The following is a 72,089-nucleotide window of genomic DNA, read 5'->3' on the forward strand; positions in this document are numbered from 1 at the left end:
GAGGAGGAAGGCTCAGAGCCCAGCGATTGGTGGTGGGACACTGAGGAGAAGTCAGAGGGGAGAGATTGGGAGGAGGTGCTGGATACTGAAGGTACAACAGGGTTTAGTGAGCGGGAAGAACCTGTGACAGGGAGGAGTTCAGACTCTGAGGCTGAAGCAGAAGAGGGGTGTCAAGAGTGCTGGAGTCCAGGGAGTCGCCCTCTCCTGCTGTAACAAGCTCACCTCTCTCCAGTATCCAAGAATGCACTGAATAATGAGGAGAGTGGAACAGAGGTCAGAAGTGGGAAGATGCAGTTTGAGACTGCTTTGGAAACATCTGGGAGAGGAGGAGCCTTAGAAAGAGTGGGTGGCAGAGACCTTCAATCCTTTCAACTCCTCTATAGTTGTAAGACCTCCTGAGAAGTGTTCCTGAGTTGGATGCTGATTCCTTGAATAAAGAGTTAACATCACTGACAACTGACTCGGTTTCTTTGTGCTGACCTGCATCTGACTCCAGCCCTGACAGGTGGCACTTGGAAGAGGAGGAAGAGGAAGAAAAAAAGAAGCCATTGCTCTGCTGCTGCCTTACATGGCAGCTGTGGCGGCTTCCTCCTCCTTGGTGCTGTTTTTCTCAGGTGCTACCTGAGGCAGTAGGGGCGCAGGTGGCACTGTGGGTTAAACCACAAGGTTAAACCACAGAGCCTAGGGCTTGCCAATCAGAAGGTCAGTGGTTCGAATCCCCGCGACAGGGTGAGCTCCCGTTGCTCGGTCCCTGCTCCTGCCAACCTAGCAGTTTGAAAGCACGTCAAAGTGCAAGTAGATAAATAGGTACCGCTCCAGCGGGAAGGTAAACGGCGTTTCCGTGTGCTACTCTGGTTCACCAGAAGCGGCTTAGTCATGCTGGCCACATGTCCCAGAACCTGTACGCCAGTTTCCTCAGCCAATAAAGCGAGATGAGCGCCGCAACCCCAGAGCCGGTCACAACTGGACCTAATGGTCAGGGGTCCCTTTCCCTTTTTACCTGAGGCAGTTGCCTCACCTTGCATCATTGATGAACCAGCTCTGATAAATGGTAAAAGTGAAAAGGGCCTAATCTGAACGACATTTTTCCAGAGGTCCTCAATTGTCAACTAACATATGCTTCCATAAGAACATCTGCTTTTTTATTTTTGAAAAGTTTCGTGTCTTTACAGAAGAGAGAAAAGTATTCTTATAACTCATGCTTTTTCTTATAACATTTCAATGATTTTTCTTCTTCATTAGGTTCTAATTGCTGAAGGGTGCAGATTCAACTTTTTCATTTTGTTACCCTGCCGTTTCCCTCCCCCCCCCCAGCGCCCCACTCTCCCCATCCCGATTTAGATTTCTTCTAGAGTGGCTTCAACAGAGATGCTTGGGAATCAAATGCCATCTCTGCATCTGAATGCTGTTAAGCAGCTCCCATGGCATTTCACACAGACTTTCAATGTGTGTCTGTCACTAAGCTCACTCCCAGAGATAAAACAGAAAATGTGAACTCCTGCGGGAGGGAGTGTTGAGTGAAATAAGAGAGAGAGAAACCTTTCTTGAAGCCTTCTGAATGTTACAGCTCAGTCAATCATCAGACCTTCAATCTGGGGCTCATCTCAACTGGTATACTAAAGGTTTTGCAGTACAGGGTATTAGGTGGAGAAGACTGAATTTTTAATGCAGACAGGGGGGAAAGTGCAAAAAAAAACTTGTTTCCCTGCCTTTGCAATGGTTTAAAAGGAAAATTCTGAGTTTTCTTATATGTTATTAAGGACTAAATTTTACTCAGTAAAATTAACGACTATGACAAGTAAGGGCCACTCATTTCAATAAGTTTATTCTGAATAAAACTTAGATGAATAGTACCCCAAGATTTTGCATTCTCATTTGGGGAAAAAAATACTTTTCCAATAAATCTTGAAATGCAATGGGGTACCGGTTATTTCTTTTATTTGCTCACATTTCATCAGATTGATATATCTCCCTTCATCGTATATGCCGAGGTCCAATTTACTTTATATAAATAATAAACTTTAAAGGACAATAAGAAGCCCAAAGCAGCAGTCAACACACTTAAGGAGCAGCAGGCCCACTTACAAAATCAATGACAAAAAAGTGCTCGAGAAAGACTGCAAAGCTCTTAAAACTAGAGATGCGCGCAAATGCTTTCTCAACAGTCCCCATCCTATTTCAGAGTGCAAATATATAAATATATATATGGAGCATTTCATCAAATTCCCCCAGGAGGGTAGAAATTCTCCAACTGATTATGGGACTCCATATTAGCCACCACAGCTGCACATTTTATTTCTTGCCCCCCACGTCTTTCTAGCTGTTCATTATAAAAGTTCAAGGGTCCATTATAGTCATTCAAAACAGAATGTGCAAAGGGGGTGAGGATGATGGACTTTTTGGAGCTAGCTGACCTGACTGGAAGAATCTGCGACCAGAAAGAAGAGGAATATCAAGAAGACTGGAGGAAATTCAAGGACTATTTGAATATATATTGTAATATAAAAAATTAGAAATTACTTGAAAGTATGTGGTACCTCAGGTTACATACGCTTCAGGTTACATACGCTTCAGGTTACAGACTCCGCTAACTCAGAAATAGTGCTTCAGGTTAAGAACTTTGCTTCAGGATGAGAACAGAAATCATGCTCCAGCAGCGCGGCGGCAGTGGGAGGCCCCATTAGCTAAAGTGGTGCTTCAGGTTAAGAATAGTTTCAGATTAAGAACAGACCTCCGGAACGAATTAAGTACTTAACCCAAGGTACGACTGTACTAAATAGGCCTAGGATTAAATTATGATCTAATTAAATAAATGGGATTTAGAACAGTAAGAAAAGTGAATAAATTCAATTATAATTGGAATATTGTTGTTTAATAATGATATTGGAAAGCTGTTACATTCAGAGACAAGGAAACTCAGAAGGGAGGGACTAGAGGAAGTCAATTAATATGTTCATAAGGTTGGGTTTTTAAACAATTAAGTTTGTTTTTATTGTTTGTTTGTTGCCTTTTTTCTTTGATGTATTCTTTTGTTTTTGTTTAGGTTTGACCTTCGGTTGTGCAATGTTTGTTGCAATATTTGTTACAATTGTGGAAAATTTAATAAAAATTATTGGGGGGAAAGAAAGGAATGTGCAAAGGGGGTGGAGAAGGGAGGGGTGTGGCCTCGGGAGAGGGGGCGTGGCTGGTGAGAGTCCAGAGGGCCTGGCAGCGCCTCATGTGGCCCCTGGGCTAGAAGGATTTCAAGTGGCCTGCTTATAATCTTTTGGGTCGTTTATCTAATGCTGGACCCAGAGATACTAGAACCACGAAATATTCCTTGTTCTAAACTTATTTTGAATATCTGGCAGGACTCCCCCCCCCCCATGATACTCAGTTCTGATTTAGCCGTTTCATATTACATATAATCTGCTTTCAAGTTCTGTTGTTTCGATCTGTAGTGAAAATAGAGCAGAATTTTGTTACTCCTTGGTTTCAAAAGATGTAAAATGCAAAGGATTTGGCTGAAAATCTATCTGAGGCAGTGCTGGTCATATCACTTCTGTGTATATTTTGAGACAGGAAAGTTTGGTTGCTAGATGGTGTGCGATGTTATTCCTAACATGGTATTCGCAAGACTTCATACCCATTCGGAGGTTTTCTTTAAACTCCCTGATGCTTGGAAGAGAAGAAAAAATGGGAATGGAATTATTCACTATTGCTTTCTGCCATTGTTGCTGTTCCTCATCAAAAATGCATGAAAGCTTGGTCTGTCCTGAAGAAAGAATAATGCAGCATTGGTTCAAAACAATGCAACTGTTCTTACAGGAGGCTTAACAGTTGGTGCTGAATTACTGGATATACATTTTATCATTTTCAATTAAGAAAAGCAGTCTTACTCTTGATTCATAACCTTTATCCAGAAGTTCAAACAGCATTTTATTTCTTCATCACAAGCTCTTTCATGGGCTGAAAATTCATGGTAGGTTGTAATTCTCTCTAGTGTGCATACCCAAAGACAGTGTATTTTCTCTTAGTGAAGGAATGTTATATTGAGCTTGGCTGAGGACATTTTAGAACTCATAACAAGCCACAATTAGGGTACAGGAACAACCTGAGAAACCCATGATAAGCTGGCAATGAATACTAAGAAGGGAATTGGCAAAGCTATCCAAAAGACAGGACAGTGAAACTTACAAGGCAAACAATGATGTTGAGCACTATCCTAAAGCAAGGAATTTAGCCTCGTGTGTAATGTTCAGATCCAGTTAGAGATAGACAGGTTTCTGGCCTGTACCATTAATACAAGAATGTTCATACATGAATCTGTTCTATCCCATTTCTGCATTAATTTGTTGTTGTTGTTGTTTTTTAAAAAAGTGCATAAGAATCCACATTAAAGTACATATTTTGAATAGAAATATGTACCCATAGAAATAATGATGGAAAATACTCACCCTCTAGTTTGATTTTGGAAATTGTTGTTGTTGTTATCTGCATTTTTTCCCTTCACTTTTTTTCTTACAGTGCAAAAGCAAACATGAAAACCAAACATAGGAACAAAAGTAAAACAAGAACCTAGACTGCTACTATATTTAAAAGGGAAGATCAAATACAACCCACTCCACTAAAAAGATGAGCAGAAGAAGAGACCGCAGATACATATCCTTCAAATTAAGGGCCCAAAGCCTGGGTAAATGAAAGAGTTTTCGCCTGGTGCCTAAAAGCAGATAATGATGGCACCAGGCACGCCTCCCAAGGCGGAGCATTCCACAAATGGGGAGCCACCACTGAGAAGGCCCATTCTTCAGTTGTCACCTCCCTTGGAGTGAGCATACAGATAAGGACCTCAGATGAAGAATGCAGGGTCTGGGTTGGTTTGTGTGGGAAGAAGCTATGAAAATGGGAAATAGTTCGTTTTTTAATCTAATTCTGAAGTTCATAACCTGACTAGATGACATAATCAGGAGTGTGAGAGGTTCTAAACAGTGACTCTGTGAGCTCCGTCATCACCTGTACAAGTCTAGCATCCTGTTTCCCATACTGGCTCTTCTCCACATTGCCTAGGTTCAACCTGTGGATGGTCACCACACCTTCTACTGTTTCTGTCGCCCAGTGCTGTGTTCCAGCTGCTGGCCAGCCTATTTGGCTCACTTTTCCTCTTCTGCCCGGTTGGGTGTCATTCTGGCTGTGGGGTCCCTGACCAATAGTGGGAGCTCGAGCAACATGACTGATGGGGCTATGCTCATTCTGCTGGTGTGGTGGGGGCTTGGGCAGCATGAGGGTCTGGGGAGACAGCAGAGGATGCATGCTTATTCCACTACTACTCCCAGGGGACTCAGTGTCCTTTGTGGTAGCATTGACCCTGACAAAGGCAGGAGTCTCAAACTATGGAGGGGAGGTTGAAGGATCAGCAGAACACAGTTTTGATCTATGTTTGTCCTGAAGCAGGCACACTACATCTGTGCAACAATTCACTAGGCGGTGGATTCATTGCGCCCATCTCTTATGTCAAACAAGTGAAAGTGCATGTATTTCAGAGCAGTAAATGCAAGATCCACATTTCTGAATTGTAGGATTTTCATGTATTTGCTTGCTTCTAAACATAGAAATTCCCTCCGCTGTATAAATCACTAGGGAGCTCTTTGCTCTTAGTGATTTTTACACCTCTGTCATTTCATTCAGAGATCTATACAGCACATAAAAAACACCGCTGCCTTTAGACACCTAACTTCCAGCACAGCATGCTTTTTAGCAAAACGATGCACAAATGGCACCTATCCATAATTTTAATATTATTCATGAAACAAGGAAATTCTGTTTGAGTTTCCTGTAAAGCACAAAGGAAGCGTGTTTAGAGTTATTTATTTGTTTATTTATTTATCTTGCTGAATATATAATAAAATAATATCGGCACACGTAATCTTCAGTTTGTGGTTAAATGAAAATTGTTATCAATTTGTTGTCAACTAATCTCAGTACAATTACAGAGTTCGCATATTTTATAAGTTATTCCACAGTTACCACACAATGCAAACCCAAGATGCACCAAGAGTTTGGATTCAGTTGACCTTGGACTTGACTAGCTCAGCTAGGTCTCGGCTGGCAGAAATTAAGCTGGTGGAACCTATGCTGGTGTAAGTCCCCAATAGGGGGCAGTGGAGGGCAGGATGTGGCAAGGAGACACTAATTATTCTAACCCCCTTTCAGCTCTGTCATATGACTTAGCAACCCAGAGAAACTTAGCCAACAGAAAAGGCAGTGTGAATCAAAATTCTCTTGATAGGAATTTGGAATGGGGTAACTTAAGCTGGTATAACATACACCAGAATTCTGTATTTAGAATTCCTCTGTTTATTTTCCTGGTCCAGTGAGAGAGCTCTTTCTGCAGTTCCTTATTGGACTGGAAATCATGCAGTGGGACAGGGCAGCACTTTCCCATTTTGCCTCAGGCAGCAAAATGGGATGAGCACCCCTCAATTATCGATTGAGATCTGCATCCCATACACAGCCACGAGTAATGTGCAACACGACTGCTTGCAACAAAAGCTAGACTGTGGTCAACATTTATAAGCACAAACTCAATACTGCTCTGTTGTGTATTAGTCACAGCTACTTTGAATGCACCCATAAAGCAACACAGACAAGAGTAAGGCTATCAAACCAGGGACTTCATAAATAATAATCGTATTTACCTATTAAAAGCAATCACCAATGCAAAACCACATACCAAGGAAATTAAGCGTAAATGTATTGGGTTTTTATATGCACTGTCAATATTTGAAATATGGCAACCCTAAGCTGCACACAAAAGTGGCAGAGTGGTGTCTGTAATGCAAGTTGCCACTAAACACCTCTAAGAATTGAGAAAGGGGGTAATTTAAAGCAGAGAAGCATGTGGGTGCAAGTGGTTGCTAACCCTCCCCCAACTTGCTGCTTTCCCAGTCAAACTATCCCCACCAGATACTCTTTCCCCAAGCTGTGGCTCTGAATCAAGCTAGGCATTCCTGATGTTCTTATAGCATGGGTTTGTCACAATGGTCCATCTGCATCCTCCATTGACTAGTGTTGAAGATCTTGCCCAGATAATATCTGCTCACTCTCCTGGTTGGACAAAGTGTCATGGGGAAAGGTCAGGTACCTTTCCTTAGAACACACCCACCTTGCACTCTTCTCTATGATCATTCTCCTCAACCACCACTAATCTCTTCCATCAGGGTCCAGAAGCAATGGGTCCTTTTAACTTTCTTCCCCACCTCCTTTACTCTGGACCCTCTATTGTTCATTGCCTCTCTTGTGTTACAAGTTTCTTGCAAGCAGCTTAATTCTTTTTTTTTTAAAAAAATATTTATAGCCCTTCTATAAACAATATTAATAATGTACAGATCCATCAAGTATACAATTATAAACACACAGCCTTCCATATCTCTTGCAGTGTGGTTTGAATATAAAATATTCAATGCTTATCTTGCGTAGTGAGTTTTATGAAGTAATTCTGTGCAGGTATGTGGAACTGGGAAGATAGGGAGCCATCTTTTCTCTTTGACTCAGGCAGCAAAACTTCCTGATGGAAGTTGCAGAGTAGGAGTGCCCTGTTGCCTTACATCTATCAACACCAGGAAAGCATCATCTCATTTGTCCAATACGTCATTTTTTTTGGTATCCCAATGATCCAACCATCCCATTCAAGACGAATATTACGTATTTTGTTCTATGCCTTCCCCCACATACTTCCCACTTTCTTCAAATCCTGCAAATCACACACACTTATTACATGCATTAATGAGCCAGTTTCCTAGAGACAAGGCTGGCTTTGGAGCACAACTTGAGCACAGATCATATACCATAGATATCCAGTGGCCTCCTTTACCAGCTCTTGCTTGTGGAGAGAACTCAGTAGCAGAGACAATCAGAGCTGAGCCATGGTTAGTACCTTCCTCAACACATGGAGTGGAAGGCACTATGATTTTGGCACTTTGCAACTGATGGTAAAAGTGAGCAGACATTGAGAAAGTGGTAGCATTGAGGCTGTGGAATCACATGCAGCACACACTGTGTAGAGCAGGGTCAGGGAACGGTGGCTTGCAGTCAATGAACTAGGGGGACTAGGCTAGTCCCCTAAATGGTCCTGGTAAATTAGAGTATTGAAGCATTAAAGCCTAGATGGGACAAGATTTCCCACCTCTCCTCCCCCAGTGTGTGCCCCATTACATCTCCAAATCTGCTCTGAAGGGTTGGGGGAAAACCCCATTACAGCCTGAGGGGATACACAGAGGGAGGAGATTATGCCACTGTGCAAATAAAATTCCCTCTGCTGCCAAAACAATCTGCTTAATGCTACATTGAATACAACCCATGTTCTCCAAATTTATTTTTCTTTTTGCTCTGGCTGCCATTTTCCAGAATGGGGCTAGGTCTGGGTCATCGTAGCTGCTGTTATCATTTTCAGTACCAGCCAGGGGAAAGGAAAAATAGGGAACTTAATTAGGTATGGACAGAATTGGCTCTACCATCAGACAGACAGACAGAGTGAAGCACCTGCCTCAAGCAGTGGATTTTGGGTTTCATGAGACATCAGTGAATGATTACTTTTTAATTAATTATCACACATACACACACACATTATATTCCAAGGAAACTTCTGTGGGATTTTCTGTCTTGGTTGCCAAAACAACTTGGACAGTTGGGGCACCAGAAGAGCAAGACAGATATTTTTATTATAGTATATATATAATAATAATATTTTGAGAAGATCTCACAGCTTGGGCAAGAAAATGACTTGGGCCAGTGCCCAGGGTTGGGCGGAAGTTATTTGATGTCCTCTGGCGGTCAAAGGGCCATAATCAAGCACCTCACCAGGAAAGCTTTGATCAAAAACATAAAGGCACCTGAAGTGTCCGCCCTCAAATCTCTTTATACGGACTAGTTATTACGCCTAGAGTGTTAGGAAACCCTGACTACAAATCAAAGAACAGGAAATCTACTTAAAAAAAAAAGACTGAAGAAGACCAAAGTCAACCCATCTCTGCTTTGTGCATGAAACAGAGCATACACTGCGATGAATTCTCTCTCTCTCTCTCTCTCTCTCTCTCACACACACACACACACAGAGAGAGAGAGAGAGAGAGAGAGAGAGAGAGATTTCTATACTTTCGTCTAAAATGTGAACTGATAATGAGTTTCCTGGCAGGAGCTCATGGAATAGAACAAAAAGGAGGTGATTTCAGAAGTACAGAAGCGGCTGCATTTAGCAAAGCCCTGCATTTATAATCTGCTCCATATTTCTAAAAAGGAGCAGAAAGCCTGAAAGGGATTAATGTTTGGGAACAGGATGGCTCCCATTCACGCCACCAGGACAAAATTGATATCATTCTGTCATCCTGTGCAGACATGGATGGATGATCTCATAAACACAATGCTGGAGGCCATGTATCTATTTTCATTCTTTCCAGTTTCATCTCTTCTTCTTCCTCCCTCACGGTCTTTCTACATTTGGAATATTTCTGTGACTTTCTCATGACATCAGGGATGGCAAATAAAATACAATGAGCCAGCTTGATATTGTGGCTTACTGTGCCAGTATTTGAAATGTTCCCCGCTCAGATTTCCTTGCCCTTTTGTTGAAAGTAGGATTGGGGACAAATTCGATTCAGTCTGCATTTAAAGAGGAACCTACTGACTATCCTTTGACATTTTCAGTTCCCTGAATTCTGCAACAAAGTTCTCCAGTCACATTATGGGCTACAGAATTTGCATACGCTTTGGTAAAGTGTGCACATAAATGAATATATTGGGGAAAATAACAGACAAAAAAGTTATGTCAGGGGAAACTGTGTAGTGAAAAATATGTATATTAGGCAAAACTGCATATAAACAAATGTAAACAAGGAAACAGTCACATTGAAATGCTAATGAATTTTAATGATGCCCTTAAAAAATGCAAACATGGAGAAGTGCATTTAAAATTGGAAAGGTGAGAAAGCAAAATTGACTAGATCCCTAGTTAAAATAAGCATATTCAATGGCAATCCTAGATATAAGCAATTTAAGAACAATCTTTTCCTATTCAGCTTCTTTCTTTAAATAATAATAATAATATAATAGCAGGTTTCTGACCATCATGGTTACAGAATAAACTGATATTGTTTCCCCATTTTGAATTCACTATTGCTTAATGTCCTAGTTCTGGGCTTCCTATTGATCTGCTTAGTCCCTTGCATTTGCAGTTAAAAGAAACAGGTAAGAAGTGAAGGGAAAGACCTCCAGCCAAGACTCTGCAAAGTTTGGGGTTTAATTTTATTTTTATTATTTGCCAGATTAGGTAATACTGTACTTGGCTGGATGGACAAACTATCTGACCTGGTAAAAAGGCGGTCTCCTATCAATTCTCATTTGTTTGGTTTCAGTCAGAATTTCACAAAGCATAACTGCTGGTAACAACTGAGAACATGATGTTTCACTTCTGAAAAACAGATTGCACATAAAAGCAAATGCTAAAATGAAAGCCACAATTCCCACACATTGAGAAAAATGACACACATATAACTGAATTTTGGGGACGAGGAGAGAAAATTTGGTGGAGTTAGGGTGAGGGGAAGAAAAAATAGCAACAAAGAATTCACAAGGCCTTGTTGATATGTGCACAAACAGTTTTGAGGGCTTTCATTGTGGTGCTCCTCATGGTGACTTGACTGGCAACTGACTTTACGAATTGAACTCTTCATAGACTTGTTGTGAGTGAAAAACTAAATGTGATTATACCTCATGAGTTTCTGATCAACACACGAGGTACACAGAGAGCGACACACACTCACAAAGTGACTATTGTTATAACAGTTACAAACCGTTATAACTGAGGCATATGCACATACTAGGCGTCTTTATGCATTAAAAAGGGGAGGGAGATGACTCTGTCTTGTGCTGGTAAGTTTTCTACACCCTAAAAACTTTTCTGTAAAAAATGTAAACACCCTCTAGGGATGTCAACTTGAATAAAATATGGAAGGGGGGCAAGTAAGCCCTGCCCTACATAATTGATCACAATATGTGGCGCATGCGCACCATTTGAATGGCAATGTTCATCAACTTTGGGGGGGGGGCTGACTCCCTCAAATATTTTATTGTGGGTGCCGAAGGAACCTCAGCCCCTAGCTCCTATGACACCCTCATTTAATCTTAAATACTGTATATCAAGAATTTTACCCATGTAAGAAGGTGAAAAGCTTCTGGGAGATGATTTATAATGAGTTAAAGAAAATATTGAAGTATACATTTGTTAAAAAACCAGAAGCTTTTCTTTTGGGAATATTGGGTAATGAAATTAGTAAAAAAGATGTGAAATTAGTTTTGTATGCAGTTACAGCAGCCAGAATTTTGCTGGCGCAGAAGTGGAAACAGGAAGAAATGCCTACGAGAGAAGAATGGAGAATGAAATTGATGGAATACGCAGAAATGGACAGACTAATGGGGAGAATCAGAAATCAAAGAGACCAGAGATTCACCGAGGACTAGAAGAAATTTACAGAGTATATCAAAAATGTTTGTGATGATCAATTGCTAATTGTTGGTTTTCAAGAAGCTCTGTGAAAAACATTGATAGAAATATTGCTTTAAAAATATGACATGATTAAGATTGGTAAAGTGCAATATAAAATTGAGAAATGTGAGATAAAGAGATAATATGGAGAATTGTCAGACATGCTGATGGAATTCTAAAAGAATAAAAGAATAATTAAGTGAGAACTGGATGGTTAATTTGGTATAAATTTATGCTGGAAAATTAAGAAAAATATTAATTTTTTTTTTAAAAAAAGAATTTTACCCATTCCCAATGATATCTCCCTATACCACACCACGGAAATCTAAAATGATGGTCCTAATTTGATCTTCTCTGTAAAACTTCATATCCAAATTCTTCAGTAAGGCTTCAAAATGAATGAACGCAGGAGTGAACATGATGAAACATGAGGTCTGAGTGTCACAAGCATTTGGCTGCTAGAATATTGCGCCTTCCTTTACATTTTTATTTATTCATTCATTGTATTGTGTACGTCAGCCACTAAAGGTGTTATTAAGGTTCCCTCAAGGTAGGCAACAAAATGTGCCTGGTAAATAGGATTACCAAGTTAGAAGTGTGTTCCCCACCCCAGCCCCTTCTCCTCACTCTGTTTTGTTTCTTTATTTCACCGTCTAACCACTGGCTTTAATTAAACTCAGCCAAAGGATGGCAAGCCCTGTAAATCTGGGAGTGCTGCTTATTCAGGTGGCATGCTGAAAGCTCTTATGGTTCTTGTTTAAGAAGCTTTGATTTAACGATTTCCCTTTAGAAGCCTCCAGCGAAAGGCGCTTTCCCTCAAAGTGACTGATTTAGCGGTAGCCTCAGAATATTCCGCTCTGAGTCCCACAGAGCTCATGATTAATTGATACAGGTATCAGGCACAAATGGTCTCAATGGGCTGTGGGAATAAAACATGTTGTGGTTTTTATAGGATGACTTTTTCCCGATTACTGGTAACCACCTGCTACTGTTGCTAAATTTCAGATCTGCAAGTCTGTCCAACTAATTTAAGACAGCTCCTGGTTCTGGATCAAGCCATCAGGCCATCAAACCATCTAAATCCACAGTCTGTTAACAGACAAGCGTGGTCAGCTAGGTGACTCAGGGGCACAGTGTGGGGAGGGCCAGAGGGCCAGTAGCCCCGGGTGCATGCTTTTGAGGGAGTGCGAGCCAGGTGCCCCCCCAGGGATCCCCGCCCTGCCTGCCGCCAGGGGTCTCCAGGCCCCAGAGCCTGGCCCAGCTTTGCCACTGCACCCTCAGACCCCTCGCTGAATGGCCATCATAGTTGGCTCCTCCACACTTCCCTTACACCAGAGAGCTGCACTTTGTGCCACAGGAACAAGGCTCTTGGGGTTATTCTTCTCAATGTCCCTGGTCTGCAGAGCATCTTGCTGGTGGTGCTGGGATTTGTAGTCTCAGGCAGCTTTTTATTATTTATTTATTTATTTATTTCCACCCGCCATTTAATACAAGCCCTAACATGGTGGTATGAAATTATATATGCAATTAAATATAAAGCACAATAAAAACAGTAAAATGATCATAATTAAAATGTATTATTGCAAAGGACAGAGACGTCATGTGCCTTGTTAGCATTCACTGTAAACACACAAGGCTCCAGTCCATTTCATTGGAACATATACAAAATTAAACATTTCAGTAAATAGCTGGGGCACAGAAGCAAAGGGAATATTTCCATTTTACCCATCAATAATAGCAGCCTACAGAGGCTGCATTCTGAGAAGCGTGAGAGCCTTCTTAGCAGTGAAATTAGATCAATCCACTGCATAGGATTCAAGCTCATGTTTGCATTTAAACTTAGCACATCATGGGGAGCTTTTAGAGTTAGAACTAAGCTTAGGTCACCCTGACTGAAGAAGTCATGGAGAAGTTCTATTCTGCACCAGCTGTAACTTTATCAGAGAATTATTGAAATAAAAATAAATCATAAGTACATAGAATATATATTCATCTTTGTGACAACCATTTGCATTAGGAAAATTCTCCCTAGACTATTAAAAGCAGATTTTGGGTAGCCTCACTTAAGGAAATGTGAAAATCTGATGTGGTAATTAAAAGGTTAGTATACTACGCACACCTGTTTCTGATCTTGGAAATGTGCTTGATTTATCTGAAGGGGTTTCAAAAAATGGCTTTAATAACCTATTCTGAAGCTATTCCAAGTCTGATGAAAAACAGAAACTTCAGATCTCAGAAGGCCTGTTCAGGTATTCAGGACTTGCAGTAATGTTTATTTTTGTGGGAGAGAGTGTCACGCTCACTTGTCCAGTCCCCACCATTGTGACCCATACAGACCTTCTTTAATGCTTTGCATGCAATTGGGAGTCTGTCTGCAGTGTGGACAGCCTGGTAGTGCTTGTATACTGTCCCTGTGTGTTGGAACCTTGAGCACCCAGGATTCCAGCTCACAGGGACAGCCTGATCTGGTTTAGTAGTCTGCCCCACGGTGCAGATGTAAGAAGATCCCACTAGATCAGGCCAATGGCCAGTCTAGTCCAGCATCCTGTTTTCACAACAGCCAACCAGACGCGTTTGGGAAACCTGCAAGTGGGATCTTCCTGTGGTTTCCAGTAACTGCTGTTCAGAAGCATGTTGTCTGTGACCATGGAAGCAAAGTATAGCTTCCATCAGTACTAGACGTCATAGACAGATGTGTAGATACCATGGTGGATGGAAGGGCAAACATCTGTAGCCTCATTGCTGAGTTGTAAAGCCTCTCTTTCAAATCAGAACCAGTGAAAGCGGTGAAGGTCCTGTGTGAGTGTCTGGAGGCGGTTGGAGGATGGATGGCGGCTAACAGATTGAGGTTGAATCCTGACAAGACAGAAGTACTGTTTTGGGGGGACAGGAGGTGGGCAGGTGTGGAGGACTCCCTGGTCCTGAATGAAGTAACTGTGTCCCTGAAGGACCAGGTGTGCAGCCTGGGAGTCATTCTGGACTCACAGCTGTCCATGGAGGCGCAGGACAATTCTGTGTCCAGGACAGCTGTTTATCAGCTCCATCTGGTATGCAGGCTAAGACCCGGCCTGCCCGCAGACTGTCTTGCCAGAGTGCTGTATGCTCTGGTTATCTCTTGCTTGGACTGCAATGCGCTCTATGTGGTGCTACCTTTGAAGGCGACCCAGAAACTACAACTAATCCAGAATGCGGCAGCTAGACTGGTGACTGGGGGCGGCCCTGAGACCACATAACACCGGTCTTGAAGACCTACACTGACTCCCAGTATGTTCTGAGCATAAGTCAAAGTGTTGGTGCTGACCTTTAAAGCCATAAACGGCCTCGGTCCAGTATACCTGAAGGAGCATCTCCATCCCTGTTCTGCCCGGACACTGAGGTCCAGCGCCGAGGGCCTTCTGGTGGTTCCCTCACTGTGAGAAGCCAAGCTACAGGGAACCAGGCAGAGGGCCTTCTTGGTGGTGGCACCCACCCTGTGGAATGCCCTCCCACCAGATGTCAAAGAGAAGAACAACTACCAGACCTTTAGAAGCCATCTGAAGGCAGCCCTGTTTAAGGAAGCTTTTAATGTTTAATAGATTATTGTGTTTTAATATTCTGTTGGAAGCCGCCCAGAGTGGTTGGGGAAGCCTAGCCAGATGGGCGGGGTATAAATAGTAAATTATTATTATTATTATTATTATTATTATTATTAGCCCCTGCCTTCCACGCAGGAGGTCCTAGGTTCAATCCCAGGTAGAGCTGCGAATGAATCTCTTTCTGAAACGTTAAAGAACAACTCCAGTACTGAGCTGAATGAACCAATTGTCTGAGACTCAGTATAAGATAGTTTCCTATGATCCCACCTCACAGCGTGGCTGTCCAAATAAGGCTAGAGTTAAAGAGCAGTGGCAGTCCAAACTGGGAAAGTGTTTCAGAGTAAGTCACAGTTACAAAATTCATTTCAGAAAGTGAATTCTCTGTTAAGCTTTTAATTTTACAGAATCATTGCTGGAATTATGTATAAGCAAAACAAGCTATAGCTTAGGGCCCCACTCTCTTGCCCCCCCCCCAAAAAAATATACTTCTTCTTAATTGTATTTCAGTTCAACAATTACTTCGATAAAATACATATTTTGTTATGTGCAAATGGCTTTAGATACCTTTGTTGTTGACAAAGGACAGCTGGACATATAAAGGGCCCCATTACCTTCAGTAGCTTAGGGCCTCATCAAACCTAAATCTGGCCCTGTACAGAATCTAGGCAGGGCTGTCAGTGATCGGAACCAGAAAGTAATGGTCCACAGTAAGGTTCAGTGGGTTATACCTACAAGTAGGTTGTTTGGTGGCCTATTATTTATAGAGGCTTAGCCTGCAAGACCAAACAGAGAGCGCTTGAGGAAAATAATCCTCATGGGTCTAGGTAACACTTGTGGTAGGACTCTGAAGTTATTTCAACTTTTGGCCCTCCCCAAAGAGGAAGACCCATAACATCTCAATAAGGACTAGATCCACATGAAAGGTGCACCACATTAAAGGTGCACCTAAAACTCAGCCTTGAGGTAGGAGTTTTAATAAGAGCATAGAAAGCGGAGGAACTTCAAGAAAGCCAAAATATTTGAGAAGACCAGAGATACTTCGCAGTGAACCTTTTACACATTTCTAGATTGTCACCCACTTTTAACTAATGTAAATGGTGAAACAAAGCTGCACACACTTTCATAGGTGAAACAAGTGAATCGTCTTTAGGAAAAGCAAAAAGCATATTTATTCATCCAATGTTTTTTCTCATGACTTTCTCCATACTTCCATAAGGGCAGCACAATGAGTCTCAAGTCATATGAATAGTACCACCTTAGAGGTTTGATTTTGTGAGTGTGGCTGTGATTTAAATTCTGTCTAATAATGGTTCATATATTCTGTGGCCTATTCACTGATCTTATATTGGCTGTGAACCAACTAAGCAAGCCCTTCCCCATACGGGATCCCTGCCCTTCTCCTCATCGCTTTGTATTTATTCAAGCCATACTATTTTGGAAAGCCATCACTGAAGGGACAAACAAATTCCCATGGAGATTAGGCACAAGTGGCTTCCCAAAGAATGAGACCTTTAAAATGATGGGTTTTCTCTCCTAACGCAAACTTTCCCCTTTGAGAGCCCACTTGATGAGGCATTCCATGAGACATTATTGCTTGAAAATAGCTTAATGTAATAATATTGGCAGAGCTCCTGTTTTAAATTCAATTTTCTCTCATCACAGCCATGCTAAGTAATTGCATGTGGCATGCGAATGTGCATTCTCAGCTGCAGAGGATGTGGCCAGATACTTGTCTAGTTCATTTAATTGCCTCCGTACGAGAGCTATGGATGGGAATGTTGTGGGGTCCTAGCATTGATGAATATTAAGTGGCCTTGTCATAGTGAGCAAGTAGAATACCTGCAAATGTTGGAAGGTTGCACCCATGGCATCTGCTGTATGCACAAATGGATCTGGAACAATAATAGTAATAATAATTTTACTCTTTATGTAAAAGGTAAAGGATCGCTGGACGGTTAAGTCTAGTCGGAATCAATCATGGGGTGCGGCTCTCATCTCCACTTTAAGGCCAAGAGAGCCTGCATTTGTCTGCAGACAGGTTTTCCGGGTCATGTTGCCTGCATGACTAAACTGCCTCTGGTGCAATGGGACACTGTGACAGAAGCCAGAACGCACAGAAACACTGTTTACCTTCCCACCCCAGCAGTACCTATTTATCTACTCGCACTGGCATGCTTTCAAACTGCTAGGTTGGCAGGAGCTGGGACAGAGCAATGGGAGCTCACCCCATCACATGGACTCGAACTGCCAAACTTGCTATTGGCATGCCCAAGAGGCTCAGTGGTTTAGATCACAGCGCCATCTTTACCTATTCTTTATATGCCATGCATCTGAGTGGGTTGCCTCTGCTACTCTGGGCGGCTCCCAACAAAATATTAAAAACACAATAAAACCTCAAACATTCGCCAGCTCTGAGATTTTAGAATCAATATTTGGGATATGACCTGTCGGTTTGAGGTTCAAGCTCTGTGGAGGGGCTTTCCTGTAGCACACATTCTTTAAGCTTTGCCTCTGAGCAACTTATGAAAGCACACAGATCTTCTAAACCACAGACCCAACTCTGGGGCACAATATTTGGGACTGTTTTATCAAAAGCTCATTTTCAACCTTGACTCAAAATCAAAGGCCTTGTGAGTTGGGCATGGGGACAATCATAGAATCATAGAGTTGGAAGAGACCACAAGGGCCATCGAGTCCAACCCCCTGCCAAGCAGGAAACACCATCAGAGCACTCCTGACATATGGTTGTCAAGCCTCTGCTTAAAGACCTCCAAAGAAGGAGACTCCACCACACTCCTTGGCAGCAAATTCCACTGTCGAACAGCTCTTACTGTCAGGAAGTTCTTCCTAATGTTTAGGTGGAATCTTCTTTCTTGTAGTTTGGATCCATTGCTCCGTGTCCGCTTCTCTGGAGCAGCAGAAAACAACCTTTCTCCCTCCTCTATGTAACATCCTTTTATATATTTGACATATCACCCCTTAACCTCCTCTTCTCCAGGCTAAACATGCCCAGCTCCCTTAGCCGTTCCTCGTAAGGCATCGTTTCCAGGCCTTTGACCATTTTGGTTGCCCTCCTCTGGACATGTTCCAGTTTGTCATCTTGGAGATAATAGGTGGTCCTGCGCCAAAGCATGAAAACTACTGCTCTGCCCACTGCTTTTTTGAAGTTCTTTGCGGCCTGTTAAAAAGGCATTCCTTTTCTGTCTCTTTCGCAAGGCTGAGGAAAACGCCAAATGCATTTTTCCCTGGACCTCTTTAAGTCACAAGTACGGGTGGGATGAACAATTAGGATGCAACTATTCATTTATTTTATTCATTTCATTCATTATTTTATTTTATTCATTTATTAAATTTCTGTACTGCCCTTCATCTGAGGATCACAGGGTGGTTTACAATATAAAACATAAAAATACGTAGTGTAGTAACAAACAAAAACAGCAATGGCTGCTATAATATAGGGCTGAGTCTCAGGTTGTTCTTTACTGAAAGCCAACACAGAAACTCTGTGTGCCTAGAGCATAGCCTGAACCCTTCCCTAATATGTCTTGCCTCATTTTGCCCAGGCTCAAGCCTGCATCCAACCTGACTTCTGCCTTGCCTTGCTTCATAATAATAATAATTTTATTATTTATACACCTAGTTTCCCTGAGTTAGACAAACAGTCCTTGAAGTTCTACTCCTCCCTGGCTTCTTTGGCGGTCTCTTCATTTCACCCTTCTAATTGCCTTCCCTGGAAATAAAATAAAATAAAATCAAGGAAAGCTATGGTCACAGCCAACACACACACACACACACACACACACACACAATGATACCAAAAATCTTTTTCTTTATTTGCATAACTAATCCATGTACCGTACTGTCCTGAAAGGGTGGCATTCTTCATTAAGTATTTCCCCCTGTGTTGAGAATACAAATTTTGTGACACTAAGGTTGAAAGCCTATACTTGCTTTCCTTTTGTAAGTACCATGATTAAGCTTAATTTGGTTTGATTCTAAGTAGACATGCCTAAAACTGTACTGCACTTAGAGATAGAGAGAGAATACAGGGAAAGTTCAAATTATTCTTGACTTTCTGTAATAGGGTCACTTAATCACACATGGAAATTTTTAGAGAATGGAAGGCAAAAGCAAAAGGTGAGAAACAACAACGAACATCTTCATTACAGCTCAAGTCTGGTAATAAATGACAAGCATTATAGCACTACATAAGATTATTAAGGTTCTCAAGCTTTTCAGATGGGGCTGGGAGGGAAAAGGAGCACAGTTTTTTTTATAAAAAGAATCAAGGACAAAAGAGCAAACTCACTAATAGTATCTAAAGAGAAGGGAGCGGGTTATAAAAACAGGTGCAGAAAAACCTGAGCATTTAAGTGTTTTGAATTATGCAGGAAGATCTCAGAAACAAATCTTGGCAGAAGGGCTACCTTCAGGCAGGCTATTCCACAAAAGTGTGTCAGGGGAGTGAAGGAAAGGAATGAGCGGCAACTCCTGATATGGCCAGGGGCAGACCAGACTTCTTCAGCTCCACATACCCACATGGATCCAAACTACAAGAAAGAAGATTACACCTAAACATTAGGAAGAACTTCCTGACAGTAAGAGCTGTTCGACAGTGGAATTTGCTGCCAAGGAGTGTGGTGGAGTCTCCTTTGGAGGTCTTTAAGCAGAGGCTTGACAACCATATGTCAGGAGTGCTCTGATGGTGTTTCCTGCTTGGCAGGGGGTTGGACTCGATGGCCCTTGTGGTCTCTTCCAACTCTATGATTCTATGATTCTACCCATGTGAAGTGGTCTTCCTTCCTGAGCTGCTGCCAAGGGACCTCATCAGCCAGTCCACATTGCCTCCCATTGCACTAGTATTGCCAGGCAGGGTGCCCTAAGTCTCGGATCAGCTCATTCAATGGCCCCTCTATGAAAACTGTTCTTTGAATCAGCCTCCCCACCACCCTGTCTTTAAACATAGCCATTTCAATGAGGAGAAGGGAGGCTGATTCAAACTACAGCTGGGCGTGCGGGTTTTTCTCTCCTCACTTCCATCACATGCTACATAAACTTAATACCTGGCGTGACGTTTGCCCTCCCTAGGTGTGTGACATCATACTGGGTTCATAAGGAAAGGGTTAACTAATTGTAAAATGACTAACCAATGGGAACCCAAGGGGCAGAGTTAACTGTGTATAAGGTTTAAGCACAGACAGTTTTTTGGAGGAGTTAGAGTTAGGGTGGTTGAGAAGACAGTCTGGAGTTAGATGAGACAGATAAGAAAAGTCTGTGGGTTGGGCTAGTCTGGTGGGAGAGAGTGAGGGAATTTGTTAAGAGGAGTCAGTCAAACAGTTGAGATAATCAGTCAGAAGGTATTAGGAAGGTATAGGCCGGTAAAGAAACTAAAGTTAAGATACTGACAGGAATATTATCTGAGAAACCATAAACTTGTTAATGTTGGTAAAATAAACTTGCTGGGGGTTTTTTGTTCACTTTTAACAACTGACTGGACTCAGTGTTTTACCAGAGAGTAACTGGTTGGTGGCAGCGGGGAGCGAGCACAGTGGTGGCACAGGGATCAATAGACCATTAAACTTCCGGGGACCCTGTATGATCGCCACACCTGGGGCTGCTGATGCCACCATTGCTGCCTTCCCATCCCCACCAAGCTTACCAGGAAGCCCACCGGGTGTAGACGGGCATGAAATGGCTGGACCAAGAACAGCATATGGGTGGCAGGAGCCTGCCTTGCTCAAGGAAAAGAAGGTGGTTTGATGGAACCAATTCTCCTTCACAGGGCACTTCCAGCAGTAGTGGCGGAAGAATATAAAAAGCAGAAAGAATTTATCTTTCATTCCAAAATGCAGGCCTTCTGCTTCTGTCACCTAGCCCAGCAGCAGTGGTAGGAGAGGGGGCAGAGGGCAGAATGTTTCAACACTCTAGGAACATCCCTGCACTCCTCCTTTGAAGTTCCCCTGGATTTCTCAGCCTCCCCGTGCTTTGAAAAGCCCACCACCTGGCAACCCTTTTCAGCCTCCAAATCGGAGATTGAAAGGAGCAGCTCCGAGCAGGCTTTGCAAGGCATGAAGAGGTTTGGAAAGTCTGCCCCGTGTTGCCGCTTGCAAAACGGATTGGCATGGGGCAAACCTCCCCACACCTCTTTTTTTCAAGCTTTGATTGCATAGTTTGGAAAGAGCTGTGTGGCTCGGAAAAGCCACCCTGCAAGGATTCTTTCGATCTCTTTTCACCTCCTGTGCAACAAGGCAAAGATAGATACACAGACTATCCTTTCTCCCAAATTAAAGGGGGGGGGTTCACACCCATTGGATACGGGTGGCGCCGTGGGTTAAACCACAGAGCCTAGGACTTGCCGATCAGAAGGTCGGCAGTTCGAATCCCCGCGACGGGGTGAGCTCCCGTTGCTCGGTCCCTGCTCCTGCCAATCTAGCAGTTTGAAAGCACGTCAAAGAGCAAGTAGATAAATAGGTACTGCTCCAGCGGGAAGGTAAACGGTGTTTCCATGAGCTGCTCTGGTTTGCCAGAAGCAGCTTAGTCATGCTGGCCACATGACCCGGAAGCTGTATGCCGGCTCCCTCGGCCAATAAAGCGAGATCAGCGCCGCAACCCCAGGGTCGGTCACGACTGGACCTAATGATCAGGGGTCCCTTTACCCTTAAGCTCACACCCATTAGCAAGCCTGTTATTTTGCCACTGCCGCCCCCCCCCCCTTAATCTGCCACCAAGGGCACCTGCCCACTCTTGCCCCCACCCTCAATCCAAACCAGAGCACATTACAGCAGGAATGAAAGCAGCTGGACATCAGCTGAAAACAGTGCCACAGATCTAATAGTAATGTGCTATACAATTACATGCCTCTAGGAAACCCAGTTTTGATTTATTTTAGAATAGCATCTTGGGTGGGGAGAAGAATTTGGACTGTAGAAGCAGCAGGTCATGCAATGTACACATGATACAGGGATGGGGAGTTGAAGAGAACTATAAGGAAATGTCACTCTCTAATCGTTGCCTCTTGGGACTTAAAGCTCACTCCATCTTCCTAGGCCATGCTCTTCAGGAACCACATCCTTGCATTTTTTGCCTAGCTGGAATATAGCTTTGAACTCAGATGATGTCTCTACCCTTCAACCTGCTGTACAAAGGTACAATTTGCATTTGTTGCTCCACCCACTTCTGCTTCTGGCCCTGCCCCCCACTAGCATGTGACCACCAGAAGGGAATGTGGTGCTCGGGCTGCAAATGTTTCCCTTTCCCAGTAATCCTTGCCATCCAAAGCTCCTTGCACACACTTGGTACATAGTACCCATTCTTGTGACTCCTCTGAGGTGAGGAAAAGTAAGCATGGAGTTTTCCAACTGGCTAAAGTATCTTCCGTGTCCTAGAAGGAGGATGCTATTTGCAAGCTGAACTAAAATATAACAGAAGCGAAACATAATGAAATCCTCCCAACTGTCAGTATTCAAACAGAGCTCTAGAGGGAGAAACAAAGCAATGGTGAGGTATTTTAAGAAGGACAAATATAATTTATTTCGTATTTACTTAAACAAAATGGAAAACCTTCCTGCATATTTTTTTGCACCAAAGAACGGTTATATAAACTCAAGAGCACTCGCAGCTGTGGCAATTGCAGAATGAAAATAAGACCATCTCCTTGAAAGCAACTAAATAAAAGTGATAAAACTATCTAATCTGTCCTGTGTAATATAGAAATAGAAGCTGTGCTAAGAATCAGAGATGGGCCAACCCCTCTCTAAATTTCACAGCCTTGTTCACCAACATTTGCTGCCTGGGACTAATGTGGTGGACGTTGCATTTATTTTATATATATAGGTATTAAACACACATGTGCGGTGAACCTCACTAGGCAGTGTTTATTTATACGGGATCCCAAGAGTCCACACTTCTGAAAGCTATAGTACACACACATCTAGAATATCTCACAGCTGTGGGCATAAGGCAGACATATTCCAGAATCCTCAGATCTTTTGGTAATGCTGCTAGCAAGTGTTCCTTCACTACCACCATCCCCAATTAGAAAAGAAATTCATGTTCAGAGTCCCCATACCCTGTGGTGAATAGCCCAGGTTCTGGAATAGTTCACATTGCATGATCAATGTTGCAAAGGGGCTAAGCATCCCTTTGAATTGAATTTTGAGAGATTTCTGTGGGCACCAGTCACAAAACAGCTGCCATGTGAGATGGTATAGCACAAAACTGGTAGAAAATACTAGGGGATAACTTAATGAATTCTGAAAATTGTACAGAAGGCCCCATGACCAACATGCTAGGTATCACTAGGTGTGGGATAAGGTCTATTATGATACCCATTACTATCCATCTACATCTGCTTTGTCATAATGGAGATCCCCTCCCCCAAACTAGACAGAAATGCTCAGAATATCTTATGAGAGACGGTATAGTGGTTAAGAGCAGTAGACTCGTAATCTGGTAAACCAGGTTCGCGTCCTCGCTCTTCCACATGCAGCTGCTGGGTGACCTTGGGCTAGTCACACTTCTTTGAAGTCTCTCAGCCTCACTCACCTCACAGAGTGTTTGTTGTGGGGGAGGAAGGGAAAGGAGAATGTTAGCCACTTTGAGTCTCCTTCGGGTAGTGATAAAGCAGGATATCAAATCCAAACTCTTCTCTTCTTCTCACTCTGACATCCAGATGTTCACTGGCTCACCTATGGTCTTCACAGCAGTTTTCTCTTAAAATGTAAATGTTTACTCTTTAAACTTAGTGTAAACAAAGCAAAAGAATATGTACGTAACCCTTTTTACAGTAGATCACTCGCCATGTGGGAAGGCAGGTAGCAGTTACTATCGTTCAAATTAATTACATCTGAGCCCTTCTACTTTAAAATGCAGGCCCACAAGAAAACATTCATTCTTCTTTTACCCATAAATTTCTCTCCATTCAGAACATCCATATGATGCTATTCATCTCTGACCACCCAGATTTGAAGTCAATCTATTTGAAATGTATCCCCTAGAGTTTTAGAAATAAGCTTGCTGTCAACATGTGTACGGTAGTTAGCTGCCAGATTCTTAGATGAGATCCCTACTGTCTGAACATACAGTTCAGTTTTCAAAGTGTTCTATCTTCTGTTTATTTATTACACACTTCTTAATTAAATCAGACTTCACACACACACATAAACAGAAACATGAGGATCTCTAAAGGCTTATAATGAGATGTTAACTTTGTCTAGTCTTCAAATTCTCTGAGTTGATTCCCACCCCACTCCCTTATTTATCTATTTCACTTGGCTTAAGCTCAAACTACATGTTACGCAGAGTTCTGAAAAGTTCTTTAATTCTTTCCTCTGTGTATATGCTGTTTTCAAAGTCCAAAGGAGTTCTGGGCAGGCTGGAATTTTGAACAGAAGGGACTATTACAAGGAAGAAGAAGAAGAGGAGGAGGAGGAGGAGGAGTTTGGATTTGATATCCCACTTTATCACTACCCGAAGTAGTCTCAAAGTGGCTAACATTCTCCTTTCCCTTCCTCCCCCACAGCAAACACTCTGTGAGGTGAGTGGGGCTGAGAGACTTCAAAGAAGTGTGACTAGCCCAAGGTCACCCAGCAGCTGCATGTGGAGGAACAGAGACGCGAACCCGGTTCCCCAGATTACGAGTCTACCGCTCTTAACCACTATACCACACTGTCTCTTTAACCATAGAATCATAGAATCATAGAATCATAGAATCATAGAGTTGGAAGAGACCACAAGGGCCATCGAGTCCAACCCCCTGCCAAGCAGGAAACACCATCAGAGCACTCCTGACATATGGTTGTCAAGCCTCTGCTTAAAGACCTCCAAAGAAGGAGACTCCACCACACTCCTTGGCAGCAAATTCCACTGTCGAACAGCTCTTACTGTCAGGAAGTTCTTCCTAATGTTTAGGTGGAATCTTCTTTCTTGTAGTTTGTATCCATTGCTCCGTGTCCGCTTCTCTGGAGCAGCAGAAAACAACCTTTCTCCCTCCTCTATGTGACATCCTTTTATATATTTGAACATGGCTATCATATCACCCCTTAACCTCCTCTTCTCCAGGCTAAACATGCCCAGCTCCCTTAGCCGATCCTCATAAGGCATTGTTTCCAGGCCTTTTTTCATTTTTCCATTCTGTCTCATTTCAACTCAAAATCTCACTCTAAGGCAAGGCATGTGGTGACTCAGGTCTGAACTTCCTTGGTTGTGGCCCCTGTCTCTGGAGTGCTCTTAGTGATGTTTCTGTGAGGTTAGGGGTGGGCATATCTGTACATTTCAATGTGTTTCTCATGTTTCCAACCTTAATTTCAGTTCCTGACATTTCCAGTTAGTGATTTTTTTTTTAATTACTTCTTATGAAAATTCATCAGCATTTCTGTGTGAATTTCTCCTGCTAGACACATTTGTATATGCAATTTTTTCCTAATAGACACGTCTTTTCAAGCAATTTTCCTTAATATTATGTTATTTTCACTATAAAAACACATTTATGTGCACATTTCACTCTAGCACATGCATTTTTGCACACATTTCTTGGTTGGAGAGCCACATTGCAAAATACAGAGCTGTGAATTTTGAAGGATGGCTGTGTTTTGATTCTTATATTGTTTCAGAAAATGCAAATTAAATAAGTACACCTTTAAATGCAAACTGAAACAAATTTCTCCCTCATCCCTACCTGAAGCCTACATGAATGTCAAGGTTTTGCCCTATAACAAAAATAATAATAAGTACTACTAAACTAATTATAGAGTTTACACATGTATGAACTATATGCCTGTAGGGTCTATAAAAAGCTGATTGAGATGTAGGGGACCAGGGCCAGAGACAGTAGGTATGATGGGGCGATAGGATGTGGATGCTGATGGTCCTAAAAAAAGACTTTGCTGAAAGAGGCAACTAAGTCTCTAAGAAAGTGATTTATTGGAGATGTTGATGGATTCTGACTCCATCAGTACTGTCAGGCGGCAGAGGAAACAACCCCCAGAGCAGGTTGCTAGGAACGGATAAGCAGAGCCATAGCTAGGTGATCTTGCGCCCCTAGCAGGTCCATCCAGATTGTGCCCCCTAGCAATGGACAAATTAGCTCTTCTTTCTGCCTCTCCTCCAACCCCCCCCCCCATTCAATTCACCCTCTATTTAAAACCATTTCTTACGAGGCAATAATCGATATTTATGGACATATTTTAGCTGATTTTGTGGAGGTGGCATCTCCTGTGCCCCTGGTGGGGGGGCTACCTTATCAACCCCTAGCTATAGCCCTGCAGATAAGACAAGGAAAAGTCCTTACCATCTGCTTTTTATTCAATATTTACAGAGAGAGGCTTGGAATGCAACCTCTTGGGATAATGGTGTTATCCTGAGTAAATCTCTTTTTCTCCCACTTCCTCATTCAACATCTCTTCTATAGGTGGCACTGAGGACCCTTTGCTTCTGAGCCCTCTGTTCAAGGCTTGTTGGGTTCGGGGGGGGGGGTATGGAATGCTTTCCAAAGACACTGTGTCTGTCAGCTGCTGCCCTCCTGGTAGTTCCCCTTCTTCTTCCTCCTCTCTCATTATTTCCCAGCTTTCCCCCTCATCTGCCTCTGAGCTGTGATCTCCCTCAAACCCCTGTTGTAAATCTGAACTGTCTTCTTCTCTGGAAGCATCAGGCTGGCTAGGCGGTCTCTACCATTCCTCCTCGGCCCAGTCCCTGACAAGTACACAGCGTGCATCACTAATCATAAAGGAATATGGAAGTTTTATTCTACCCACATCCATGCCTTGCTGAATTCGAACATAGATTACAGCTGTTAGCAGAAGTGAGCTCAAATTGTTCCAGCAAACTTGGGGGGGGGCGATTCTTCCCCCAGTATCATCATAGCTGGCCATGGTGCATTTTCCATGCAGCACAATCTGAAGCAGGCTCATCCAAAAGTATATTTCCTTTTCTTCACTAATGCAATGTTGGGAGAGGAGGGAGGGTTTAGGTCCTTGTTGCTTTCAGACATGTGTGTATTTTAAGACCAGTACTCCTCGTGTATGCAAGTTTTTTGCAGGATCCATGTAACAGCCTTGCATCAAAATACCAGCTTGTACTTCCACCAACCCCTCCATATAATCTGGGTTTACCCTTTAGATCCCATCTGGAAGTATGTTCCATTTCACATAAAAGTATAGGCTTCTTATGCCCTGCTTTATATACTAATAGGACAGACATGTGCATAAATACATGTGGCTGCCCTATTATGTCTCGCTTGGCCCTTAGCTTGCCATCTCGAAAATACTTACCTGGAAATAAGTCCCATTGATTTCAGTGGGATTTAAATGCTGAGTAAACAAGTTTTGGAAGAAGAAGAAGAAGAAGAAGAAGAAGAAGAAGAAGAAGAAGAGTAGTAGTAGTAGTAGTAGTAGTAGTAGTTTGGATTTGATATCCCGCTTTATCACTACCCGAAGTAGTCTCAAAGTGGCTAACATTCTCCTTTCCCTTCCTCCCCCACAACAAACACTCTGTGAGGTGAGTGGGGCTGAGAGACTTCAGAGAAGTGTGACTAGCCCAAGGTCACCCAGCAGCTGCATGTGGAGGAGTGGGGAATCGAACCCAGTTCACCAGATTACGAGTCCACCGCTCTTAACCACTACACCACACAGGCTCTGTGCCATTTAGAATATAGACTGACGGTGGAAGGAAATGCATTGATAGAATGTGTGCCCACAAAAAAAAAAAACCTCTGCCTGTAGAAAGCTAGTATATCATGGAAAAGTGTCTCCATAAGAAGCTAGCTTTCCACAAAGGGGGAGTCTTTGCCATATGATCTTCACATCCTGACCAGCAGCCTTTTAGAGTGAAAGTGTTAGGAGGGCTGTAACTCCTTTAAGTGTATTTATGAGCCTTATGAAATGACTGGATCAAATGTGAGGTACTCACTGCCCTATTTAACAAATCCTGCATGGCTTCTGATTCGCCAAATTCCTGGTATTTTCATTCCATCAATGGCAGAGGCAGAGTGCCAATGAAATATCACTACAACCATGCCAGCTCCTCACTGTCACATTCAGTGAAATTTTTTAGGTTCACAACTCTGAACACCTGGGCTCTAAAATTTGGGATATAATTATGAAGTTATGTAACCTGCCATGCACTAGGCATTCTTTTTGTATCTCTGTGAAAATGTGGGTATTTTTGTACATGACAGATAGGACAAAAATAAAAATTGATACAGGGTGCCAGGGCTCAGAGTTCTGAAAAGATTTCAAAAACCCAACACAGGGATAATCTAAGCTAAAAATAATTTCTCTCTCTCCCTCTTTTAAAAAAAAAATATTGCAAACTACATAGTAATAGATCTTGACAAGAGTATTATTCTGTTTCATCCATTTCCCCCCTAAATTATTATCACCTGAGAAATTACTTAGGGGTTATATTAACATTTAGTTTCTCCTTCATTCGAAGGACAGTGACACCTTAAATACAAGTTGTTTTCAGTTAATGTGAGAAGAGTTATAGAAAAATCCAGGTGGTTTTATAACCAGCACATTATAAATTCCTGAGAGGAAAGGATTTAAAATAAAATTCCAGCCTCTATTCCCCTCACCAAAGGTTAGTAGTCTTGTAAAAGCAAGAAAATATCTCGATGTTGAAAACAAATTAAGAATGTTTCCGTTGCAATTTGATAAAAGCGTTACTGCTTTCTATCAGCATTATTATTATTATTTGCAAGGTTTTCCCCCCCTCCCCCGCTTGCACACACATGCACAAAAGCTCTCTTAGAAAATAGGAAGAAAGTCACAAAAAGCCCCTGGAGAAAAGTGCGATATAGATTGAGCTAAGCATTGAGTTGGCACTATCATCTCCTTGGGTCATCACCTTTCATACAGTGATTGGCATATCTGATCTGACATTGTTTGACTTGTCTCTTGATTGGCTGGTTCCTTGCTTAAGACCTCCCCAAGGCAAAGCCTTGGATTCTGTGCTTTGTCCAACAGTGGCGCTTCTCGGGAGCAGCTAAGCATTTTCATGAGGAAAGGACAGCGAGGTGAGAGGAAACGTCAATCATCGTGAGCAGTGTTGCAGTCCCTGCTGCACCGACAATGGAGAAAGAATATAATTTAGGGGACTTCTGCATAAACACTATTAGTTTCATTCCATTTGCTTTTATTCCTTTTTTTTAGAAAAGGGGGGAGGGAGAAAGATGGCGGGGAAGTACCAAACATCTAGCAATCTATATTTTCTACACAAATAAGAGGAGCCACCGTGAAATACAGCACTGAAAATTATGGAAGATCTGAGATTACAGTGGTACCTCAGTTTAAGAACAGTCCGGTTTAAGAACGATTTGGTTTACAAACTCCACAAAACCGGAAATAGTGTTTTGGTTTGAGAACTTTAACTCGGTCTAAGAACGGAATCCGAACAGTGGAAGGACACCGGCAGCGGGAGGCCTCATTAGGGAAAGCACGTCTCGGTTTAAGAATGGTTTTGGTTTAAGAACGGGCTTATGGAATGGATTAAGTTAGTAAACAGAGGTACCACTGTATTCACCGCTGTTACTTATGTGAAACTCTCAAATTAAATACTGAAACTAAACGGATATCACTCTGTTCTGATGTCTTTCTGGGAGTCAAAGGGAAACCCTCATCGCAGAATAATTGAGTCCAAGAATTGCTATTTTTCAGTTTCTCTCTAGTCTCAACTGGCAGCTATACAAAACACAAATTGGGACCCACAACTTCAACTATCATAGGGAGAGAGGTATATTGGGCCAATTGCAATAAATAAAATACATTTAGATAAATATATATCTATTAGCTATATTTATTTTATTTACCTAATCAGGATATTGGGGGGGGGGGGGAGAGGGAGAGAGAGGGAGAGAGAGAGAGAGAGAGAGAGAGAGAGAGAGAGAGCAGGTCCAATTCATCTCCAGAACTGAGATGGATCCTGCCAGGTCCTCAATATAATTACATACAAAAGGATATGTAATTATACCCGAAGCTTTCGGGCAAATTGGAGTTCATATTGTGATACAATAAAATGCAAGATATAAGAAATAAAATAAGCAATAAAATACATTTTTTTAAAAAAACCATCCAGCATCCAGCACAGCACGTTACAATTTCCACAACAAGCAGAAAAATCATTAAGTGGTCCGCCAAGACCTTCAGCAATTTTCAAGTGGTCCATGGGGGAAAAGGTTCAGGAACTACTGCTTTATATAGCTTATGGACTGATCCCTCAATGCTGTTCAAAAGAAAAAGGCCCATGTCTAATCGAATTTCATAGCCTGGAATCCTTTCCATTATAAATTTAATCCCCCTCCCTGCAATATCATTTAGCACTGAATATTGCCACCATCGGTGACCCTGTCTTTTCTTCTTTTTACACTTCCAGCATTTATGTTATTTATGATACTTATTAAAGTAAAGGTACCCCTGCCCATACGGGCCAGTCTTGCCAGACTCTAGGGTTGTGCGCTCATCTCACTCTAGAGGCCGGGAGCCAGCGCTGTCCGCAGACACTTCCGGGTCACGTGGCCAGCGTGACGAAGCTGCATCTGGCGAGCCAGCGCAGCACACGGAAACGCCGTTTACCTTCCCGCCAGTAAGCGGTCCCTATTTATCTACTTGCCCCCGGGGGTGCTTTCGAACTGCTAGGTTGACAGGCGCTGGGACCGAACGACAGGAGCGCACCCCGCCGTGGGGATTCGAACCGCCGACCATGCGATCGGCAAGTCCTAGGCGCTGAGGTTTACCCACAGCGCCACCTGCGTCCCATATGATACTTATTACCTTTGTGTTATAGTTGATGTTGTGCGAGCAACATTCTAGTCATGCAGTGGTGCTTCCTTTTCCTCTCCCCCCTTGTCCACAAACCCCTAAACCCATGGAGCAGATTTTGAGGGTCTGAGTAGGCTGCAGGGGAAATGACAGGAAAGGCAAAGTCTGTTGTATGAGAGCACATTTGTTGTGCCATCAGAACAGCAGTGTTGGATTCAGCTCACAGACTTGTCTCTTCCTCACCAAGCTTGCGTGTTCAGTAGTGAAATGGGGAGGTATTCTTGCTTTGGTTTTTTTTTAAGCTTCATTTGTTTTGTGTTATTCTAATTGTTTTCACGTATAGTTAAAGCTATGGTTTTCCCAGTAGTGATGTATGGAAGTGAGAGCTAGACCATAAAGAAGGCTGATCGCCAAAGAATTGATGCTTTTGAATTATGGTGCTGGAGGAGACTCTTGAGAGTCCCATGGACTGCAAGAAGATCAAACCTATCCATTCTGAAGGAAATCAGCCCTGAGTGCTCACTGGAAGGACAGATCCTGAAGCTGAAGCTCCAATACTTTGGCCACCTCATGAGAAGAGAAGACTCCCTGGAAAAGACCCTGATGTTGGGAAAGATGGAGGGCACAAGGAGAAGGGGACGACAGAGGACGAGATGGTTGGATAGTGTTCTCAAAGCTACCAGCATGAGTTTGACCAAACTGTGGGAGGCAGTGGAAGACAGGAGGGCCTGGCGTGCTCTGGTCCATGGGGTCACGAAGAGTTGGACACGACTAAACGACTAAACAACAACAACAATTGTTTTCACACAGAGAGATACAATCAGAGTGATTTTAATTCAGACCCATCCTATATTTTACATTATGTAACTTGGTTTCTTCTTGGGGGACTCCTGCTACTCTCCTGGGCATCAGACCTCCTAAATTTCAAACAGAATTGCTTTTAAATATCCCCATTTTAGAGGCAATAAAAGTAACTCTAAGTGTGTGTCTGACATCCTATAAGTTTCCCATTGCTTTCAATTTTTCTAAAAAAAAAAATACATCACCTTCTCTTGCTTGTAATTTTGGTGTTTTCCCATTCAAATGGCATCAGATCTTCAGGCTTTTGGCTACCCTGCTGCCCTCCCCCAAGGTAAGATCTACACAACTTCAGAAAGTCACTTTAAAAACATTTTAAAACATTCGTTTCTTTTTCAGAATGAACACATCTAAACAGAAGACATTTTTGTTTTAAAAGGACTTTCCCTGAGGCCTGACCAAGTTGTTAATGGAACATGAATAGCAACATCTTCAGGGATGGCTTTTATTTATTTATATAATAATTTTGTAGAGATGGTATTATGAGGTTTTTTTAGTTTGTTGAAATGATTTTATTGGGGTTTTTAAGAGCCTGTGCTTGTGCTGTAGACTCTTTTTGCCTTGCACACCACTCCTATGAAACAGTTTATCAATTGGTCAAACAAGCAAATAATTTCCTGGAAGCCCTAGGCAACATGTCCAACATTTAGGGGTAGTTTGAGTTGCAGCTAATATCTAGAGGGCATCCCCGGAGTAGGACAGAAGGCACATTCAGACAGAAGGCACATTCAGAGATTCAGTTCCCCACCTGCAATTTTTGAAGCGGCCCAACTGCACAACAGGTACTATAGCACATTCACCCACCTGAGCCTACTTTGTTTAAAAAATATTTTTAATTGGTTTTTACAATTAAATAAAATACAATTAAAACAATTTTAAAAGTTTTTACATAATCAATTTCTGAGATTCTCTGAATCTCATGACTTCCCCCCGTCCCTTCCATGGGTCCTTATAACAATTAATCTACAACTACATATCAATACATTCTCCACAGTTTTCATTTCTCTAAATTATCTGTATCTTTCGTTTCTTTACAAGTGTTCTTAAAGTCCAGCTAACGTTTTTTATACGTTTAGAGTAGTCTCCTAAATAAATTACAATTTCTCCCACTCCTTTTAAAAGTCTATCTTCTTGGTTCCTGAGTCTCCGAGTCAGTTTTGCCATTTCAGCATAGTCCAGCAATTTGGCTTGCCTTTCTTCCCTAGCCGGGACTGTTGTTTCTTTCCATCTTTGGGCTAATAACATCCGTGCAGCTGTTGTCGCGTACATAAACACACCCGAGCCTACTTTTTTACCGTCCCTGTTCAAACATCAAGGCTGAATTGGATACATCCTTGCCTACAAATAAAGCCCATTGAACACAGTGGAATTCACTTCTGAGATCACATGCACAGGATGGGCATCTTTTAAAGGAATGGTTGGTACCAAACCACTCCTTCAGCATCTTCTGTCACACATGGAACACTCAGCAACAGCTTATAGTCAAGCAACACTCACAGAATGGGTGGCTGGCATTTCCTAAATTGCTACAAAGATGTGACAAGGATTAAAATATCACACAGCTCTGCCTCCGAACATAGGTGGAAAAGCAACACAGAATTTCTTAATCCCATACTTATGGGTATGGATTTTAAATTAAAAGAAAGAAGCTTTGAGGGGTGGGGGCCACAAATAAATTGTTCAAAACATGCTGGGCTTTTATAGCTGTCTTCAAAATATATATATTTTTCTTTTTAAAAAATATGACACCTGAAAAGAAAAAAGGAGGAACGGTGAAATGGGGAGGGGTTGCATTCACTTGCTCCCAGTTAGGTTTACTAAGTCAGTCATGAAGGCAGGAGATGTAAAATGCATCAGCTGTCCTCTGTTCAGTCCCAGCCTGACAGTTCAATACCTCCTCATCTTCTGAGAATGGCAGTGCCTGAGCCCTGAGTAAACCATGTCTGTATGCAAACTGTCAAGGAGGGCTCGGCATATCATTAGGCTTGACCTCCATGGCTGCAGTGACAACAGGGAGCCTCGCAGCCAATTGCCACCTGTGTTAAAATTCATCCTTGCATCTCCCAATTCAGCAGCATGTGAAGCAAACCCCATAAATAGCAGCCATTTGATGAACTACCTCATTTACTGAGATAATCTTAACCCTTTAGAGATGGCAGGCATACATACACTGCATATTTAGCAGATCTACGGAGCCTTTGTTAAATTAGCGTGCTCCTGCAATTGGATGCATTTCTGGGATTGTGGTTGCAATCCTATGCTAGGTCTAGGTGTGTGTGTGTGTGTGTGTGTGTGTGTGTGTGTAAACTGATTCAGTTTGCATTTTTAAAAGGCAGGTCTAACTAATTTGCATGCTCCTTAGCAGTACATGAACTGAAACACAGCCATCCTGTGAAATTTGCACATCTCTGAATTTTGCAATGCTCTTCTCCAGCACATACTAGTGTAAAGTGTGCACAAAAAGTCATATAGTATAACATTAAACATGCATTGTATTAGGAGAAATTGCTGTGCAAAAATTGTGTATATGAGGAGGATTGGCCTACAACTATGTGTCTATTAGATGAAATTCGCTGGTGAATTCTCATGAGGGTTTTATTGGGGGGGGGGTGAGGAGATAAGCCAACTGATGCAGAAATGTCAAGAACTGAATTTAAGATTGGAAAAATGAGAAACTGAGAGAATAAAATATCCACTTGCTTCCGGAAACTGATAAAATGCTGTAAATCTGAGGAAATTTGAACAGGTTTTGACAATTCCCTCCTCGCGTTTTTATTCCCAGCCAAATTTAGACTTTCTTATAAAGGCTTCCCTGATATAGAAACAATTGCCATTTCAAGACTTGGGCTAGATGACCTCCAGTGTCGCTTTCAACTCAATCTCTACGACTCTATTATCTGAATTAGTGCAATCCTCATATGATCTTCATTCATTTGCCCATTAAAACCATTCCTGTCGATTACTTCATTTCATTCTAAGCACGCTGGAGTGTTCTTTATAATGTCACAATATAAGTACAGAACTGTGCAAGGTGGTGATCATTGCCTAATGGAGCTGTCAGCTGTGCAGAAAAGGGTTAGGAATAAGCAGCAATATTCAATAGTGTTCAACACAAAGTCTATTGTGGGGCTTTGACAGGAGGCATGAAAATGACTTAGATAATTTCACATGTATCCAGCGTTATGTCATAAGCACCTGGCTTATGCTCATTCAAGAAAAGTAAAAAAGGTAGTGTTGCACTTCCAATTCACTTCCTCGCCACATTTTAGTCTGAGAGGGGCCTCACACCCAGGAGTAAAGCTTGGGTGTTTCATTTTCAGAACAGTACCAATATGCCCAATTAAAAACAGATCCATTTGCAGAAACAGGGCCATGTGAATCTGACAGGGCATTTTAAAGTGGCATGTGTGTGTGGACTGCGAGATGGGAATGGAAGCTTTTGTATTAAATGCAGCAACAGTTGTATTCATCAGGTCAAATATGGGATCAGGGAAGCTTTCTCCAGATCTCCCTTTGTCTTTACTTATAGGCCATGAGTTGGGAACAGATAGATGGTTTTGGAGCCTTTAAGCAAAAGTCAAGAGCAGGCTGAAGGGGATTTCTCCCCCTCCCCAGTCTATGTTTTCCAGCTTTTTGTTGTCTAACTAGAAGTGATTTGAGTCAGCTAACAGCTACCCCACTAATCCATGTTGGAGCAGAGGAAGCTTGGGAGAAGAGAGGGAGGAAATGGCCTGAACAACTGATAGAGCAGAGGACCAAAGGGAGAAAGGGAGAAGACTTACACGTAAGGTAAGGATAGCAAGAGACATAGAAATGGGGGTTATGTGGTACACAAAGCTCATTACTCCATGCAAAAATGGGTTATAGGAAATGTGTCTCTTTATAGCATAACATCAGAAGAAGTACATCATAGCTGTCTACTATGATGTGATACCCTGCACAGCTACTACTGTTGTCTAAAGCGTGGTGCTGTGGTCTAAACCAATGAGCCTCTTGCGCTTGCCGATCAGAAGGTCAGCAGTTCGAATCCCTACAACGGGGTGAGCTCCCGTTGCTGTCCCAGCTCCTGCCAACCTCGCAGTTCGAAAGCACGCCAGTGCAAGTAGATAAATAGGTACCGCTCCGGCGGGAAGGTAAATGGCATTTTGGTGCACTCTGTTTTCGATCACGGTGTTCTTTTGCGCCAGAAGTGGTTCAGTCATGCTGGCCACATGATCCAGAAAGCTGTCTGTGGACAAACGCCGGCTCCCTCGGCCTGAAAGCAAGATGAGCGCCGCAATCCCATAGTCGCCTTTGACTGGACTTAACTGTCCATGGATCCTTTACCCTTTTTTTACCTACTATTGTCTGATAATACCAAGGATTGTGTTCATATCTGCTCTGTCACTAGTTGCTATATTTGCTCATGGAATCTTTTCTATTTTCAGAAATTCATTCTTCATAAAACTAATTAAGAGTTCTAGTACCCGTCAAATTTGGCAATTGGAATGGATCCAATCTATTTATTCCAAATATATCTCATGCTTCAGGGAAGCAATGGATGCACAGGCTGCTTTAAGGCCCTTCCTGGAAACTTTGTTATAAAAATAAACAAGAAACTAGGTTTCTCCTCTCCAAAAAATGTAATTGGGGAAGATTGGAAGGCAGGTTTGTCCAAAAAGAAAGTGGAACAGTGCATATCAGGGGTGGAGGGGTTGATTGTTAATCCACTCTGGAAATGTATGGTAACTCTCAGCACCTTTAACAAACTACAATTTCCCAGGATTCTTAAACAACTGTTTAAATAAGCATGATGCTATTTCAAATTTATAGTGCTGAAGGGGCCTAAATCCGCCTTGAAACAAGAAATAATTGAATCATATTCATGTGGCATTCCAAACAAACCACTTCAAATTTATACTAAAGTTTTTAAGTAAGGAATGCTCAGTGATCTTAAAACTTTTAGCAAAGTTAAATGAATTGGACGCGAAGTCTATGCTTGTCACAAATTCTCAGTTTTTAGATAAGAACAGCCTGGGGGGGAAAGGCTCTTGGGTGCTGGTAAATGAAAAGATAATTATACGGTAGTTAAATGTAAAGTTAAATGTAGCAACTGAAATGTACATAATGAACGACTATTATTGTTTCTATGCTTCATCTGCTTACGAAATTATCACTCAAGACAGCTGCGCGAAGGTGATAGTTGTATCATCTGCACTCATGCCTGCACTGAAGTAACCCCAAAAGAATATAAGCACAGTGCAGCCAGTTATCAGTTTCCACCTTGAACGACAGGTAATTGTTTGCTGTTTTTATATGATACTTCATGAAATCCCAAGGTAGGGGTAGAAGCAAAGCAAGCACTCACCATAGAATGTGGCACCTAGATGGAGAAGAGAAAAGTCCAGTGTGAGAAAAGGCTCTGCAAGATGTGTATGGCACTTGGGTCTTTATCAGAAAAGGGAGACCCGCATACCCTCCAACATTTGTCTGATAAAAATAGGGACGTTCCATTCCATAGTGATAATTTTACTATTTATACCCCACACATCTTACAGGGTTGCCCCAGCCACTCTGGGCAGCTTCCAACAAATATAAAAATATAGTAAAACATTAAACATTTTTTTTAAAAAAAACCTTCCCTATACAGGATTGCCTTCAGACAGCTTAGGGGTCGGATAACCCCATAACCTCCAACATTTTTCCTGTGAAAATAGGGGTGTCCTAAGGAAAAGTGGGACATTCTGGGATCAAATCAGAAACCGGGATGGCTTCTCTAAATCAGGGACGTCCCTGAAAATAGGGACACTTGGAGGGTCTGGGCCTGAGATTTTCCCCGCCCCCAAATTACAGGGGGGGGTGTTATTTTGTGGGCAATCAATTTGAAAATTTGATTAATGAGGTCCCCGTTGGTAGGAAATATGCCAGACAAGTAGCTTGAGGGCCTAGGTGGTTTAAAAAAAAAAAAGTTTTGGGGTAATCTAATTTCCCTACTCATATTGAAATACTGCCCCTCAATGAGGCCAAACTTAGAGTCACAAAATGTTTAGGGGTATGCATAGCCCTGCGTGCGCGCCCCCAAAAAGGACTGGTTTTTAAAAAAGAAAACCTGGGAAAGTGGTGGGTTTTTTTCTCAGTGCTCCCCTCACTTTCCCTGAAAGTACTCTGCATAGCTTTTCATTTTCTTTTCATAGTTATACTCTGCTGTTTATTCCTTATATTCCAGGGACAGTCCTGGATATACAGAAGCCATTCCGGTTTCTGATTTGATCCCGGAATGTCCCGCTTTTCCTTAGGATGTTCCTATTTTCACTGGAGAAATGTTGGATGGTATGGAGCGATGTGATCCCTGAGGCAAGGACATAAGTCACTATACAACCTTTAGAAGACATTTGAAGACAGCCATGTATAGGGGAGTTTCATGTTTTTATATATGTTGAAACGTGCCCAGAGTGGCTGAAGAAACCCAGACAGATGGGTGAGGTACAAAAGCATTTTGTTTTTGAAACTGTTTTTGTGGGTCTTTGGGCAGTAATAAATAATGTTGCTGTTGTTGTTTACAAATTATTATTATTATTATTGAATAGGATGTCCCTATTTTAATCAGAGAAATGTTGGAGGGTATGCTATTCTCTGCTCTCACTGACAAAATTTGGAGGAGAATGATGGTCCATGTGCTGATCACCTCACCCCCACCACTTCAATCTCCCTCACCTAAATTACTGCAATTGGAGCACAAATGGGAAATAATCCACTGTAATTAAATGTTCGACTTGTCCATCAATAAGAAATATTCCCCCACCTCTTCACTCCCTCCTCTCTCCTTTACACCCCCTCATCCCTGAGCCAGCCATCTTGGTTTAGTTTCTCAGAAAAGAAACGGGGGTGGGGTGGGGTGGGGTTCGTGTGTTCAACTTTTTAGGAAAAAACCAAGGCAACAAAGCTACCTGGAAGGTTGGGGACTGCCTGATCCACTTTGACAGACCTTGTTAATGGCATGATCCAACTGAGGAATGTCCCTAGTGTTCTTTTTTTCTTTTTTTTAATAAATATTTTATTCGTTTTTACATACAAAACAACAAAGCAAAACAAAAACAACGAACAATACACCAAAAACATACAGAATTACACAAACAGTTTTGGGTTCTAGCAATTCTGTTTCCAATTTTGATTTTTCCACCTGGAAGCCAATTTTTCTATCCAATTTATATGCCTCCATTATCTGATGATAATGGAGCCAATCACGGACTTTACTTTTTAATTTGTCAAAACTCTGCAGTTTCAATTTATCTCCATCTTGTTCTAGTATCTCCCAATATTTTGGCCAATTGGCCTCCATATTGAGTTTTTTTACTGCTTTTGCTTCCATCGGAGATAACCACCTTGGAGTCTTGTTTTCAAAGAAATCCTTATATCTAATAGGAATGTCCCTAGTGTTCACATGTCCGTCTTCCAAGCAACAGACGCAAGTTTGTTAAAGGATGTAGAAAGTTGTTAAAGAGACCCCCATTCCCCTCATAGGGCTACCATTTACAGAGTGGGAAGAGGGACTGAATATTGAACCACCGTGTGACTTGTAGCTATGTGAGGGGAACAACTCTCAGCACCCTAAACAAACTACATGTCCCAGGATTCTTTCGGGGAAGCCATTAAAGTGGTTGTCAATGTGCTGTAAATGAATGGTGCAGATAAATTTAACAATGCAGCAGATACAGCAACGGACTTAGATGTCTTACTACAGTGAAGCAGTATAGAATCTTTGCTAAATAAAATAAATAAATGTGGCCCTAGAATCACAGCTAATTTGAAGGCTTACTCTGAAATGTCAATAAGGAACAGTATTCTAGCATGAGGTAAGAATCATGTTCCTTTCTGGTTTTCTTTATGAAAAGGTACTTAGTAAGACTCACTATTGCTCCAATATATTTGCTGCAAAATAGTTTCACAGCAAAAGGGCCTTTTTAAAAGATTGACCTGGAAGGTAATGATATGTTAGCCTTGCCACTGTGGCAAATGCTATATCTCACAGGAATGTTTTTACCACATATTGGTTAACCAACGCTATTCGCATTCTTCCTGTAATGGGACCTAAATCTAGCTGTAAGAAAAGCTATAATGCCCACAGAGTTAAGAGCCTGTCAGTGTCTCTGTTTTTTGCAATCTATAATACCACAGGAAAGGAAAGGAAAGGAAATTTGGCCTCTGCATTCACAATAGAAGTTCGAAGAATTTGTTCTCCCCATTCCTGCTTTAAATATTTTTTAAGAGGCTTGACTCACTTGCACCTCTAACACATGTCAATCATTCTGTTGTAACAAGAGTAGAGAAATTACGCTGAGCAAGAAACTGAAAGTTGGCGAGTCTTCTCTTAGAGACAGAGCATACTGGACACAACTGAAAAAATCTGGTTGTGATTAAAATCTGTTGTGATTAACAGCGCAACCTTCTGGAAATTATTTTGAGGGTGCATGGCAGGAATCTTTTAATTACCTTTAAAAGAAAATCCTTACAAAGAGGGAAAGCTTGCTCTTTAAAATTATATATATACCAAAGGAAAACTTAGCACTCCTAGACTCTGACATCTATGTGTGTGTTTGTGTGTTACTGTAATAATCAACCAAGGAGGACCATTGTCTTCCCCTAGAAAACAAACTATTGCATTAGTTCAACAGCTAAAACCCCCATTTCTGAAAGCAAAACTCCACTGGCTGCAGTGCTAAAAGGCATCTCTGAGGTCCAGGATTATATCGTAAACCATTTTCATAAGGGCTCTTCCGAAAGGCTGAATTATCAGCGTTTGCTTAATAGACTGTCACACGGATTTGAAGGTCAGTGATCCATGAACTAAAACAGTCTTTAAGAAGCCTGTAATGTGTTACTTGATGATGACTACAAAGAAACTAAGTCTATTGAGCAGATAATTGCATATTTATATAATGGGCAATAATGGGAATTACAGTCTGTCCGTTATGTCAACTCTCGGGAATATACATGATTGATTTTTATATATATAAAAAGGGGGGGGACTATTGGTAGGAAATAATTATGCCTTTGTTGCCTTCTGGTTTTAAAGGCTGCTTGCTTAGTTAGACATCTCTTTAAAAAGAGAATCAGGAAGTGTCTAGAAAAGAAAACTTTGCTTATATATTTTGAACCAGTCTATGTGGAGCATGCCTCCTAGCTAGGCATTGACTAGACATTCACCTACTTAGCTTTAATAATGTAGGAAGCATCAGTCGACAGACCTTCTCATGTATTATGCTGCTCATGTTCTTGCCCATCACTTAACACATCCCATTTAGACAACCAAATGAGTGGGAGAAGAATTAGTTTGTAAAGTTACCATGAGACTTACAAACTAAGTTTGCCATACTCTGTATGTTTACATAGGTGTAAGCGCTTACTCTCAGTAAACATGTATAAGATTCAATTTAATGCAAAATATTTCTTGGTAGGAATGAGCATGCAGCCTTTACATGAAGCACCATCTGCGTGTATTTAGTCTAGTGCAAGAACACATCAATAGGAAATGTTTATTATTATTATTATTATTATTACTGCAAAGGCATCAAGCTTTTGTAACAGAGCCTCACAAGAACCCAGTGGTAGTATCCATAAAACATTAACTATTACCATCATTGCAAATGTTCCATAATGTGCCGTAAGGAAAATAAACTCCTCTCACCAAGCTATATGGCAAGGTTTCAGGAAGAAGGTATGGAGAGCAGGTGAAGAGAAAAAGAGATTTTTCTCCTTTCCCACTTTTCTTCCAGAATGATGTTTTTGCTCAGTTAGCAAATTCATACATTGTGAACGTGACCTGCTGTATCCTTGGGGAAAGACCTGCGGTCGCAGTAGACAATGCATCTCGATACTTGTAATTCAAAGGCATCGAGGCAAAAACTGTCAAAACATTACTAAAGTTGACAAGGACATATGGTTCATTAGTTTTGGAACTGATGGGTTATGGACCAGTTTGCGATCAGCTTGGTAGTTTAATTTGAGTTAGGTTATGTAAAACCAGCACTGAGCATCATCGTTATATTTCAGGTCATCAGCACCCATAATCACAAGCATCAATCACTGCTACATTAACCATAAAAAACAAACAAAAAAAATGACTTATTGAAACTCTCTTGCTGCTTCCTGCATACTGACCTGGGGTTTAGTATACTAGTAGTACCAGCCTTTGTCCATACCCATACATTTAGGGGGTAAGTGAGTGGTATTCGCAAATAGTCAAATGTTGCAGAAATAAAGAGTCACCTGCAGCTGTAAATATATCTTCCTTCTCAGCATTCTTTCCCATGCCAACTTAAACCTACCCAAGCGTGCATGATGCTTGCCATCGCGTACACCTGACAGCATTATTCCTAAGAGACCAGAGTTTTAAGTGCATTGCCTGTTACCATCTCTTCAAAAATACTTCAAGACATATGGCCTGACTCACACACTTTCTTTTGAAACAATGAGCTAATCCTCCTCAGATTACCAGAGCAGGGCAAAGTCATTCAGTTACACATATTCTTAACAATTATTATTATTTAACAAATTTAGCCAGGGAAGCGATTTGTTAAGTATTGTGCTAAGTCAAATCAGTGGCCCATCTAGTTCACATAGTCCACCAAAGCTACATTCATACCATACATTTAAAGCACTATGACACCAGTTTAAACAGTCATGGCTTTCCTCAAAGGCTTCTGGGAGCTGTAGTTTATTGAAGGTGCTAAGAGTTGTTAGGAAACCCCCCCTTCCAGAGCTAGGATTCCCAGAGTGGTTTAACAACCACCTTTCCCAAGGTCTCTGGAAACTGTTGCTACCTTAACGGCACAAGGGTCTCATAACAACCCTCAGAACCCTAACAAACTACAGCTCCCAGAATTCTTTGCAGGATTTCATGGCCACTTAAAATGGCATCATTACATTGGACATCACTATTTACTTGCCCAGCTGTTTAGCAAAATTTGTGTACTGATTGTGGGATGCGGATGGCGTTCTGGGTTAAACCCCAAAGCCTAGAACTTGCTGATCAGAAGGTCGGCAGTTCAAATCCCCACAATGGGGTGAGCTCCTGTTGCTCAGTCCCTGCTCCTGCCAACCTAGCAGTTTGAAAGCATGTCAAAGTGCAAGTAGATAAATAGGTACCGCTCTGGCGGGAAGGTAAACGGTGTTTCCGTGCGCTGCTCTGGTTCGCCAGAAGCGGCTTAGTCATGCTGGCCACATGTCCCGGAAGCTGTTCGCCGGCTCCCTCGACCAATAAAGCAAAATGAGCGCCGCAACCCCAGAGTCGGTCATGACTGGACCTAGTAGTCAGGGGTCCCTTTACCTTTTTATGTACTGATTGCAATTAAACCTCTAAGAGGTTTACAAGAAATATTAAAACGATCAACAAAAACATTTTAAAATTAAAAATTTAAAACATTGAAAAAATAATTAAAATTAACAGTAGACCTATAAGAGATTAAAGCACATTGGCATCTACATGTCTAGATAGACTTAAACAAAAATGTTTTAAGCAGATTCCAAAAGGAGTACAGTGAAGATGCCTGCCTGGTGTCAATAGGCAGAGATTTCCAAAGTTACTAACATGGGTATATCACTCATGCTGCTAAGCAATCTAACCCAGATGTACGGATGGAGGAGAAATTCAATTCTGTTCACATTTAAAGGCAAACCTACCTAATGCTGAAACAACGTGTGAACCATAACACGGTCATTTTGCAAAATGAGCATTTTTCTGAATTTTGCAATGCAATCCTGCAGCCACATAATGTGTACAAAAATGTATATATCAGTGGAAAGTGTGTATAAAAATGCATATGAATGAAAATAGCATATCCATATGCATTATATTAGGGCTAATTGCTTTGCAAAAATGTGTATATTCGGCAAAAATGCCATCAAACCGAGTAGATTAGCAGAAATTCACACTAGAACGCTGGTGAATTTTCCTGAGGACTTTAAAACCATCACCATGATCATAATGTTCACAAGCTAATATTGGAAATGTGGAGAACTAAATGTAAAAGAAGGAATGAAGAAACTGAAACTAACAGATTCATCAGTTAAACCCACAGGAGATCAAGTTGTTGTTGTTCTTGACGCATATACTGCTTAATCTCATAATCAGCTTCTATGTGGTTTACAAGGTATAAAAACCAGTTACACTAAAATATTTGAGTATAAGCATCCATAATCGAAATAAACAGTGGAACCATCCCTTTAAGAAAATAAAGCTGTTAGTATTTCCACAAAATGATAATGCTAAGAGTATGAGAGTTCACATCATTCTGGAGAAACTAACACTAGGGATGGTGTTGACCTACTATCGGGTTTTGTTTGTTTGTTTAGAAAAATGAGAGAATATATATGAAGTTTTATATAGAGTCAGTAAGTAGAGAGAAATTATTCTTCTGCCTCAAAATGCCACAGTTAGGAGAAACTGAACCACAGAAGATTGACACCTAAAAGATTTGCACACTGCATATAATTCGCTTATGTAATTCTTTATCAGATGTTCACCAGCACTGATGACTTCAAGATGGGGGTTATGGAGATAACAGAGGAAAACTGTGACTGAGCAGCAGAGCATCTTCTACAGATGCAGAAGGTCTCAGGTTTAGTCCCTGGCATTTCCAGGTGTGCCTGGGAGAATTCGCTATCCAACGTGCTGGAGGGCTCTTGCCAGTCACTGTAGAAGATATTAAGCTAGGTGGATCTTTTTTTTTTTTAGCCCATAATCAGAGGCCATGTAAATGTAAAAGGGTGCACTGCCTATCACAGCCTGCTTAGGAGCTCTGCAAGGCACTGATAGCTGTCACTGGAAACAGAGCTAGGTGGTCCTTCAGTCTGATTAATTTTTAATCTTCATATTTGCTGTTAAGCAATCCATAATAACCAGCTCTTAGGCAGGAATCCAGGCCACAATTATACATGCTTAAGCCACACTAAAACCAATGGGACTTTCACAGATAGAATTGTGGTTGGAGCACAGCCATAAATATTACTGTGTGAACCCTGATGTGTTAAACAAAGATATCAATTAAAACCTATTTTTCAACCTGCCTCACATAAGCCTTTTAACAAATATAATTACAGATGTCTAATTTTTCACCGCAGGGAGCACCAGAGAATCATTCGCAAATAACCAGCATCAAAATAAGTCTAAAATAGGATGTTATTTTTAAAGCGGAAACTTCTTGTTGTTTTTTAAAAGAAAATCCAGTTGCAGGTTAATACACACATTCAAGATTTATATTATAGATATGAGAGCTTTTTGCTTTGAACTGTTGAATATTTCCTTTTCTTCTCATAGATAAAATTAATATAGTGTAGTTTAAGGCAAAAACAGTTACATAACTGCTTTGTTAATCGGATATGGCACATTAAAGTTGGGATCCAAAGAGACAGACTGCTCCTAACAGGATTTTTTACTTTCTTCTTTGAACAGGAATCCCCAGTGCCCTGTTGCAAAATCTTTTAGGTTTTCCTCAGTTTCAAAAGTGATTCAGCATGAGAGCCAGTATGGTGTAGTGCAGGCATAGGCAAACTTGGCCCTCCAGATGTTTTGAGACTACAACTCCCATCATCCCTGACTACTGGTCCTGTTAGATAGGGATGATGGGAGTTGTAGTCCCAAAACATCTGGAGGGCCAAGTTTGCCTATGCCTGGTGTAGTGGTTAGAGTGATGGACTGGGAGGTCAGGATTAAAATCCACACACAGCCATAAAAGTTTACTGAGTGACATTGGGTCAATTACAGTCTCTCAAGCAAGCCTAGCCCACCTCATATGATGGTTGTGAGGTAAAAAGAGGGGTATAAGTGTCAGAGTGGACTGCTTGGAAGAAAGGTGGGGTAGATATGTAATGATAAATAAATAATTGCAGAAGGGTGAGTGTGGGGAACCGCTGTTGAAGAAAGGCAAAACCAAAGCTCACTTCAGTGAACAGAACTGCCCAGGTGGTTCCTGAAAGTCGGGTTGAATCAGACCAACTGGAAGAAAAATGTATGCGCCCAAAGAAAAATGTCGTACAATCAAAGGAAGCAAATGTGGGCACCTACAGATGTTTCTGAACTGTAACGGGCATCATTCCTGACCACTGGCCAGGCTGGCAGGGCTGATGGGAGTCCTCCTGGTTTTGGAAGCTCATTTTACATTAGGGTTTTTTTAAAAAATCCATTCAGTAGACATATGGTTTGTGAGTTCGTGCACTTCATACCCAAGAGATGGAACCTGAAGATCGCTTAAAAGGTGCAGGAGGATTTCAGATAGAAACTCTTGCTTTTGATGCTTCGCTTTTCTTTAGCTACACATACCACACCCCCTCCCCATGTACATTCCAGCCCTCTCCTCTCACAAGGGCTTCCTGCATTGTAAAGATTTGCACAATTTGTGGGTAAAGACGAGAAGCTGAAAAATTGCCACTCTCTTAGGGAGCAACTTCCTCCCTTTAACTAATCGCCAATGCTCCTCATGCTACGATGTCCCTTTAGTGCCATTTTCAGTCCTTGCTCGCTCAAGCTGGTGAGATTAGCAGGCAAAAAACAAAGCAAAAAACCTGTTAACAATTACATCTCCTTCTAACAGTGATACAGTTGCTGCCAGAACTATCAGCAAGGGAGCACATAAATGCTGGCGGATGGGGCTTCCTTATTGATCACTATAAAAACACTCACAAACAAAACGTGAACTCCGAAAATCCATTCACAGGCACAGATGTAATCTTTAAGTACAGCTTGTTGATATTAAGCCAAGTTTGAAGGGAGTGCTCTCTTCTTTCAAGGACATCCATTACACCACATACATATTAACTCTATGCCTAACAGGTCCAGCAGATGCATTTGTTTGTGAGATGGTGCATGCATATCGATAGCTTCCACCTACCGCACCACACTTTACCCTACTCATGACAACTACATTTGGAATAATATTATTTATAAAAAAGGAGAAACTTTTCTTAACGAGTGTATGAAATCACACACAAGTCTATCGCCGTCTTTTAATTTAATGTCTGAGAAAGGAATCGATTTCCACATAACATTTGAATTCCCACCCCCTCCTTCAGAGCATGCAGAGAAATATTTATGATATTAGCCTATTTATTCTCACAATGGCATTGCATCATGGTAGGACAGACAGAGGGCTAAGCTACATGGGATGATAAAGATACACAGTTACCAACCAAGACTGCAACTCTGCACCTAACCTTGCCTTCAAAACATCTAATAGCATAACCTTTGTATTAAAAAAGTAGTAGTAGATCCACATATGAAGGCAGTGGTGGCTGCTGCCTTTTGGGGCTGGTAGGGTGGAAGGAAGTGAGACCCACAGTAGGTGGGGCCAGAGCCAATGAGAGGCAGAGCCAGCCAACTCTAATTTTGTCCCCATCCTCCTCCATGCTGTATTGTTGAAGGAGCAACAATGAGACTGATAAGGAGGAAGTTGATTGGCAGGGCTAACTGCTGGTCTGGTTGTAAACAGGAAGACTGATAGGCAAGAACTAGCTGAGGGTAAGCTGAAGATGGTGAGGCTGTACCCCATTCACTCTAGTAAACCACCTCATCTGGGATCCCAGTTTGTATGCCTGAAGAAATGTTTTCTCACTCACTCAGTCACTCACCTGAGATATAAGAAAACTAACACATTGGACTAGAATAATCAGGGGTCAGCAAACAGCCGGTCCACTGTCCCTCAGACCTTGTGGGGGGCCGGACTATATTTTGGAGGAAAAAATGAATGAATTCCTATGCCCCAAGAAATAACCCAGAGATAAATGGACACATTCTACTCATGTAAAAACATGCTGATTCCCGGATCGTCCATGGGCCGGATTTAGAAGGCGATTGGGCCAGATCCAGCCCCTGAGCCTTAGTTTACCTACCCATGGACTAGATGGTCCTCGTGGTTCCTTCCAGCTCTGCAATTCTGTGATTTATGAGAATACCTAGAAAGGAGCCAAATACATACAAAGGAACACAGACAACATACTCCACACCCAAGGAAGCTCCACTCCAAAGGCTAGGTGCACAGCTAAAACTCTAGACCTCCAGTTTTCCCAGAACACCAAATGTGCTCTGCACTCCATGAAGTGCTGGCAAGATGCAGTTAGTTCACAACATGATCTCATTTGTTGGGAGACAGCTGGTCTTCCCCGAGATCAGATCTCTTCAAGGATACTCAGGAAGAAGAGCCTACACCAGAACAGTGATTTCCGCTTAGGAAGTCAGCTCACGCAGGGATAGCAGCTAGAAGGCAGCAATAACTTTTTCTTAATGCTTGCAAACCAGCTCGGCTCAGGAAAGGGAGCAGCAAAGCTGCAGGCATTTTGCTCACCCTGCAAGACTTATCTCACACCTCTCAGACAACGAAAGCCTCATTAGCAGGCAATTATGCCTATTTAAAGTATGATTTTATGCAGATTTTGTGCTGAGGCTGTTTTGTATTGATTGTTTTATTTGTTAATTGATTGTGTTCTATTGTTCTTAATTGGTTAACCACTCAGAGGACATGGCTAATTGAGCAGGATATAAATAAACTCCTGCCTGCCTGACTCCTGCCCAACAGTTTCCTTTAGACCCATTGTCCTAATAGCGTAAGCTATTATTCAACTTCTTCCCCTGCTTGTTGAGATGCAGTCTCAACATAATTTTGACCTTAAGATTTTTACTGAACAGTCTTCTTAGATAGATAAAAAGGTAAAGGTACCCCCTGCCCGTACGGGCCAGTCTTGACAGACTCTAGGGTTGTGCGCTCATCTCACTCTAGAGGCCGGGAGCCAGCGCTGTCTGCAGACACTTCCGGGTCACGTGGCCAGCGTGACATCACTGCTCTGGCGAGCCAGAGCCACACACGGAAACACCGTTTACCTTCCCGCTAGTAAGCGGTCCCTATTTATCTACTTGCACCTTTCGAACTGCTAGGTTGGCAGGCGCTGGGACCGAGCAACGGGAGCGCACCCCGCCGTGGGGATTCAAACTGCTGACCATGCGATCGGCAAGTCCTAGGCGCTGAGGCGCTGGTTTAACCCACAGTGCCACACGCGTCCTTTGTACCTCTGTAGCTTTGTACAGCAGGCTAATTTCTGCACCCTCTCCTCCATCCAGACAAGCAAGAGGCATTATCAGAGTTCAAGAATACATTCTAATTAGGCAAAAATACTCAAAATAAGGACCAGTGGGGTGGGGGTGGCCAATGAAGAGTTCTGCAGAGCCTGATCCTCAGCCCCTGAGCCTGGGGTTCTCATCACTGGTCTAAACCCCACCAATAGACATCCTTTCAGTGTCATTATAGTCACTTCTATTGCACCATTTGTTTCCCACCAAGAGATACCTATAATTTTATGACTTAACAATTCCTAAAATAGTGTGTTCTTTAACTGTAATGAATGCAGACCTATCCACAAAGGGCATTTTCTTCTTTGAATGTGGGATGGATTTGAACTACCAATCCTTATGTTTTCTTGGTGGAATCTGTGCAGCTGCCTAAGAATCAAATGCTACATTAGGATTTTCTTCTTAAGTAAGTGCTTCTTACTAGGGACGCGGGTGGCGCTGTGGGTTAAAGCCTCAGCGCCTAGGACTTGCCGATCGAAAGGTCGGCGGTTCGAATCCCTGCGGCAGGGTGCGCTCCTGTCGTTCGGTCCCAGCGCCTGCCAACCTAGCAGTTCGAAAGCACCCCCGGGTGCAAGTAGATAAATAGGGAGCGCTTACTAGCGGGAAGGTAAACGGCGTTCCGTGTGCTGTGCTGGCTCACCAGATGCAGCTTGTTACGCTGGCCACGTGACCCGGAAGTGTCTCCGGACAGCGCTGGCCCCTGGCCTCTTAAGTGAGATGGGCACACAACCCTAGAGTCTGGCAAGACTGGCCCGAACGGGCAGGGGTACCTTTACCTTTACCTTTAAGTGCTTCTTAAGTAAGCTCTCCATTGTGAAAAAGCTAGACCCAGCTTTATTTCCCAAAGTTGCATACTCTATAGTAAGAGAAGGCGGGGGGAGGGATGAAAATACTGAGGAATAAGATAATACAGATTTTGGTTTAGAAGCTATGGTCCACATTTCCTCCTGGGAACTGTGTATATATAGCAAGGACCATTTAGTCTCAGATGCAATTAGAAATTGATTTCCTAAATAATTTACATTATCTGCATGGCTAAGCAAGGCACCGCCAATGCATTTGCACTATCTGCAGGAAGCGGGATATAGCAAAATGGCTATGATGGGAAAAAGAGAGAGAGACAATCTGTAGGCAGGGTGAGCCCTTTGAGAACAGCAGCTCCTTGCACAAGAATAAGCAAATTAAGCAGAATCTGGGGAGACGAATCATCCTCGCAAAGTGAACCAGCCTCCCCATTACAGCCACTGGGCAGGGACAGGGATGACACCTCTTACCATTGACTATCACACTACACTATTCAGTATGTGTCTATGCTCTGTGTGCCTGCCTGTTTCTATTCCCCTGTGAAACCATAAACCAGGGCCAAATCTAGACTCTCATGTATGCTAGGCCTTCTCGTAGAGTTATAGCTCTACACCAGTGGTGTCAGCTGAAAGGCAGGTATGTGCGGGGGGGGGGGTTGGGGGGAGGGAACCCTTGGCAGGCCAAATTATTGTTATTTTATTATTTATTAAATTTATATACCGCCTTTCATCTGAAGATCACAGGGCAGTTTGCAACATAAGAACACAAGATACATAACAAAATAGCCACAAAAACAACAAAAACCAATAACACCCCCAACTCCCCAGTTGGCGTGTTGGAGCAGCTGCCTGATGAGTCAAGCTTACAAAGTTTGCCTATATATATATAGGCAAATTAAAGGTTGAGAACATGATAGATGTGCATTTATGCATGACGCAGAGCAGGCATCCCCAAACAGAGGCGGAGCTAGGTGCTCCAGCACCCATAGCAGTGCATATACTGTGCATGGGGGGTGGGGCTAGCCGCACGAGGGGACATGCTGCCCGCAGCAAGTGGCACAAATCTCAGGGAGCACCGCCCACAGCAAGCATCCCATGGGGCGGGGTAGTGATGTCACTTCCCCTCAGGGAAGACACCCGGGGCAGGCTGCACCCACCGCCTCTGCCTTTCTCCACCAGGGCCAGTGAAGCCTTTGTTCTACCAGTTGCTGGGAATTTGAAATGTGGAGAAAGTTGTTGTGTTCTGATCCTTCTTTAGGGCTTCCTGTAGGTATCTGGGTTGGCCACTTGAGGAACAATTGGCCTGAAGGAGCAGGGCACTTGTGGTTTTCTTCTGCTAAATATGGGAGATTCAGGACAGACAAAAAGGACCTACTTCTTAATGCAGCACATAGCAAAACTATGGAATTCAGTTCAACAAGATGCAAGGGCCACTGACTTAGACCCCTTTAACATGGATTTGACAAATTCATGGAGGAAAAGTCTGTCAGTGATCATGATAGCACTGTGCAGCTGAATACCAGTAGCTGGTAAACAGATACCAGTAGCTGGTAAACAGCAGCAGGAGATAGCAATATGCTTGTGTTCTGATTCTGGCCTTCCCTTGTGGGAGACAAGATGTTTGACTAGATAGACCTTTGGTGTGACCTACCAGGGACTTGTGTGTTCTTAAAACTGAATGCAGCAAACACCGAGTCCGCACACATGTATTCGCTAGATCCATTTGTCAGGGAGCTCCGACAGGCTAAAACGTCTTGCTGAGTGCACACTTAGAGGGTTTCCCCTCTGCGTAATGTGCAAAATGGATCTTAAAGTCAAGGAACTTGAGAGGCACATAATATAATGTGGTGATTTAAAAGATCCATTTAAGAAGCAAGTCATTTATTAACTTTGCACTGCTATGGAATAAGATTAAAATTATTTGCATAACCTGATTTACATAATTCACACCAGATTTCTCCTCTTGGCCCCCATCATGTAGACAATGAAGAATTTTTATATCTCAGGCAAAATGCATCAAGGTGTTTATGTATTCTCTCAAGCGCAACTTAACACTACTTGCCTACTGAATTGTTTATGGACTAGTGCTGCATAGGTAAACTTCAAAAACATTATATCTGTAAGGTATTGATCTAATATACTAGGAAAGGAATAGCATACTGTAGTGTGAGGGTTTAATGCAGCCCCTGCATCTATAATAGCCACATCATAATATGCACACATGTAATGTCATAGTCAAAGAAATATAAGCTACCACCCTGCAGTTTTGTTGCTTTATGTAGATTCCCCCCCAGTTGCATTACTAGATGCAGTCTGCTTTAGTAATAAGCTTACATGACTTTAAAATGTAGAGTCACCCAGGCAGGGCATTTTAATTCTGCGCACACTATACTTGTTGAAGTGAAATACAATGATTCTATGATCTGAATTGCTTTTTGGCAGGAGTGCTATTTAGAGATGGTGGGAGTTGTCCTGTCCTTGTGCTTCAGACTGCAAGTGGAACGAGTTATTCTTCACAGAAGCACTTTTATGAGCAACTTCTTATTAAGACTGAGCTGAAAAGGGGAGGGGCTTTTTATTCACCACCACCATTGGAGATCTTTCACGAGGGCACACCAACAAAGGCTGAAAATGTTTCCATCCCTTTAAAGTGGCAAGAGGCACTTGGGGGGGGGGGAGAGCTCCCACCACTCTTTTAAGCGAGTACTGCTCTTGAGAAAATTTTGTGTGTGCGAACTTACAAACAGGAAAAGCTACCCTCAGGAAATTTATGTGTAGTCCTAACTCAGTGCAGAATACTGAGTGTTGATTGTTATGAACCATGGGTTGCCAATGTGCTGCCATTGGGCACCAGTCTGGCAATTCTGCCTACGGTGTTAATAAAAGGTCTCAGATAATATCCCCTCAAAATCCTCATTTTGTGGGAAACAAAGGCTTGCTTGCTTGAGGACTATCTGCAACACAATGATCAGCCTCTCTGCTCCCACCAACTCCCAAAGAAGGCTTCAAAGCCATTGCTATTATATACTCTCTGGCCTCTTTCTGGCATGTTGTTCAGCTCCAATCCATACAACCAAGAATGCCTTGATCACTTAGAGGTCTAGGGAAATCCTGGTGTGCAGAAAAGTCACAGTACAGAATTCTCCAAGATGGGCCAGTGCATTCTCATGTGACCTCCATAGCCTAGGAAAGAGCCACACCTACAGGGGTTTCCATGCCACACATAAAATATTAAAAAGGGGACCAGAGTGGCTCATATTGGTCATATCAGAAGTCTACTTCCAGCTGCTTCCTGTGTTCTGCTTTCTAAACATCTTGAGATTGTGAAATGTACATTGGCGCTGAACTGAAAGCAAGCGGCTAATTAGATTTCAACTCCCTATTTTACCAATATTAATGTTTCTTTTTATAATTACTTCTATAAGTGAAATGTAATTAACATCCCAATTTGATTGTTGTGCAAGTGCAAGCCATCTGGGGCTCATTGACATTGCTTCCTATCATTGTGGTGCTCTTCAAGTGCCTCTGTTGGCAAAAGTAGGAGTGGGAAAGACAAATGATTTGTGACAGTTTAAAATACGTGCTTCCGCCTCACAAAAAGTCATTCATGTCCCTCAAATGAAAAAAGAGTGGCATGGCAAGGAAAAGAAAAATGACTCAATGGGGAAAGAGTCTTAATGAAATTGTCACCCAGAACAAGCTGCTATGTTTTTCTTTCATCCCACCCACCCACAGTGGGGATTCCCAAGTCTTTGAGATCTGAGGGCCAAACTAGATATGTGATTGCATTTAATGTGACTGCTTTCTTTCTTCTAAATAACAAGCAAAGCACCCCAGTCAGGTGCAGAACCATAACATTGTTACAGAAAGTGCTTAATGCATTAATTCCATATGACTTGGTAATGCTGACTCATTCCCCACAATGCAGCTGTCTGAATCTGGTGACTGTCTTCTCTGTTACAGTGGTACCTCGGGTTACAGACGCTTCAGGTTACAGACTCCGCTAACCCAGAAATAGTACCTCGGGTTAAGAACTTTGCTTCAGGATGAGAACAGAAATCATGCAATGGCGCAGCGGCGGCAGCAGGAGGCCCCATTAGTTAAAATGGTGCTTCAGGTTAAGAACAGTTTCAGGTTAAGAACGGACCTCCAGAACGAATTAAGTTCTTAACCCGAGGTACCACTGTATCTTAAATCTATGGCAGACAGTATTGTACACATGATTACTTCCACTACCTCTCTGCCATGTGAAAATTCACTTATCTGAATGTAAAGAATTATGCTCAGACCTTGCTGTAGACCACATATCTAGATATCTGAACATCTAGAGTTTTACTTTTTTGTGCTTTGCTGGTTGGTGGGGAGAAACCTTGGGGGAGAAACCCCATTTTGGGGGAAGAAACCATCCACGGAAGGAGGGAGGGAGCAAAATCGTACAATTCAGATAGCAGGAGAGACTGGACAAATCAGTTCCCCCCTCCTTTCTCTTTTGCTGGTTGGCTGTAGCCATTTTATGAAGAAACCACGGAGGGAGCTGGGGGAGAGATTGGGCAAATCCCCAATTAGAAATGTTCCCATAGGAATAAATGGAAGCTATGGACTCATTATGTGAATGGTTGCCTAATGAATGAATTCAAATGAACACATTGTGAATACTTTTATTTCCATTTATGGATTATTTGATTATTTGGAGAGTATTGAGATTTAACTAGTTGCACCACACACACACACAGAGAGAGAGAGAGAGAGATGAACCCATAGAAATACCAGCTCATCTCTGTGTGATGTCTTTATCTGGCAGGACAGATGCAGCAGCAGCAACACAACTTTCAAGAAAGGAACATCTAAAATATGCATTCCACAACATCTGTCTAGATTTCACTTAACTGCATATTTTAGCACCCTCTTTAAATATGGGCAAAGAGTTCCCCTTGCACTGACCTTTAGAAAAGGAACCCAGAAAGCCATATGTAGGCTTTGACACGGTAGCAGCCAGTATATTAAACACCAAAAATCTGATCATAGGAAGAGAATTGAACTATCCAGTTGCAGTGTCCACATCATGGATGTGTTCTATAAAGCATTCGAATTTATCAAAATAGTAATTAATTATACTTTAAATATTACTGAAGAATATTTCACATTTACAGTGACCCTCGCCTGAGGTACACGAGGGCCACTGCTGGGCTAATGATTAGGTAGCACACACTGTATTTCAAATGCACTGAAATCAAATACCTACAAGAGAGGTCCTGTCGCAATATAACCCTTAACAAACTACAGTTCCCAGGATTTGAGGAGGAGGTGTGATGATGTGTGTTGAATGTGCTTTAAAGTTATGGTTTGCACAAAGCCTTCTAGAACTTTCATTATCTGGGACCAATACTATTTATGTCAGTCCAATGACTATTTGAAATTACCAACAGTGTTTCTTAATATTTGGAATACCTGCTATATCTCTCCATAACAAGAAAAAAAGAAACATGTATTTTGAAATACATTTTAAAATGACTATTTTGTGAGAAAACATGTTGAAAATACATATTTAGATGCATATTTTCACAGAGCTCTCCCCCCCAAAAATAAAACCAATTGCAGTTTAATGTGGGAAAGGATGGGGGTGGTTTTATGAATTAACACATGTGAAAGTGAAGGGCGTTGGAAATAGACTAACCCATCTACCCCTAGTACATAGATAGGGGGAAATCTCTTTTGTCATAGGGAAACAGTGTTTGAAAGAGAGCAGATTCCTTCTTCTTCTTCTTCTTTGAAAGATTGAAAACCCGCCTTTGAGGGCTTTTGCCAACACAGAATGGGGTCTTGGATTAAAAAAAAACACAGAGAGATGAAATTCTGAGGAGCAATGAACCAGTATGAGTTTGGAAAGAACTCCTGGAAATCGGATAAGTTTTTTCTTAATGAAGGAAGCTAATGAATACTGAGCCAATTCCAAATCAAGCTCATAAGACTTTACCCATCACTAGATGAGCTTCAAAAAATTTGTTGTGCAAATTAAGAGACTTTCTCCTAGAACAGGTTTTGACATGATTTGCACTGGTTATGGCATTTGCATTATAGAAAACCTGATAACCTTCACATAAATCTGGAAAGAAAAGTACATCTGGGAACTGAAATCATCACGCATTTGGGGAGGGGACATTGCTGATGGAATTCTATAAACATGACTTGATAGAAACATTTGAGGAATTCCACAGGAACCAAGATGGATTTCGATCAGGACTGCAGTCACTGGAGGAATGGGGGGGCAGGGGGAGCGCACCACCCCGGGCAGCACTGGGGAGGGGTGTGCCATCGTGGTTGCCCCCCGACACATGCTGCGCACCCCCCCCACAGCGCCAGGCGCCATGCTCTCGTAGGTGGCGTGCCATGCACCAGGACGCATGCCACGCCCCCACGGGTGGTGCACCACGCCCCCAGGATGCGTGCCAGCCACACCCCCGCCTGTTCTCCGCCCCCAGTGCCGAAGCATGCAGCTTTGCCACTGACTGCAGTCCTGTATATAATTTAAATCCTGCTTAAATGCCCTGAACCACTTTGAGATTACCTAAAAAGTATCTGGTCACTCCTATTTCCCACTCTAAGTCTGTAGGGAATTGGATGTTACACTTGAACCTATGACTTTATGACAAACAAGAGGTGAGATTACAATTCAGCCTCATGCCTACCTAGCCATTTTTGCAGCACTCAGTTTAAATTATATTAATTTTGCTCTTCAACAGTGTGAAAGTTATCACCTCTGATGAGAATGCATGGAGTCAGAAAGCATCAGAAGTGAAGTGAACAGCACATGATGGAGTCGGACATCAATTCCCATTGTCAACGGAGAGGAAGAATTAAATTGATTGCTGTACTTAGCCTCCACCATTGTTAACATTGTCTTTGGTTCCAAGAATAATAAAAAAGGCCCTGTGAATAAATGAAAATCATACCGCTTATCTTTAAATCATTTTACCATCAACTCACACTGGAGAGAAACACTGCCTGTTTTACTGTAATATGAGCAGGTGCTCATCAGCTGCTGTTATAAAACAAGGCTCCAAAACAGTATGTATTGGGAATGTTTCTGAATAGATGTTGAAGCTAAATTTGCATAATGATGCCCCTGTTGGTAGGGAAATCCAAATGGGTTCATTCAAAATCTTCAGCTTAAAGGTTTCAGAAAAGCATTTGAGCTTCAGTTTCGCTGTTTATTTGCAAGTGTGTGTCTACACAAAGGCTCTGCAAAGGGGCACCACTGATGGTGGGTGGGGAGGTGCAACTGGGAAGGGAGAACAAGGTAGCAATTAGGGAATATATGTATGATACTCGCTTCTGCACTCCAGGATCTCAGACATAGGCCTTCTACTTGAGATCTTCTGTTTCCTTTTTGAAAATGGCAATGGGCTAGGGACTGAACACGGAACCTTTTAGCTATCCATTTACTAGATTTGTTAGCCACCCAATAATTAGCACTGCCTGGGTGACATAACAGCTTATAATAAAAAACAATTTGAAGGAATAAAATAAAAAATATAAAGCACCCTTACAAGATACAGACCCTCCAAGTGTCCCTATTTTCCAGCGACAGTCCCAGATTTACAGAAGCCATCCCGGTTTCTGATTTGATCCCAGAATGTCCCACTTTTCCTTAGGACATCCCTATTTTAATCAGAGAAATGTTAGAGGGTGTGGAGTTATGTGACCCCCCGAGCCAGGGAGATATATAACTCTACAACCTTTAGATGACATCTGAAGGCAGCCCTGTATAGGGAAGTTTTTTTAATGTTTTATTATGTTTTATGTTTTTATATGTGTTGGAAGCTGCCCAGTGTGGTTGGGGTAACCCAGTCAGATGGGTAAGGTACAAATAATAAAATTTATTAATTATCATCATCATCATCCTTATTTTCATCTGAGAAATGTTGGTGGATAAGACAGCATATTGGTTCAGTAGCAAAAGCTTTGTCTACAAAAGGTTCCAAGGTCAATCACCTGATGTCACTATGAAGGGAGTTTTTAATGTAGGGGAGCATTCAGAAAAATGTCGCTGCGCACCTGTAGTGTGAAGTGCTGCCCTCCATTCCATCACCTCATTCTGCTGCATGTGTAGATCAAGCCTTTATTCTGAATGAAAGAAATCGCACTAGCAAAGCAACCAGCCGAAAATCTTTCTGCTGAATCATATGCACACTTCCAAACTACTTGTAATGGGTCCTCATTCTGATCTCTGCTGCCCTTTCCACTTCCCGAATAATCAATAAAAAAATATTGAGGTGGTGCTGCTAGATGCGACATTGACTAGCAGGGTTCTGCATATGTGTTAGACCATAATCCACCCCCTGGTAACAGGACATATGCATACAATCTAGACTGTCGCTGTTGACGGTGAAAGAGCTCACAGCTCCCCTAGCAACTGCACAAACCTCCACAGGGTTACCTACTTTGCAGTTGGAAATCGCCATCCCTAACCTCTCCTTGTTTTATCGAAAAGTGCCAAGTGTTGGTGGGGGATGGGGAAAGTGAAATCACAATAAGGAAACTAAGTAGAAGTGGTTAAAAGAGCAGATTTCCTGCTGTGTGTCCATATGCATGTTTAGATCTATCCATCTGTTTGCAACGTGCAAATGGTTTAAACATATTTCTTTCAAATGATTTATATGGTCTCTTAAACTGTCCTCGGTTGTTCTGTTTCTTTTCCCTCCTCCCTCTTTCTCAAGCGCAGTTGGCTGGAGAGCACACTTCTTTTTTGCGAAACTAGACTCCCTCCTTCCTCTTAGGAGTTAAATAATATAACTCAGAAACATTTGGAGGGCAAAATTGAAGGCTTCAATATATGTCCCTGATTTTCTGCCCGTATTGCTTATTTGTTTATCCTGATGGGAATAAGCTTTTGTCTATTGCACAGAGAGAGAGAGAGAGAGAGAGAGAGAGAGAGAGAGAGAGAGAGAGAGAGAAGGATAAAGATTTAGAGTTCCCATGGGGGAGAAAGCAGTTTTCATTGGCATTTGAGTGAAATATTAAAGGTAAAGTAGATTTAGAGGGACATACTGTAAGGGTTGTCACAGTGATCAGAGAAGCATCAGAGTGAGGAAAAGGACAGCTAAAAGTGGAAGAGGAAAGGCAGGTCTTTCAGGCCAAGGTATATGAGTTACGGATTGGCTGCAGATGGAAGATGGCAAGCCAGAAAAGTGGAACAAAATTATATTGGCATTGCCGTGTTGTCTAAAGAACACTACAAGACCATTAGTATTGTTGCACTGCCAGCAGGGAGGTGCTGTCAGGGTGAGATTTTACTTAGGCAACAGGTATTGATTTTTGCTCTGCTGCCACAACATAGGAAGGGAAAGATTCCTTTGTCATCTCCATATTCACAGGAAACAATGTGCTCTATTTAAAATGGAAATATCAAATGAGACGAGCACCGTTTTATCCCTTAAAAAAAAAAAAGAAAGCCACACACCAGAGAGAAACTGAATGCATTTTGAGTTGCCATATCTAACCTTCAGTTTGCCTTTGTTCGATTGATTGTTTTGATGTGAACACTTAAAAATTCCATACCATTCAGAGAGTGACTTAAGGATCATTAGTTTGCTCTCCCTCAAAGCAGCAGCTACCGGAGAATAGATCTCTCAGAGCCAGGCTGGAGCCTTGGGGGAGTGTGTGTGAATCATGTCAGGACAGCCAAAAGACCAGGAATAAAATGGCATGGTTGGCCGTTTTCTTTTAGGACTTGGAGGCCGGTCAGGAGTGTGGCTGTAGCTCAGACGTAGAGCACATAATTTAAATACAAAAGGTCCCAGTGTCAATCGCTTGCACCTCCCGGTAGGGCTGGAAGAGAACCAACTCTGAAACAATTGTGAGCTGCTGCCAGCCCTGGCTGACAATACTGAGGCACATTAACTGATATCCAAGGCTTCTTATGTTCAAATATAGGCTAGGGCCATTTTGTACTTCCACACTCAGCTGTTTTGTTCTAAGCTGTGTACAAAGGATGGGGAATAGGTGTGGTCAGAGGCAAAAGGGGATGGATCAGTTGGTGTGACATTTACCTTTGTCGCAATCACACCAAAGCCAGAGGTTTGTACACACACCAACATATTCATCTTGGAAAGCCAAGTACAGTATTATAGTTCAAGAAAGCATTCAAGCCAAGCTAAAGTACTTGAGAAGGACGTGGAGCAAGGCTCATGAGAAGCTAGGTCTAGGGGAGAAGCTTACTGAGAAGCCTGAAGACCACATTCAGCTCCCAGGCCTGAAGCTCTCCACTATACCTTAGGTGAACAGACAGGTTTTGAACTAGCTCTGCCTCCAAACCTACCAAAAAACCATAGGACTCCACTTCTGCAACCTACTAACACCCTTCAGTTCTACTTCAGATGCTTTAGGACTCTGTCCACAGCTCCCTTGTTTTATTTCAAGCACTGGCAACCCTAAGCCAGGCCCTGAGCTGAGTTTCATCTTGGAGGTGTAGACTGGAGGCCATAGCTGGAAGTGTATCAGAAGTACTACACACAGGAATATTCTGGCTACTATCAGGTCAATGCCATGGATGGGATCAGTGAGGAAAGTCAGAGGAAAGTAGAGAATTGGCTCCTTTGGGTAAGGAAGTTGTGTTTGGTCACTGCACCTTAGCCTAGTATGATCTCATACTTATGAGAGCATATGAACATTGAAGCCTCTCTGGAATTATGCCTTCCATTTAATACTTTAACCATAAATCCATGCTTATGGGACCCAGCTATAGTTATATTTTCTGCTACAAACATGGTTAAGTTTATGCAAGCATGGACTGGAGTGCGAGACAAAGAACTTTACATTGAACTCTGTTGGTATTAACATGTCGATCATGTATGCTTCTTACTGAATCTCATGATAAACAGCATCCCTCATTACTCTTGAGGTTTCTATAATCCACATCTATTAAATCTGTGGCTCAGTAAGGTGTGGGGGCATTCTACACGTAACTTTAAATGACTTGTGGTTAGAGTATCTGAAGGACCACGTTTTACCTTACAAGCCCACCCATCAAGATTAGCTCTTTAGATCATACCTGGCCATCAGCTATCTTGGCTAGTGCTGACGAATGTTGAAGTTCAAGAGCATCTGGTGGGTCAAGGCTTCTCCACATCAGATTTAGAACTTTATCAGGGACCTTTGGGCAGATTCCCCTACCCATTCATGAATTAGATAGACTGCAATCTGGAACGCCCTTCCAGAGATGTCAATGTACTTTAAATTCTTTGTTTAGGCATCAGATGTGGAGTTATTCTACCAAACTTTTACCTAACTGGATTTTGACAGATGGTTTTGTATAGATTTGATTAATTGGCTTGTTTGATTGTTTGGCATTTTATACGTGAATCACCTTGGGAGTGTACCTAAAAAGATGGGATGTAAAATGCTGGATGTATGGCCAGAGAAAAGCCATGTCAGTTAATGGAAGAAAGGGTAGAAATCCCTCTAGATCTACAGATGGATTTTAGGTTTTAGATTTCTGTACAAGCCAAGTCCTGGCTGTACTTCACGTGGAAGTGTAGGAGGCTGAAGACCTGGCCCCATATGCCTAGCTGGAAGGAAGATTATGTTCATCTGGCGAATGACCAGGAAGCAGAAACTGGAAGTTCCAGCAAAGGGAGAAGGCCAGAGCTGGGATGAATGCCAGAAACAAACACTGGTGAAATCCAGGGAAAAGCAGACTAAATGCCCTTGAAAACATTCAGAGCATTTGATTGGTTTAGAACCAGGGGCATAGAACCTTTTGGGACCCAAGAGCTGCACTGGGCAACCATCTGGCAGTGCTAATGGCACTGCAGCGGGGGCAGAGACAAAAGTGAATGGACTCTTACCTTGGTACTTGGTACAATAAGCTAAATCTGGATGTCATTGCAGAGCTCAGTGGAGTAGGAGACTGACAAACTAGAAGAGCCTCTGAGGTGTACTTGCCTGGAGGCAGAGTCAGCATCCAAAGTCAGGTCCAGTCTAGGGTTGGGCAAACAGCAATGCACATGATCAGATGGTTCAGCAGTCAGGGAATCCAATTATCAAGGGTCATGATGAGCGGCTAAGTAGAGCCAGGAACTACATGTGTTGTTTTCAGCATCCGACTGCTGCTAAAAGCTCTGCTTAAGAAGGCTGAAGCCAACTGGTTCTCATCAGTGCCTTCTCCTCTGTGTCCTTGAGGGCTGATAAGCTGCAGGTAGAGTCATTCCACCTTCTCCCCACTTCAGGCTGCTGCTCAGCAGGCGAAGCTGACTCCTGGCTCATGACACTGGGTTTCCCAAACTTGGGTCTCCCAATTTTACAGTTCCTGGTGTGGTTTAACATTTAATCCCCTTTCATGGGGAATGCCAAGAACTGTTGTTCTGCGAGGGGTGGGATATTCTAACAGCTCTTAGCACCTTTAACAAGTAACAGCATACACACACACACACACACACACACACACACAAATAGCCAGTTCACTACAAACTGGGAGATGCAGTAAAGTGAAGACATACTGTGCAGAATCATAGAGTTGGAAGGGACCCTGAGGATCACGTAGTCCAGGCATCCCCAACCTTCAGCCCTCCAGATGTTTTGGACTACAATTCCCATCTTCCCTAACCACTGGTCCTGTTAACTAGGGATCATGGGAGTTGTAGGCCAAAACATCTGGAGGACCGCAGGTTGCGGATGCCTGATCTAGTCCAACCCTTCAATGCAGGAATATGCAGGTGCCAATTACGGGGATCGAATCTGCAAACTTGGCATTATCAGCACCACACACCAACCAGCTAAGCTATCCAGATGCTGTTGACTTGAATTCATGGTGCTACTATAAGTTTTTTTAAAACTGAGCATGGGTGCTGTAATGTAAAGAGAACCCACACTACTCTTGGAACTGAGGGTGACGTAGGGGAGAGGAACCAAAACAGTGGGGGAGATTAAGTGATTCCTTCATAGAATCATAGAATCATAGAGTTGGAAGAGACCACAAGGGCCATTGAGTCCAACCCCCTGCCAAGCAGGAAACACCATCAGAGCACTCCTGACATATGGTTGTCAAGCCCCTGCTTAAAGACCTCCAAAGAAGGAGACTCCACCACACTCCTTGGCAGCAAATTCCACTGTCGAACAGCTCTTACTGTCAGGAAGTTCTTCCTAATGTTTAGATGGAATCTTCTTTCTTGTAGTTTGGATCCATTGCTCCGTGTCCGCTTCTCTGGAGCAGCAAACCCATTGTCAGTGAACACCCCTAATAAATTATTCCTTAAAGCTGTCATTTCAGGAAAACTACTACAGCTATTCTTCTAAAATTTGGTAGGATTAATCTCCACAGGAGAGGCTACTGTGCCTTCAAATTCCACCCAATTCTTTTGCACACACATACACACGCACAGCACAAAATCTCCTGTACTTCATATGCTCTATCCATTCTTGAAGACCACTACGCTTGCAAATCTCATCTGATTATGACAAAAGAAGTTATAGTTGTGTATTTATCTCCTCATAATTATAGATGGAGCAAAATTTCATTTCTCCCCGGAAGCAGGTTTGGTCTCTGACTCCAAGTCAAATAGGGCAGCCTGCAAAGCACTTTGGACTGAAGAGGGCTGTGCTCTGGAGCACCACATCTCGGTCCAGAACAAATCCCATTGTCAGTGAACACCCCTAATAAATTATTCAAAAAGTTCCTTCTTCCATGCATTTAGCAGATTCCTTGTGTCACAGTCTGTTCAAATGGCACTAGTCTCCTGCTCATTTGATCAGATAGCATTATGAGAAAGGAGATTGGAAAAATCATCTGTTTTCAGGGAAGCTGAGTTGCAAATATTCCTTTCAGAACTCCATTTCTTAATTATTAGTTATTCCATTAGAAATTGGTTTCAGTCCCTGAAACACAGAGGTTAAACATCACTATAGACTTTGATTTATTTGTACTTTGGAGCCTGCCTAGCTTGTGATGCAGCAGATTTTTTCCTTGCTCTCAAGTATTTGTTTGCTGTTTCATTATTTATCCACTAGCTTTTATACCCTTGACTTTGGTAAAGTATATCATCTTGAATTTAATTGGAAACAAGCACCTATCCATAGCAGATTATTTTTCAAACTTAGTGTATCTGGAAAATTAAGAAGTTGCTTTCTTGATGTATTGATTTTTCTGAGGAAAATATTTGATGGTGTTATGTTTTCCTATATGTGTTTGACTGTGAGATCAATATTCATGGGTTGATCAAAGCCATGCATGACAGCTAAATGAAAACCATTAAGTTGAACATAGGACTGGGTTCACAAACATATGCAAAACCATCTTCATAAGTGTGTTCTGGAGATCTCTTTGGACATGAATAAGAATCTGAAGTTTGAGGAAGAAACTGGTGTAATTAATGGTGTCAATCAATTTATTGACCTTATTAAAAAGAGAGAGAAAAGAAATAGATTGTCTTGGGTCAAGCTCTGAGTGAGTAGTTCCTGTGTCTGAGAAACTGGGCAACCGCCTTCCCTAGATGGAGTTGCAGTCCCCCTGAAGAAACAAGTACACATCTTGGGAGTGTTTCTAAATCCAGCTAAATTACTGGTAGCCCAGATAGGCTTGGAAGCCAGAAGTGCCTTCTAGCATCTTGAGATAGCATGGCAGCTGTGGACATTCCTGAACCAGGGAAGCTTGACCACGAGTAGTCCAGGCATCAATTACTTCAAGGTTCGATTACTGTAATATTCTGTATGTGGGTCTACTCTTGCACTTGGTCCAGAAACTGCAGGTAGTACAAAATGCTGCAGCATGGTTGCTGGCAGAAGTGAGCAGTTGTCAGGATATAACATCCTTGCTAAGAGTCTGCATTCACTTCCAATTTGTTACTGGGGGGAACTGAAAGGGTTTCTATTAGTATATAAATCCCTTAAGAGATTGGGAGCAGTTTATTAAACTTGTTTGTTGAACTAATTTTATTATTCTTAGATTTTGTGTTCCTGTCTTTTATTCCATTTTTACCATATATACCGCTTTTATGGCATGAAGCTGTCTATAAATTTCATTCATTCATTCATTCATTCATTCATTCATTCCTTCCCTTGTACTCAGAAGCTTCTGGCTGACTGGCTGAGAAATAATAATAATAATAATAATAATAATAATAATAATAATAATAATAATTTTATTTATACCCCACCCTTCCCGGTTCAGAAAATGGGCTCAGGGCGGCTAACAAGAAATTTAAAACACTTAATTGATGCAACAAAAAACAGCATAAAATACAGTATAAAATGTGAATAACAATAAAGTCAGAGGGGGAAAATCCATCCAATAAACATTAGATGATCACCAGGGCTAGCTGGCTAAGTTAGTCCTATTTGGGCCAGTGAGGAGACCAGGGGAGAATTAGCTGTGGGATCCCAGAGTGGGTAATCTTCATAAAAAGGGGAGAGGGGAGGAAGGGGAATAAAAGATCAGGCTAAGTTCAAATTGAAAGCCAGGCGGAATAGCTCTGTCTTACAGGCCCTGTGGAAGAAGTTAAATCCTGCAGGGTCCTGGTCTCATGGGACAGAGCATTCCACCAGGTCAGAGCCATCACTGAGAAGGCCCTGGCCCTGATGGAAGATAATCTGACTTCCTTAGGGCCCAGGACCTCTAAACTATGATTATTCATGGACCTTAAGGTCCTCTGCGGGGCATACAAGGAACTTCCTGGAGTGAGAGGGTTGTGGCACTGAAGATATTAGTATGGTTCAGGTGCATTGGCAGGAGTGCCAAACTCCCCACCACCTTATCCCTCTCCTTCCTGATAAGCAGCAGTGACCCCACTGACAGGAAGTTGGCACTTCACACCACCAGGTGAGCCACTTCAAACTTCAAGGTTGTGTAAGGAAGTAGCTATTAATAGCTTTACCCACCATGATTTGTCCAATCCTCTTAAAGCCATCAAAGTTGGTGGCCATCATGGCTTCTTGTGGGAATCCAACACCCACTCTTGCCCCCTGCCAGTCCTACAGCCTATACACTGGGAATATGTGTGAACCTGCTCAAGTGGATTGGAGTTTTGGAGAAGAGCTTCTCAAGAATCCTGATGATGTTACCTGTGTGTCATACCCATACAGCAAACGTTTACAATAGGTGTTTGCTTTTTGCAATGTAGCACATGAGCATTCTGCACTGTGCTGGGCTTCAGGCAATGCCGTGATGAGCAAGAACACCCCAACCTTTCTAAGAGGCTGCTTTTGAAACTCCAACTATTATTCCGTTTCTAAGGACCATTCCCTTGAAGTTTAAAGGAGGAAAGAGTGCTATTTTACATATAAATCCTAAATCAAATCTAATTGAAGAGGCTTTTTCTTTGAACCGGAATGATAAACAGGACTTTGGTGTGGTAGAGGATATCTTGGGGAAAGAGGCAGATATTCAATTATTAAAATATCAGTCAACACAGTGGAGGCAGAAGACACAGGAGAGAGAACTGCTTTAATATTCCTCTCTGAGCAGTAAGCGCAAGAAGAAATATTAACAATTCCAGAATGATACAGATTCCTCACCAGCTGAGGTAATGTAACAGTCAAAAACCTGGATAACTGGCTGTTAAAGCTGTGATTCCATGCACAATTATTTGAAAACACCATATGTTGGGACATCCAAGCAAACATGCATCAATATAGGCTACATATAAGTACCAGCCATGTTTCTCAAACACAGCCCTAGACTTCTCTTGAGGCTTGATTAGAAACCCCAGGTGTGAGCAGAAAGAGTTGCTGCCAATGGCTGAGCAGGTGAGAGATGGAGCGGGGCCTCTGGATGTTTAAAAATGAGTCTCTGATCCAGACTAATGGATGTAGGTGTACCACCCCAAACATGGTGACGAGTTGTATAGTATGGTTTTCTTTTGAGGTTAGGCATTATTCTCTCATCTGTTTAGTTTCAAGAGGTCAAATTAGGTTAGTTTATTTGTATTGTTTTATGCAAGGTTGCACAGAATGACTTTTTGTAATTGCTGAATTAATTAAAAATTCCAATTGTTCTGTTTGTTTGTTTGTTTGTTTGTTTGTTTGTTTTTAACTAATATATTTATTTTTCAGCTGATATGTTGGGTACAATTTTGTGGGAAAGTGACACATACATAAACTGATAATGACAATTAGCCTTTCTTTGACCGTATGGCTAATCCGGAGCACACAAGCTTTTCTAGATGGGTAGCAAGTGACAAGGTCAGTCCCAGATGTGAAAGGGTAGACCCAAGCAAGGAGGCCTCCAGTGGTACTCTCAGTGCCACCCCAGTGGCCAAGCTGCACCCAGTGAACTTACAAGGTAAGCAGGAATAGTCAATGGCCACTCCTCTCAGTACCACCTACTGTGTTACACTGGGGCCTATTAAGAAATTAAGATGGCAGCAACTCAAGCTGCTGCTTGACCCATCCATTTCCCTAGTGGCCTAGTAGACACTAGTGGCCACAGTGGCTAAGAATATCTTTTGCCAGCTACAGGCCAATAATATTGATTCTGTTCTGTGCATTCTGCAGGCAATATGCTTATTCCTGAAAACCCGTTGGAGATTATGCATAATCACTGTAGAATATACAAAATGAACTTGAGAGATGCACATTTCCCAAGACCTGTCACTGGGTATGTATATTCACCAAGAAATGTTTCCTTCAGCAAGCAGAGCTTTACCAGTTCAACCACCACTCCCCCAATCTGGTGCAAAGGGGGTCTGGATTGCAGCTTTAAGCAATTCATCATTTTTTGAGTGATCATTTTTAGCTATTTAGCTATGATTTAATAAACAGCATGTAGTACTCTTAGAGAAATTAACACAGGGATTCAAATTATTCCAGGGACAACACAGCCTTGCTTCTTTTGCAGCTGTTTGTTGGGATGTTAATGATCATACAAACAACAGAAAACGCAACCATACTCTGTCTCCTGCATATGTAGGTTTGAGGACAGTGCAAAATGATCCTGGAACTGGGTTGTTTTCTAGAGAGCCAGTGTGGTGTAGTGGTTAAGAGTGGTAGTCACGTAATCTGGGGAACCGGGTTCGCGTCTCCACTCCTCCACATGCAGCTGCTGGGTGACCTTGGGCCAGTCACACTTCCTTGAAGTCTCTCAGCCCCACTCACCTCACAGAGTGTTTGTTGTGGGGGAGGAAGGGAAAGGAGATTGTTAGCCGCTTTGAGACTCCTGAAGGGAAGTGAAAGGCGGGATATCAAATCCAAACTCTTCTTCTTCTTCTTTACTGAGATCTCCATATTTTCCTTGTCCTTGGCCTTCTATCCTTGGGTGTGGGCACCCATCTAAAAGTAGGGAAATGAAGAATTGATATGTGTCCAATTTTCTGATTTAAAGAGTGATTTAGAATGTACAAACCTTACCCTTTGCAGTTGACTGCACTATATTCTTTTAGAGCCCACGTTTTGCTTTTGCTTTTTGGACTTGTTCATTTTTTATTTTTGAAATTCAATAAAAATAATAATAAATATTTGAAGCACCATTGATCACCAATACATGAAAATATGAACACCAGTAATGTCAATTCATAACTGAAAAACTTGCATTAAAATGTGTTGAGTATTTTATGGCTAACACAAAATTCCAATGTCCTACTCTTGATTCCTTGTTTTATTTTTGTCTTAATTTTGCTATACTTGGCTGCTAGCCACCACTGATTTAAATTGGCCATTACAAGGGACCTTTCCATTTCTGAAAGGTCCTGTAGCCTCCCTTCCCCCACTTAAAAGATCTAAGCTGTCTCTGCAGCAGAAGTCTGATGCTTGATAGTCAAAACAGAAAACATTATGACTCACCATAAATCAAATAAGTGTGAAACTGAATCTCAGCCCAAGTGGGCTAGATTTAATTGTATTACTTTCTAGTGGAACTCAATACTTATACCCTTCTATGACTTTCTGATTTTGAAACATAGATTTGACTATGCAAGGTTCTATATTTTTCACAGAATGCACTAAGTAAATATGTTGTGAATAAAGAACCAAAGAAGAACCCCCATGGAAAAGACTAAAGGTTCTCTTAGTCAGTGTGGTGTAGTGGTTAAGAGCGGTAGACTCATAATCTGGTGAACCGGGTTCGCTTCCCCGCTCCTCCACATGCAGCTGCTGGGTGACCTTGGGCTAGTCACACTTCTTGGAAGTCTCTCAGCCCCACTCACCTAACAGAGTGTTTGTTGTGGGGGAGGAAGGGAAAGGAGATTGTTAGCCGCTTTGAGACGACTTTGGGTAGTGATAAAGCGGGATATCAAATCCAAACTCTTCTTCTTCGTCTTAGCCCAGAATTCTGTTCTCACTGTGGCTAAGCTGAGGCCTATGGATGTGATGGTGTGGTGGGTTCACCTGACCTCCTGGGAAGTGGTGAAGCACCATGGAGTTTGATGGAGTGTGAATGCACCAGTGGAGCCAAGCCGGCACCAATGGTGTCAACTGGAACTAAACATTGAAGGACTGGGCCCACCCCTCCTGACCCCCGCCACAGCCCCCTTGCCATGTCACACGCCTTCCAAGCACACACTCAGGCAGGAACAGTGAGCCTCCTACCAGTCAGGTGCCCACCAGTCCTATACCTACTGCTGCCCACTGGCCAGTCATGTTCATTGGTGCTTGGGCTGCCATTACAGTACTTTGGGGGTGACACACAAGGAGGCTGCTGTCCCTGTCATGGGAAGGCACCTTCTTCTTTTTCTTCTTCTTTTTTTTTAATTATGTCTTTATTGTTTTAAAATAAATACATTTATAGAAAAAAGAAGAAAAAGAAAAAAGAAAACAAACAAACAAACACACAAACAATGGGGGGAACAATAAGAAAAAAAACAATAATAGTATAACAAACATCAATGGATTAAATAATCATCGATCTTGTAAAGAGAAAATTTAAAAATGACTTCCAATTAGTCTCACTGTACTTTATCTATTAGTTACCTTATACCGCACAGTTATATACAGTGGTGCCTCGCAAGACGAAATTAATCCGTTCCGCGAGTCTCTTCGTCTAGCGGTTTTTTCGTCTTGCGAAGCAACCCTATTAGCGGATTAGCGCTATTAGCAGTTTAGCGGCTATTAAAGGCTATTAAAGGGATTAGCAGATTAGCTGCTAAAAGGCTATTAGCAGCTTAGTGCCTTAGAAAAAGGGAGTGGGGAGCGAAAAAAATATCTCAAGAATCGCAAGACATTTTCGTCTTGCGAAGCAAGCCCATAGAGAAATTCGTCCTGCGAAGCGCATTGAAAAACGGAAAACCCTTTCGTCTAGCGGGTTTTCTGTCTTGCGAGGCATTCGTCTTGCGGGGCACCACTGTATTTCTTATACAGTCTCTCTTTACATCCCTACGAACTTTATTTCCACAAAGCTAGAGCACTCCATAATACCTTTACCCAGCTGCAACTCACTAGCAACGGCTGCCTTACTCAAACTCAAGAGAGCCTCTTTAGTGCTGGTTAATGTCTACCCCCCCCCCGTAAAAAAAAATTGGCAACTAAGACTAAGGTGTATTTTTGGTCTTTGTGGAAGCCACCCAGAGTCGCTGGAGAAACCCAGCCAGATGGGCGGGGTACAAATAAATTATTATTATTATTATTATTATTATTATTATTATTATTGGCAGATTTAGAGGCCTTCCTCGAGCCTCTCGAATCTACCTACCCTACTGCTCCGATTATTATCGGCGGAGACTTCAATGCCCAAATGGGAACAGATGATAACTGTCTATACACTCAGTACAACCAGTTCCTGAACCATGATAGCCAGACACATATAGGTGTACACGCCTTTCTAAAGATCACAGATGCAACTTTTCAGGGCTCTGCTTAGCCCTGATCACAAAACGGAGGGAACTGTTGATACTAAACAGCATCAAAGAGGGGGATCGACCTGGGGAATACATCCCTACGAACTGGTCAATTACTGTTTATACAATACAAGGGTCAGTCTAGTTCTGCCAGGAGGTTTCCTTTCGTACCATTTTTTAAAAAGTATTGTTAAAAATTCTCCATTCCTTCTTTGCTGGCTCACCTGTATGCTCCTGCTGGGCTGCTCTGTGCCAAGCTACACAAAGGGAAAGGAGGGTCGGGCAGCCAGGTGGGGGGTGGACATGCACACACCACACACCTGTGCCCGTGCCCACTATCACTGCTGTGCTCTCTTGCTCTTCTCAGAGGCAAGCCGGAAACAGAGGGCAGCACCTAGCTGGGGAGAGGCAGCAAACCTTGGAGATGATGTAGCAGGAAACCTCCCCCCCCCCCTCATTCAGTTTGTACAAACTTCACACACACTCACACTCACACACCACATACGCTACACTTCTGTTATAAATTCCTAGAAAATCAACCATACATTGGATTTGCACTGTTCCATTTTTATTTTACTCCATGAAGGAAAGACTACAAAATGGGGAAGGTTTGATACAGGGCGCCATAATCCCTTCACCATACCAGCACATCCACAGGAGCCCTGCCCAGTTGCTATGCCAACCCTGATGATCCCAGACAGAAGACAATCAAGATCACAAAGAACTTGCATATGGGAGTGGATTCAGCATGGTCAGATTTCCCTCAGGGGGCAGGAAACTGCGGCTACCTTTTGTCTTCAGAAAATGACTCATGGGGAGGGGGAGAAGGGAACCAGCCAGGTGACAGGACACTTAGGTTACCACCACAACTCCTCCCTCAACCCCTCCTTTCTGTAATGTATGCATGATGTTTCTGGGGGTGGGCTTGACCTAGAGGAGGGGAATTTCAAAAGTTTTTATAAGGTTTTGCACACCATTTTCTGTGTCTTTTCCTCTCTCCTGCGAGTGAGGGGAACACCCTGCTGCAACAGTTCAATAAAGGCCAAGCCTACAGGCTGCTGATTTGCTCCAATTTACTCTGGTTGGTGTCTTTACTTTTTGTCCAAGGGAGCCCTCGGATTTTTCCGGTAACAATGAGAAGGCAGGTGGGATGGGGGAGAAGATATTGAAGGTTCTGTGCCCCCAGAAAAAAATTAGGGGGGCACAGAGTTGGCATCTATGTCCAGCACTCATGCCAACCTCCCCACCACCTCACCCTCTTCTTCCAGTTAGCAGCAGCCAGCTCAGCTGTTGGAAGGTCAGGTGAGCACTGCTATCCCCCCATGAACAACTGAGACACAAGCCAGCTGAAATACTTTCTTTCACTAGTATGAATAGTCTCTTGCCATTGTTATAGGACGGGAGCTATTGCAAACATGTCCGTTTTGCAGGCTTCTCCAATAACCTTGGAGGTATGAGCTCATACAAGAGGAACCTCCAGTGGGAGGTATGTACCTCTCCTCTGTTTTTCTTTTGGTCTTTGCCTCATAAAAATAAAAAGCACGAACAAGCAAAGCTTGCTATCATGGGAAGGCTTCGATGAAAGTCATTTGTAGCCAACAGCACATTGCTAGTTTTCTTTGCTGTATAAACAAAGGGGGGGGGGGAATCTTTGAAGTGCTTTGTTGAGGCCTGGGTGGCCAACTGACCAGAGGGGGGGGGAGAGACAGCCTCCTGGATTGCTCAAGTGTGATGTTCA

The sequence above is a fragment of the Podarcis tiliguerta genome (genome assembly GCF_965153285.1).
Source record: "Podarcis tiliguerta genome assembly, chromosome: 6".
Lineage (NCBI taxonomy): Eukaryota > Metazoa > Chordata > Lepidosauria > Squamata > Lacertidae > Podarcis > Podarcis tiliguerta.